The sequence below is a fragment of the Zea mays genome, chromosome 9 (genome assembly GCF_902167145.1).
Source record: "Zea mays cultivar B73 chromosome 9, Zm-B73-REFERENCE-NAM-5.0, whole genome shotgun sequence".
NCBI lineage: Eukaryota > Viridiplantae > Streptophyta > Magnoliopsida > Poales > Poaceae > Zea > Zea mays.
Window position 1 is genome coordinate 24,083,583 of NC_050104.1, and position 72,089 is coordinate 24,155,671.

Sequence of the window (72,089 nt, forward strand, 5' to 3'; positions counted from 1 at the left end):
TTGCCCCCGTAGGAGGACGGGGGCGAGGACCTCTTCGCAATGGCGCACGCATTGAGGCGGCCATCACCGCTGTCACGCCGTTCTAGAGGACTCCGCAAGGACAGTGGTCACGGGCTTTCCAGCGCGACTCCGCTGGCGTCTGGTAGTTTATACCTGCAGAGTAGAGATGGAACTAGGATTCCGCTTGAAGGCGGACGTAATACTTTTGCTTTTTGTAAGGTACTTTTGAGTACTATTTATCAAGCAGTGTTAGCACTTATTTGTGTACCGCCTGTTCCTGCTGTGTGTGATGTTGTTGACTCCTCCCTAGTACCTGGCCCCCCACCTGGGATGCAGGCTTGATGTGTCGAGGTTGGATACCAGCATATCTGAAAGGGTTGTCAACAACTCTCGGGAGGCAGCCTCGGTCGGGATCTAGATCTGTACACAGCTTCAGCTAGGGAGCGTTAGTAGTACACCCTTAGGGTCCCCTGTCTGATATTAGCCATCCTTTGATACATGCTCGGGACTCGCAGGGTTTAGTCCGGGTGGCCAAGTTGCATGTCCAGACCCCCTTGGGTCACGGCTCTAAATACTAGGACTCCTGTCGCAGGGTGGTGGAGTGTGTAGGCTTACGGTATGGGACCAGGCTAAGCGGATACACGGCTCTGGACCACCCCAGGAGGCAAGTGCCCATTTTCATGAGCCGGACCCTAGGTTGTTGGACCCACAGAACTTATAGTTCCAAATACTAAGGTACCCATCACAAAATGGTGGGCTGTGCAGGCTTACGTTATGGGACCAGGCTAAGTGGCTACACTGCTCCGAACCATTCCATGGAACGAGCTCCCGTTCTTTGGAACCGGCCCCCAGGCTGTCGGACCTCCCTGCTTTTGTAAAGGAGGTCCTAAACTGCAAGCCTGGCTGCTCAATTCGGATGTCGTCATGTCAGGACAGATGGGAACTGTGCGGGTGGGTTAGATAAAAGGTATTATTTGAAAACTATAGGCCAAATCCATGGAGCAGGAAGATAAAGTTGTCATAGAAACACGTCCGAGGGGTGAATTTTCTCTTTATAACTTGATATGCATGGGTGTAAACCATCAGGCCGGGTTTATGTGGGCAGACCTCACCGGGCTGGTGTACACACATGCGAAATTTAATTATGAAAGGAGAAAAATTTAACCCCTCAGAGTTGCTTCTATGGACTGAACTTACAGAGATAGGAAGGGGTACTTCTTCAGCTATAGCAAAGTTGGCATCCCTCAGGTTGGCATATTTCCATCGCCTTGAGGGGTTCCTCCCTGCTGGGGGAGAGGTTACGGATCCCCTCTTGGTTCAGTACTTTGCCGCAGGATTAGGTCCCGACCCTGGGTTCCCTACTATGCACGAACCGTCGGCCATAGTACTTGGGCGCCTGGTTATGATGTGCATTTCAGGTTGCAACTTGATACCTGAGTCCGTCGCTTGAGTCCACGTCCTCGCGTTGTAGTGGCCCCTACACAAACCATCGAAAGGTTGGACCCGTGGGGAGTCCAGAAGGGTTTCTGGGGGAAGGCAGGCTTCGGCCCCGTAGGCCAGGTAGCACGGGGCCCCCTAGTGGTTCGTCTAGTTGCCTTCACCGGAATTGGAGTCTCCAGTGAAGACATCCTTCAGGAGCCCCTCGGGTGACTGATACCCGAGGTCTGGTTCGGCCGCGACCACCTCTTCGTCATCGGCCTTTTCCTTGCCGGGTTGGCGACGAGGTGGGGAGCCATCCCCGGAAGACTGCTTGTGCCGCGCGCTGACACGTTTCGTGAGGTCGATGATCTCGCGACATTCTGCGGCGCTGTGGCGACCGTTGGGGTGCACGGGGCATGTGTCGCCGTTACCCCTCGGTGGCCGTGGGCGTTTGCTGCGGTCGCCCTGGCCCCCAGTCGCAGCTGCCACGACCAGAGCGGCGGAGTGCAGCTTCTCGTTGCCGCGGTTCTTTTTCTTCTTTTTCTTGCCGTCCTGAGCGACGACACCTGAGCCGCCTGCTTGGGCAGCCCCGGTCTGTGGCGCTGAGTGCCACGCACGGCCCTCAGCAGCCCTGGCGCACTTGTCGGCCAGAGCAAAGAGAGTGGGGACCGTTTCCACGTAATGCGTGGCCAACTTCTCCAACATCTTTTTATCACGTACCCCCTGGCGGAAGGCCGTGATGATAGAAGCATCGGAGATACGAGGTATAGTACCTCGCACCTTGGTGAAGCGGGAGATAAATGTCCGAAGAGTTTCTCCGGGCTCTTTCCTTACTGCGTGCAGGTGGGCCTCCACGCCGTGTTGCTGGTAAGCACTGGCGAAGTTCGCAACGAACCACGCGTAGAGCTCTTCCCAGGAGCAGATTGACCCTTGGGCGAGGTTCATGAGCCAAGTCCGGGCTGGTCCAGACAAGGCGACATGAAAATATGTCGCCATCACTGCGATGTTTCCACCTGCTGTCGTGATGGCGGTGACGTACACCTGCAGGAACTCCGACGGGTTTGACGTTCTGTCGTACTTTTTCAGCAGGTGCGGCCGGAACTTGGGTGGCCATGACGCCACGCAGAGATGATCCGCGAGAGCGGCGTAGCCCACACCGACCAAGGGGACACCCACGCGCTTGGGACTGGGTTCCCATTGGTGTCTGCGGTGCTACCACAGCGAAGTCTTGATCGAGGTTGCGACCCTCGATGTTTTGGCGGCGCTCGCGCGCCCTCTCCAAAGAGGCCCGGACGTCCTCTCCCGCATGCCTACGGTAGAGTTCTGCCCGAAGGTCGTTGGTCTGTGCGCCCCTCACTGAGGGTGAGCGCACAGACGCCGACGCCTCATGTTGGCGCCGAGATGACCGTGGCCTCGACCTGGTCGAGGTAGAATGTGCCATACCGAGCAGTCGGTCGACGTCGTCCCGCCATTGCTTCATGGCCCCTGGTGAGGCCGTGGAGCTTGGAGGGTGTCGCAGCAACTCCCTGGCTGCTGACAATGCTCCCGGAGTCGCCCTCGACGGAGTCCGGGATGTCTGTGCAGCTGTATGCTGCAGTGCGGCGTGCACAGCAGCAGTGCCCGGCACAGGGCGGTTGGGAACCTGTGGTGTGGAAGAAGCAGCTTCTTCCTCCACCACGAAATCCACCGAAGTCTCGGCGCGATGCTCAACGATTTGCACCATCATGCTGAGCGAGAAAACAAGCAAAAACCTAAAGCCTAGCCCCCTACCTGGCGCACCAAATGTCGGAGAGGAAATTCTCCGGCCGGGTTGCGGAGTGCACCCGCCCTAAGTCCTAAGATGTGAAGGGGGCTTAAGCGTTCTGCTTGTTGCAAGGTGAAGGAATGAACACAAGAACACGCAAGAGTTTAGAGTGGTTCGGGCCGCCGCAGCGTAATACCCTACTCCACTGGGTGTTGTATTGCTTGAGAGCTTGAGTTGTCTTGAATGACTTGGGTTCAAGTCTAAATATTGAGCTCGACTTGTAACGTTGCATGCCTCCCCTTTTATAGCTAAGGGGGGCATGCACAAAGGTACTGAGCCCCGACATGTGGGCCCAGGAACATCACGGGCGTAGCACTTGGAGCCACAAATATTCGCTGCTGGAGCAATCTCCTTGCGCCCTGACATCCGAGATCTGCGTAGTATCGGCGTGCAGGGGAAGCTTCTCGTATAAGGGATGATGAGCACAGTGCGTCGTGTGGCACGAGCGCACTGTTTGATAGTGGATTGGACAGGTGCGTCGTCTGCAGGGTGGCCCTGATGCCGCCTGCCAGCGGAGTGGACAAGACGCAATAAATGCTGAGGGGGCATATCGCCTGTCAGCAGGGTGGACAGGCGGCGCGTCCCTTCCGTAATAAATGTAGAGTCCGCGTGGTCTAGGGGCTTTACGTCAGGCTCCGCCCGCTGGCTTATGTCACGGGCAACGAGCCACGTGGGCGCATCGGGTCTCCGCCTGAGCGGGGAGCGCATGCGCAGAGTAAAGCCCGACCACGCGTCAGCACCGGACCCTTGCTCATGCCAGGGTTTCCCTTGTCCCGGGACCCTGTTGCGGCCCGGACCTTACTCGGGAGTCCCGGGCCACAATCGGGGGTCCGGGTTGTGCGTACAGGGGTCCGACGCTCCCTTGCGGAGGTCCGACTCGACTGACACATCCTGGATGTATCATCTTTCCTTGCCATATGGTGCCCCTTGATCTGCCCATGTGGTGGGGACGGATGTTGTTCATTGTGTGGTTAAGGAACGGCGTACGGGCACCGCGTCTTCATAATGTAGTAAGTGGTACCCCTGTTTCAGGGTACCGACAGACACTATTAGGTGTTAGTGACTAATAGTGTCGGCATGACACGATTGAGCACTACAGTGTCGTGCCTGGGCCGATAGTTAGGCACTAGCGCCGACACGACACGACACAACATGATATTAATAGTGTCGTACCTAGGAGCAACTTCAAAAAGGAGCTGTAAACCACCCAAAAACAAATATTGAAAAAGAAAACATATTTTCCTTGCTCCAATAGCCCCTTTAACCTTCTCCAAAAAATCACGCATCCCCTTACTCTCGTCCTGCATATTTTGTGGGTGCAAACTAGAGATGTCAATGGGGAATTCCCCACCGGGTTATAACATTCCATACCCATCCCCATCATTTTTGATCCATCCCCATACCCATCTCCATACCCATCATGGGTACAAAACTCATCACATACCCATCCCCATTTGGGTTTCGGGTCCCCAATGGGTCCCCATCCCCAATTAAGGGATAACTAGGTACTAACATGTAGCACAAACAATCTAGATTTCAGACATCACTACATCTACAAGCACTCATCCATGAACCATGTTCCATTCATCCATCCATCAGAAAAGACATAAGTACTTCGTGACCGATAGAAGAAATGGAGAAATAGAGTTTTCTCACCTTCCTTGGTCACCATCTGAGTTCGTTGGCGCCTGAGAATCCATGGTCGTCACCATCGTCTGGGCAGGGCATAACATATGGTTGGTTATTTTAGGGTTTTGTATTTTACTAGTATGCTAGTTGCCTTGTTAGGCTAGGACCTAGGGCCCGGTGCGTTGTCGTGCTGGGCTTGGTGGCCGGCTCGGCCTCAATTCATTCATACAAACACGACAGGTGTACACATATGAAATACCCATGGGTAATCGGGTTTGGATTATTGCTTCCCAAACCCATACCCGTTTACCCAATGGGTGGAGATTTTGTCCCATATTCATACCCATGAGGACAATTTTCATCCCATACCCGTACCCTAGTAGGGGAATTCCCCACGGGTTGGCGGGTATCGGGTCCCCATTGACATCTCTAGTGCAAACCAGGGTTTACAATTTCGACCGTTATTCAACGAATCTCGGTCATTTTCCCGATTTTAGTGCTACACGAAATTAAAATTTCAATCTGAAAATTTATATATTTCAGTCCCAAATCTAAAAACACAAAAGCCAAACTCTGATAAAAAACAAATTATGAACAGTAAAAACGAAATTGTAAACCTTGTTATAAGCCCTGCTGTAAACTTCCCTAATCTGCACCGGACGCGCGTGTATGGACAGGTCTAGCCTGGGGCACTTGCATGCCAAAAGAAAAGGCATCTTAGGTACATGCGCGACAAGTAAAATGGCATACGCTTGGGTTGCTTTTTAAATTTTGTTCATTTTTTAGTTTTTAGCATTTATTTTAAAAAGTTGTTGGATTATATATGTTAAAAAGACAATAAAAAATTATTAGTCTGCTTCAATAATCATTTTTAGAGCTAGTTTGGAAACACCATTTTCCTAAGGGTTTTTCATTTTTCTAAGAGAAATTAGTTCATTTTCCCTTAGGAAATTGGAAATCTCATGAGAAAATAGGGATGCCAAACTAATCCTTAGGTAAATTTTTTTAACATGTTTTGGAGTTGCTCTAGTGACTAAAGTGTGTTTGGTTTGAGGAATGAAGTGATCCATCTTATTCTCACTGCTCACTTTTTTATTTGGTTTGTGTAATATAATGATTTGATCCATTACCATCCTATTCTTTATAAGCTAATAATTAATATATATATATGAAGAGTAGATTGATTCTACCAAAATTAATAGAATGATTACCCTCATTAAGCATAGAGTCACTCTATAACAGACAGACAGACACACGCATGCCAAATTGCCAATGTCGTCTCATCGCCGCCTTCCTCCGCCTCTCTCTCCCCTCTCCTCTTCTCTCATCTCCCAGCGGGAACCGCGGCCGGCCCCACGCGCGGGCATGGGCATGGGCATGCATGCCGTGCCCGCACGCAAGCACTCACCCACCCACTGCGGGCGCTCGTCGATCGCCACTTTCGGCCCCGGCTAAATCAGGATATAGACCAGTGAGGGAGCGACAAGAGGCGGAGGAAGAGGAGGTGGTGCCGGTGGTCGTGCTGCTGCTGCTGCTCGTGGTGGTGGCTGTGCAGGTGCGGAGATCGTCGATCGATCGCTGCGGTTCGTCGGCGGCGGTGTCGAGATGTCGATGGACTTCGGTGCCCCGGCGGATGACCCCAAGGCTTTCCGCAACATCTGCCGCGACCGTACGTCTGCACCACGCGCGCGACTTTGATTGATCTCCGCTCTTCCTCACGTCGTCTGCTTTACGAATTGACGACCCGACTGCTCGGTTCCGCTGTTGCTCGTTTGTGCTCTCCTCAGGGATACTGAAGGACCTGCTTAAGCCTGACAAGGATAAGGAGACCAAAAGCTCATGGAAGGTACATAGGCGTAATATTTTTGTCGTCCGTGCGCATGCAGCTTGATCTATGCACATTCTGTTGTTACTGCTTCATGTGCTCAGTTTCCTACTATCTTTCATTTTTTGAGGAAACGCTGCAGATTCTGAGATTCATACTTTTGATGGGAGACCGTATTGTGTACATTAGGACATGAATTGGGCGAGAATAGAATTTATGCCATATTCATTTCACATGGCTATGGGGATTTTTTCTGTGTAATGTTTATCAATTATGTATATGATCCTTTCTCACAATTTGTGACGATCTTGTCTCATGCCATGCTGTTGGCATAGTTATTAAGGCGTCGCTAAAGTGACGCCGCTAAGTCTATTCACAATGGAGGTTTCATGGGGTGTTTCATGTATTAATTAGCCTGCCACATCAGCTATTTTGATGACATGTCACATCATTTAAGAAGAAAGAGTTTCATGGAGTTTTATGGGGATGAAACCATGTTAACTCGTTTCCAAGATCTTGAAAACTGTGTGAAACCTCCACTGAGAGTGTTTTGTTTCATCTTCATATAATTGAGTAAATCCTATTGGTTATTTATATACAGCATTTAAGAAGTATGTTGACACATGAAATAGTGAGATGAAACTCTCTATTGAGAGAGGGTATTTCATTCATCCATAAATCTGATGTGGCATTTTTGGAAACAGTGACATGAAATCCCCATTGTGAATAGCCTAATGCGGGTTGGGACCCGTAAGGCGTCCTGTCGCCTTACTCTCGGGCAAGGCGAGGCACGGTGGTGGCATGTAGGGCGTTAAGAGAGGCACGATGGCGGCGCGCAGGCGCCGGGAGAGGCTGAGGCGCGAGGGAGAGAGGAGAGTGGCAAGGGAGGAAGAGAGAGGAGGGCGGCGGCGGCGGCTGAGAGTCTGGAAGAGGCGCGGTGCGCCTTGCTAGGGAGAGGGAAAGCGGAGAGCGGCGGGAGAGGAAGAGAGAGGAGGGCTGCGTCAGCTGATGGCCTGGGAGAGAGAGAGGAGAGGAGTTACGTTTAACCTAGGTGTTGGTGGGCTGGTTGGGCTGTTTGTGGGTCTTTTTCTCTAGTTCTCAGTTTGTGGGTTTTTTTTCTTTTTTCTTTCACCCTGTTTTTCTATTCTACAAGACTGAAATGGGTTAATAAGTATGAATTAGTGATACGTATATAATATTTGGTCTATCTTTTCTATATTTATCTAAATAATTTAGGCTTCGCCTCGCCTTACGTTTTACCGCTTAAAAGTTAAAAAAAAGGGGTTTGTCGCCTTACCGCTTGGTATTCTAGGGACCTTCAACAGTTTAAAATCTTTTTTAATTAGGATGTGTTTAGTTGAGGATTGGAGGAGAATGGAGCGGCTCTATTCCTATTTATGGATGTTTGGTTTTGAATAAAAAAGGAGCGGAGCGGCTCATGTAGTCTTCATATAAAAAATTACTATAAATAGTTAGAATTCTCCCGCTCCACCAAAACGATCGGATGCGAGCGCTCTCCTTCACTCTACACTCATGACTTTCCATCCAAACAAAGAAAGAAACAATTCCGCTCTATTCTACTCTTAAACCAAACAAAAAATAGAGTGACTCTATTTTATTTGCCAAACACAGAATAGAATGACTGTTCTCAAAAACTAGAATGAAGTCGCTCTATTATAGTTGACTCTTCAACCAAACACACCTTAGTTTCATACAAGCGGGGAAACGAAACAACTATGCCATTTCTGTTTGCCATATTTGCAGGTTCTTATAATGGACAAATTCACGGTGAAGATCATGGCTTATGCTTGTAAGATGGCGGAAATTACCGATGCAGGGATTTCGCGTAAGTTGCCCAGATCTTGATGAATAGTCATTTAGCAGGAAAAATATGTGGTGGTGGCTGTGTTTTCTTCCTACTATATTTACTGGGGATATTCTTACTCTTTCCAGACAATTCCACTTGACCATTCAACTTATGTTTGTGAAGTAAAGATGTTAAGTAAGTTTATTATAATAACTTGCAGTTGTAGAAGATCTGTTCAAGAGAAGGGAGCCAATGCCTTCAATGGATGCAATCTACTTTCTTCAGCCACTGAAAGAAAAGTAATTTTTGACAGATTTGTGCCTTCTCTTTTGTCTTCTTGAGTTTACTATTTCCCATTGGTCATATTGGATTTCTGCCTTTTAAACATCTCTATATGAACCAACAGTGATTTCCTGGTTCACATGACATCAACTTTTGCTGGTTCTTCATTGATAAAGGACCTATGTGGTCAAAAGCCACCCTCTGTTGCACTATCTAATTTTCCATGTAGTCAATTTATACGCCATATCATATTGAGGCTTCTTCTCTGATACTGTGATGCTTACATTTTGCAATCTGCAGTGTCATAATGCTTCTATCTGACATGTCTGGGAGATGCCCACTTTACAGGAAGTATGGTTGTATTATCATTGCAATTTGCAGCTAAAGTATCATTTTCAAAATTCAGATGTAATAAAGTCACTAACACATTGATTATTTAACTCCGAACGCTAGGGCATACATCTTCTTCAGCTCACCGATTCCTAAAGACTTGGTTACTTACATAAAGAATGACAGTAGTGTAATACCACGCATCGGTGCACTAAGAGAGGCAAGTTACTTCACAATGTACCTTTCACTATTTGAGCTTTGGCAGAAGTTCCTTATAATGCTGTTATTTCATTAATTGCAGATGAATTTGGAATTCTTCACTATTGACATGCAGGTACTCAACCTCTGATCTATTCCATTTCACTGCATTTTGAGACAGATCTATGAATTTTGTCTCCGCTTTTGCTGTCTGCTGCCTCAGAAAAGTACATGAACTGATTTTACTATTTCTTTATTTTTGGTTAGTGTTCAACAAAAATATTATACATAGGGTTGTGACCATTGTATAAGTTATACAGAGCAAGTGGATGCTGTCATAAACAATGTCATCGTTAGATTTGTTAGACATTTTGGAGCTTCTGCATTTGCACTGTCAATGAAAAATAAATGATTCAAAACTTTGTGAGGATGGTATACATATTCATAATGTCCTTGAAAGTAAAATCATGGAAATGAATTTAACTAAACATGTTGGGTGCATTTATATTTGCATGTTATTGTGCTCTTTGTCTATATACATTGATTATTATATGCCATATATGCGCAGGGCTTTGTAACTGACCATGATACTGCCCTGATTGATTTATACGGTCCAAGTGAACAAAATTCCAAAAAGTTCAACGATACTATAAGCACAATGGCTACTCGCATTGCGACTACATTTGCATCATTGAAGGTATGTTGCTGAACTTCATTTGCTATGCTCCATTCATGCCCACAGTTAATCATTAGTAGAAAATTCCATGTGTTTTGTTACGCTAAGGTATTTTAGTTCTTCCATAAAGGGAAACCAGTGTAAAAATCAGGAAAAGGCACTAAATCCTGAGTATATTGTTCATATCATTCCTACTTGTTGTTTGATTCTATGAATATGGCGAAAGGGCATCTAGCGTAATGGTTAAGGCTCCTGAGTAGCATCTCCAGGTTCCGGGTTCGATCCCTCTCAGGGGCGAATTTCGGACTTGGTTAAAAAAATCCCCTCGCTGTGCCCCGCCCGCTCCCGGGTTACGTCTTGCGCGCCACCCTCCCCGCCATTGCAGAGTGGGCGGTGACGGCCCGCTAGTGATGGGGGCAGGGTTCGGGAATTTTCTTGGCCAGAACCATGTTCCGGTCTCTTTTTAATATAATACCAGGAGTGTGGTCTTTCTCTCCCTGGCCGATTTTTTATACTGATGAATACGTGAGTCAGTGGGATGCTGCCATTTTGATATGTGCTCATTTCCTAGATCCTGATAAGCAACTGCATGTTATTTGTTTGATCTGCATTACAATTATTTGTTTGATCTGCATTACAATTTACCTTGGCCATCACCTCATGTTGGATTGGATCATTACACTCCAGAATCCAAAAGCGTGAACCCCAAACCCCCTCACTTGTAGTTAATTTATGCATACACAAAAAATGTGGTTTGAATTAGATCCAAATAATATTACATCAGCATACTCTATATGAAGTTTCCTTTTCCTAAACGCGCAGGAGAGCTGTGTATCACTGTATTTAAAAGAAGAGAGTTTGCAGCACACCCAAACACTCCTAAAGGGTTGTTTGGGTGTGTTGTAACCCTAGATGGAGGTTAGAACTTTGATATAGATGTATCAATAGCAACTATGGAGTAGGAATACATGGTTTTGGCAACCATTTTTAGAATATAAGCTACAATACTAATAGCACCTGTAGTGTTGGGTAGAATGCATAGTTGTTAAGGCGTCCATGAAGCATCGCTTAGGCGACGCTTAGGCGCTAAGGCGTGCAGCAGGATCAAGGCGTCCATGTCGCCTTAGTTTGCAGACTAAAGCGTCTGCTTTGCCCAGTGAGGTGTCGCCCTAGCGCCTTGAAGCTGGCTAAGGCGTCGCTTTGAAGACGCCTAGAGATCTGTAGGGAAGGAATAAGGGGTTGAAAACCTGATTCCTGGCGGCGGTGGTGGCTGTCCCCTCCACGAGCTCTCCAGGCGCTGACGAGGCCCCTGTTTGTTTCAGCTTTTTGGAGCTTCTAGCCACCAAAAGCTGCTGCGGACTGCCAAACGCTCAGCTTTTCAGTCAGCTTCTATAAAATTCGTTTGGGTAAAAACCATTCAAAATCAACATAAACACATAATCGGTTGAGTCGTTGCAATAGTAGGAATCCGTCACTTTGTAGATCCTGAGTCCTATGGACACCTTTATCTTCCTCCGCACGTAATCCTAATGATACTCAGATTCTCCCTACAGCCAGATTCTGATTCTCAGAAAAGCTAATCAGAAAAAGCTGAACCAAACAGGCCCGAGGTCCCCTACCGGCAAGCCCCTCCCCTCCGCGGCGACTCTCCTCTCTCTCTGGCGGCAACTCTCCTCCTCTCTCTCTCTCTCTGGCTGGATGCAGAGTGAGGGTGGCGGCGTTCGTGAGGGTGGCGGCTGAGGCCTGAGGGTGCTGTAGGGTGAGTTCGTGAGGGTGGGCCGGTGGCGGCTGACTTAGGTTAAGTATGCTAGCATGGGCAAGGAAACTAGTAAACTTATTTAAGATTATATTCCTATATTTATGCTAGTAAGCCGTCGTCTCGCCTTACATCTTACCGCTTAAAAAATAAAAAGGGGTCGACCGCCTTATCTCGCCTTGCCGCCTTAACAACTATGGCAGAATGGAACCATAGGCCATCCAAAGCGAACCGTGAACACTGGAGGCTGCCAACCGTGGATTAAAAAGTGGCTTATATTGCAGATGATTCATCTGCCAACCATTCTCAGAACCAAAAACACATATTGCAGATGATTCGTACCGTGTTGGGTAAAAAAAGTTACTCTCAGCAAGAAAGCAGTACCAAGACAACAGTGGCAGATTCCCGCCTCGTGGTGGGAGATGGTTGATGCTCACAGTGGAGCTCGATCTCACACATTACTGTTTGTGCAGAGCAATCGATTTCATACTACAGATGCCCTAACTATAGATGCTGAGCAGCTATGAATATCTCCTGCCTTATTTAGCAATAGAACTGGAGTAGTGTTTAGCCTCTAATGTCTTATCTATGGATAAAATAGTCTTATTACTCCCTTTTTCTCATTGAACATGAAGGTTGATTTGAGTACTTTGCAGGAATTTCCATGTGTGCGGTATCGGGCGCCAAAAGGAGATGCTTCCACAACAACTAAATTCGATATGGTTCCAAAGTGGCTTGCTACTGCTGTTTGGGAAATTGTGTCAAAATATAAATCAACTATTCCTGAATTTCCCCAGAAGGAGACATGTGAACTGCTAATTGTCGACAGGCCCATAGATCAGGTGCTAAAGCATACACTGGATGCTAAAACTTTAAGAATTTGTTCACTTAAAATACAGCAAAGAACTTCAATTTATTCATTACAGCTTACAACAATTTCATATGACTGCAAAGATAGCACCTGTTATTCATGAATGGACCTATGATGCAATGTGCCATGATCTACTCGAAATGGATGGCAACAAATACATTTATGAGGTAATTGTCATATCATATTATTAGTGATATACAAATTCTCTTTAATTTTCTTATATATTAGTGTTATTTTATATTGCAAGGTATCAAAGATGGGTTCGGAACCTGAAAAGAAGGAATCTTTATTAGAGGATCATGATCCTCTTTGGCTTGAACTTCGCCATGCTCACATAGCTGATGTGAGTTCTATGTATTATATTTGTGTATTCCGATTGCTTAACTTTATTCTGGTCTATTATTCCTAACACTAATTAAAATACTAGGCTAGTGAGAGGTTGTACGAAAAGATGAACAATTTTGTTGCCAAGAATAAAGCAGCACAACTTTCAAGGTGCCTAACCTTTCTCACTTTTAAATGCAATTGCAAATATATTTTTAATCCATGGTGTATTGCAGTACAGTAACTGAGTAGGCTTTTCAACTATAAATTACTGGTACTTTTCATAGTTCTAGGCTGCTGAATGCTGATGGCATTCATATTATAATTTACCTTTTGCATACCTAGATACCCCTTGTTCTAGATTTTCTCTCTCGAAAAGCGTAGGAGAGCTACGCCTTATAAATACATTATAAGAGAGAAACAGGTCTGAAGAAGACCCAAAAATACAAACAAAGGCGTCCCCTTAGGGAGGCCAGAAACAAGCATACAAAAAGCTATCCATCTGGTCACTTAAGAACAACAACACTCAACACCTCCCCTAAACATTAGACATTGGCGCCACCAAGAAGGAAAGCCCTTTGGCACCGACCAATTGCCATTTGTGCCTTTCCTCAGCAGATCTGAGAAGAAGGGGGAGGTTTGGAGTGGCTCCATCAAACACCACCCTATTCCGGTGCTTCCAAACCATCCAGGCACCCAAGATGTTGAAGGAATATAGGCCCTTCTTAACCATCCTAGAAACAATGTCTGAAGATTTCTCCCACCAGTTAAAGGAGGTAGCATCCGGCTGAGGGGCTAGACTGTGAAGCCCAAATTTTCTTAGCATAGTATACCAGAAAACTCTTGTGAATACATAGGACACCAGCATGTGGTTGATGGATTCAGGATCTTGGTCACAGAGGGGACAACTAGCAGGATGATTCATGCCTCTTTTTGCCAATCTATTTGCAGTCCAACATCTGTTATGAGTCACCACCCATATAAAAAACCGACATTTGGAGGGGGCCCAAGATCTCCAAATCCTTTTGTGATGACCAAAGGAGTTGGAGCCTAAGAATAGGCCATTGTAGGCAACTTTCACTGAGTATTTGCCATCAGAGGCCCTGGTAAAGATGTGTCTATCCTCCCTGTTCAGCTGCAGACACAGGCCAGAAAGAGAATCCCATAGATATAAATAATCTATTAGGGCTCCCATCGTCAGAGCGCCCTTAATATATGAAATCCACCTTTTGTTTAACATGGCCTCTTGCACAATTCTCCCATTAATTATTCTTTTTGGGATTGTGGCCAGCAATCTTGGAGCAATATCTGAGACTCTCCTGCCATTTATCCATCAATCTGACCAGAACAAAGTGTTGGACCCATTGCCAATCTCAGTGACCATGACTGCAGAGAAGAAGAATTTGGCTTTAGTAGGGACTTGAATTGGGAGCTCTGCCCAAGGCCTGGTAGGATCAGTTTTCTTTAGCCATAACCACCGCATACGAAGAGTCCAACAGATGTCTTGGAAGCTAGAAATCCCCAGACCCCCAAGTGCAAGGGTCTGCATACCTTGTTCCAAGCAACTAAACAGTACCCCCTTTTGCTTCTTTTCTACCTGTCCATAAAAAACTCAGCCGGGGAGGGAAAGACCGCCCTCCCGGTATTATATTAAGAAGAGACCGAAACATGGTCCCGGCTGAGAAAATCCCCGAACCCTGGCCCCCCATCACTAGCGGGCCGTCACCGCCCACTCTGCAACGGCCCAGCCGGAGGGTGGCGCGCAGGACGTAACCCGGGAGCGGGCGGGGCACAGCGAGGGGATTTTTTTAACCAAGCCAGAAATTCGCCCCCGAGGGGGATCGAACCCAGGACTTGGAGGTGCTACTCGGAAGCCTTAACCATTACGCTAGAGGCCCTTTCGCTTCTACCTGTCCATAAGAAACCTTTTTCTTGTTTTATCAATGGCTTCAATAGCCCAATGGGGAAAATTGATTGCCATAGCATCAAAGAATGTCATTCCAGTAAGGACATGTTGCACAAGCACTCTTCTGGCAGCCCTATTCATCAAATCAGCTTTCCAGCTTGGGAGGCGATCTGCAATCTTTTCCACCAGAGGCAAGAATTGTTGTTTGGATAGTTTGTGCAAGGATAGTGGAAGGCCTAAGTATTTGCAGTGAAAAGAAGCAATTTCACAAGGCAAACTATTTTGGACTTCCACAATGATCTCTTCAGAGCATCTGATAGGATAAACATTAGACTTATGGGTGTTGTTGTGCAGACCAGAGGCATCCCCAAAAAGGTTGAGAATATCAATAGTGGTGGAGATATCAGCAGCAGAGGGGTGCAGGAATAAGGCCACATCGTCAGCATAAATAGAGATCATGTGGAGCTTCTTTTTTCTGGATAACTGCTGCAGCAATCCGGCATCTTCAGCCTTGGAAAAAGCAGACCTAGCATATCCATAGCAAGGATGAACAACATTGGGGATAGGGGATCCCTGTCTAAGCCCTCTGTTGTATTCTTTTTCCTGGGCATTCATTGAGAAGCACTTGTGTGGTAGAAGAGCCAAGAAGCTCACATATGATATCTCTCCAGAGCTGCCCAAAACCCATTTGTTGCATTACTTCAATCAAAAAAGGCCAAGACACCGAATCAAAGGCTTTTGTTATGTGTAGTTTGAACAAGAGAGAAGTCAAATTTTGCTGGTGTAACAGTCTAGAAGTCTGCTGCACTAGCATGAAGTTATCTTGTATAAACCTTCTTTAAATGAATGCACTTTGAATTGGAGAAACAATACCATCTAATCTTTTAGCCAATCTGTTAGCAAGGATCTTGGAGACTAACTTGGCAAAGCTGTGCACTAGACTGATAGATCTAAAATCTCTAGCCAGGTCAGCCCCTTCTCTCTTTGGCACCAGAGTGATTTATGTTGTATTGACTCTACAGGTTTGCAAGATTTCTGTTCCAAATTGCAGACATTGCATTTAACACATCTTCCTTGATAATGTTCCAACACACTTTATAGAATCTTCCAGCGAAACCATTTGGTCCTAGGGCCTTATCAGAAGGAAGGTTCCTAATGGTTTCCAACTAGGGGTGGTAATAGATCGCGATCCAGATGTTTCTTCACAAAATTGTAGGGGCCTAAATAAATTCTATTTCAAAAATAAATAGAAATAGGGTCCGATCCTAATCCGATTCGATCCTTAAATCTTATAGTGTAAAATTTAGAGCACATTGTCACCTCTATTTCCAACACTTCCTGTTCTGTAAAAGGAGACTCCAGATCAGTGAGGCTATGTGTTGTCAAACCTAGAGCCCCGAGATCAATGGATCTCATCCTGTCTTGAGACTGACCAATGAGGTTAGAGAAGAATTGATCCACCAGAGCTGCTTTTTTAGCATGATTAGTAAGAATACACTCATCATCCCTTAGTTTGATCACAAGATTCTTTCTTTTTCTATGTCTGGCATGCATGTGAAAGAATTTTTATTTGCATCCTCTTCCTTTAGCGACAAAATTCTCGATCTCAATCTTGCCATTGTTCTTTTAAAGGAGGCCAGCAGCAAGGCTTGCTTTTTGAGCTTATTCTTGAGCCAAAACTCGGCCGGTGCAAGGACCCTATGATCTTGAGCTATTTCTAATTTATGCAGAATTCTAGAATGTTGGAATGACTTATCATTTGGCATGGAGTTCATAAAAATGATTGATGTTTCCATTTTCAACTAGAGATGGTGGTGAAGTCTCAACACGGGATCTGCAGAAAATCGTTCAAGCATTACCCCAATACAGTGATCAAGTTGAGAAATTGACGCTACATATAGAGGTAGATGATTATTTTTAAATATATTTGGCTACGTGTTTTATATTATCATGTTTAATTTTTGTATTCACAAGCCATAAGGTAATATTCGTTATATTTATAAGTTTATAAGAACTTCCATATAGACACAGAAGGGAAAAAAAATATATACTATCGGTAAAATTACTATGTTCTAGTAGATAATTTATCAAGGGACACTAAAAGATGGTCCACATCTCATGCAATAGATTCCGCCCATGCAAACACATTGTAGACTCAGTAGGTAAATACATTATTTATAACATGTTAAAAGAAATGCCATTATCATTCGCTTTAAGGCACTCGTTTCACATTAATATGTTGTATATTCATTTTTTGCAGCATATGATTCTGTGTCTTACCTTTGAACAATCTCTTTTGCCTCAACTGTCATTTTAAATGAAAGTTCTAAAACTTTGGATTAATCTCTTGTTTAGATTGCTGGAAAAATGAACAGGTGTATCAGGGAGTATGGGCTCCGTGATATTGGGCAATTGGAGCAGGATTTGGTTTTTGGAGATGCGGGAGCGAAGGAAGTCATCAGTATCCTCAGGTCAAAGCAGGTTTGTATAGAAAGAGAAACAAAAAAACAGGCTTGCTGCTAAGTTGCTGTCGTTTTGTTTTTCTTTGCTTGACATGTTTGTTCCATTATTAAGGATATGAGCCCAGAAAACAAAATGAGGTTGCTGATTATATATGCAATTGTATATCCAGAGAAGTTTGAAGGTGACAAAGGGGAAAAGTTGATGCAGGTATTTCACATCAATTTTTTCATTGCTTATATGCAGTACAGTGATGGCATCAATAATGCAGGCCTAGTTCCATATACAAAAATATATACAATCACAGAGGAAGTAAAATTCCGCTTACACTAATTATGAGCATGGGCATATAAATTGGAGTCAGAGAGACTAGATATGTAGAAGGGTGGCTTATATTTTCTTGTTGATGGCTCCTACTGAACTCCCCTACGCTTTACCTAGATTAGTAATATCCATCTTCTAGATTTTTTTAGATAATGGAAACAAAGTTTGACTTTGGCCTCAAACAAGGTTACGACCAATTATTACAACTGAAGGCAACATATTGCCTTGATCCATCATACGACCTCACCAAAGAATACCAACTACTAAATCAAAGCTACTACAAAGTTAAACGTAACGAAGACCCCGTCCAAAATTGCGAAAGAAGTGTAGTAGCACCAACTCCACATGACGACATGAAGACTTAATTAATTCTTGGTCCTCCCTTCTAGGCTGAAGCTGTGTACAGAAGCGGCACTAATAAGTTGCCCTGAAGGTTACCTGCAAACAAGATTTAGGAGACGATTTATTGAAAACCACATCATTCCTACTTAACCAAATAGCCAACAAATTGCCGATGCAACGGTTAATAGTAAGTTGTGTGATATGGGCAGCAGCCCACTCACCCAAACCCCAAATAAATCATTAGCATCCCGAGTAGCTCTCAACCCCGTACTTATTTGTAACAAACGCCAAATGAAAGACGCATACAAACACCTGAAAAAACAGGTGTTTCACTGTCTCTAGTCTGCTACAAAAGTAACAGGTCTTATACTCTTATTACCGTTCCAATTTCTCCTAGCCAGGTTATCTTTTGTTAAATTTATACCTCTTTTTAGGTACCACATAAAAAATTTATTTTCAAATGAATCTTAAGTTTCCAAAGGTCCTTGTTATTCATTCCCACCCCATTGCCGAGAGTTGCCTTACCCACCAGATTTCAAGGGGGGTGAAGCAAAGGAAGGCTTCCTCCATGCCAAGATAATGCCGCCACTATTATTTCTGTATGTGAAGGTGCAGTCGTAAGAGATGCTCTTGAGTTGCAAAATTTACCATAGATTTCAAAACTTTCATAACTAGGATGAAAAACATAGGCGACAAGGGATCCCCTTGGCAAAGGCCTCGATGATGAAGTATACAGCTGCCATCCATCTTCTAGATTAACCTCCACAATCTAGATTGATGTAAACCTATGTTGGACCATACTAGGATTATTAGCTTCACTTTGCAATATGGAAGGTACACATGAGCGAAGCTTATATCTAATTTTCTGTTGAGTTTTTTTATGTTATGCATCATAGCTATGTGATACAACACCAACTTATTGATATGCAGTTAGCGAAGCTTCCACATGATGATATGGATATAATAAATTGTTTAGGATACTTGGATGGTTCAAATACAAAAAAATCATCAAGGACGGGTACTTTCTCTCTCAAATTTGATGCCCAAAAGGTAAGCATATGTTTTCATGACTTTGTTAGAAAAAACATACTTTATACAACCTTCCGTCTATTAAGGTGGTGTATGGTTTTTAGGGCCTAATTTTTAGTCCCTCAAGTATTTGGTAATTTAAAGACTAAAATAAAATAAATTTAAGGGACTAAAAATTAGTCCCAACAAATCAAACACCCCTAACATATTTGGATTTTTAATTTTTATTGCAGAAGAAAAATGCTGCCAGAACAGACAAACAAGATGGTGAGGAAACATGGGCTTTATCACGTTTTTTCCCACTTATTGAGGCACGTGATTACCAATCTTTCCTTGTCTACGATCCTTAGCGATTTACATCAAGAATCACCTACCATTCCTGAAACAAAATGAAGCTATTTTTTTAGTTTATACCATGTATTTAGACCCTGTTGGGATGAGCTCCCCCAAGCATCCGGCATTCCGGCACGCGCAGGGCCCCTCCCTCTGAGCTCCTCACCGTGAGCCTTCCGCTCGGCACCTCGCCTCCTCCTCGAGCTCTGTTCAACGCTCGGCCTCAACCCAGCGGAGCTCAACTCCAGGCGAGGCAGGGGGGGGGGGGGCGCGATGTCGTGCTTCACCCAGCGAGGTCTCCACGCCTGGTGACCTGCTTCCGCGCCGCCCCAAGCTCCAGCCGCCAGCCCCGGATTCGCGGCCACCAGCTCGCGACGGCGCCACTCCTTAGGCCGGCGCGGCCCCTCATGCCGGCGTGCCTGCCACCAGCGGCGGCGCGGGCCTTCTCCCCTTCGCCTGCGCGGACGCACCCTTCTGCGCAGACAGCCTCCCCTCCACCGACGCCGACGACGCCACCTGGGCCGAACCTGACCTAAGCGGCACGACCGCGGCTCCCCTCACCTTTGGCGGTGCGCCTGCAGCCAACCCCTCCCCTCCGGTGTCGCTGTCATCCTCCATAGCCCCGGCCACGCTCCTCGGCCTCACTACCGCTGCAGCCCCCCTCCGTCACTTCCCCAGCGGACCGTGGCATCCTCCCCCTGCGCAAGCCCTGGCTGTATGCCTTGAGGGTCTCAGGGTCTGCTCAGCTTCAGGATGAAGCAATCCTCCCCGTTCACCTTCCTCTCACCAATACACCGCGCACGAACAAACATGCTTCCCGCCATCAACGGATCCAGGCCCTAGAGGGCACGTGGAAGCGGGCGAACAGGGCCCTTGATAGAATGGGCACCGAACCATGGTGTGTGGCGTCACACGAGCTTGCCGTTGCACCCTGCGTGCACCTTGCTTCTGCGAACAGCTAGCTTGATGTACCACATCTCAGGGGCCATCTGCCGCAGCACGAAGCGACCAGGCTCGCCGCCGCGTCCAGTGTCGCGGTTCTTGGTGAGGCGGCTGTCGGGAGGGGAAAGGATCACCTTCTTCTCACCAATGCACCGCGCACGAGCAAACATGCTTGCCACCATCAACGGATCCAGGCCCTAAAGGGCACAGTGAAGCGGGCGAACTAGGGCCACTGGGTGCGCGGGCTCTGTCCTTGGCGCTCGCGCGCGCAACGACCTCAGGATGCTCCTCGGCGTCATGGTCTGCGCCACCGAGCCACTACCACACCTCAATGTCAAGGACACTCCCATCGAGACTTCATCGGTGCAGTACATCCTGCAGCAGTACCTTGCGGCCTCCGGAGGGCACAAGCTTCTGGCCTCCCTGCCTAGCACCTACGCCATGGGCATGGTGGCCACCGAGTTCGAGACCGCCGACCGCCTCACCAAGAACAACGCTGGACATGGCGGCGCCTGGCCGTTTCGTGCTGTGGCAGATGGCCCCTAAGATGTGGTACATCGAGCTAGCTGTCTGCGGGAGCAGGGTGCAACAGCAAGCTCGTGTGGCGCCACACACCATGGCTCGGTGCTCATTCTGCCAAGGGCCCTGACCGGCGCAGACGTGTGCTCTACTGTCAGCCTACCTGGTCAGGCTTCTCGACTATCGGACGTGAAAAGAAGCCAGAAGGCCCACGAAGCTGTTGTCCCTTTTGTGTCGCCCTGCCGACCGTTGACGCTCGAATGTCGACCCCTCCCGAATAACAGGCTACTGCTGCGTTTCTCTCGACCACGACCACCTCGACTTTGGCTACCTCGTCATTCAGGGGCTATCGTCTTCTCGGAGTCAACACCGATCTCTATCCCAATCGCATTGCCGGGGGTTGTTAGACTGTGTGTATGGGCTGGTATGGGCTGGTATGGGCTGGCACCACTTTTAGGCTGTCTGCCCATTAGGGTTGGGGTTAAGTCTATATATGTACCCCTTCTCTATGCAATATATCAAGACTTCACAGTCCAATACTTATCAACGTGAAAAGTCAGAAGCTCAAAGAAGCAACCGGCTTTTTTATTTAGCTTGTGAAAAGTCTGGTACTCTGTTTTGTGCGTTGTACGTAGCTTCATTAGTTTAGGAAGTAATAGCATCATCTAAAAGCTACCATTGTCTTCTCATGATCAAAAGGCTTTTCAAAAAAAGCTCTAGATATTGCAGCTTAAACAAGCAGGCCTTTAGTCCTCTCAAAGACGTTCTCTTTTTTACTTTTACTTTGCATGGGTTTTTGTCTAAATTGTGGTTACATGCTGAACTATGAGTGGTAATAGCTGGAGTTCCTTGTTTCACTAACAGGAGCTGATTGAGAAACTGAGCAAGGGTGAATTACCTCTAAAAGAGTACCCATCTATGAGTGAACCAAGTTCTGCTTCTGCTTCTCAAGATGCCACACAAACTGCATCATCAACTGCACGACCAGCACAAAATCCACAACCGATGTCTATGAGATCAAGGAGGACACCAACATGGGCAAAATCTCGTAATTCGGATGATTCTTCAAGGTAGTAATAGTCTTCTATTTGACCCACTCGAGCAATATGAAACCTTTTAACATATCTTGTTTTGGTCAACTAATAACCGCTTTATTACCATGGTAAATTGGATTGGCAGTGATTCTTCAGTCCTGAGACACGCATCAGGTGACTTCAAGAGGCTAGGCAACCGGATTTTTGTCTTCATGATTGGTGGAGCCACTAGATCTGAAGTACGCCATGTGCTTATACTACTGCATTAAAAAAACGAATTCCCAATCTGGTTGGCATATTATATACTGTATTTATCATTTCATATGAATCAGCTGCGCACGGTGCACAAGCTTACAATGAAAATGAAGCGCGAAATCGTCTTGGGCTCTTCTAGCATCGATGATCCTCCGCAGTTTATTTCGGTAAAAACTCAATTCCTGTTTTTTAGGTTCTACTACTATATGTTCATGCAACAACTCTGCAAGTGCAGAAGCTGAAGTCGATAGGTAGTGCTACCAAGACCTAGCTTGTATGCCGAGCGATAAAATGAATTCTCACCTTATAGTACTCAGTATAAGGTATACATTCGCTTCTTATTGGCTCCCTGTCTTTCAGTACTTGTTTTATTGGTTTAATAGGTTTCCTTTTGCAGCTTACACATTATACATACTTCACCAATGAACAGCTCTACATTTTACTAGGATGTTGTCGGCTGTCACCAGCGACCCATTGATTATCGTCGAACTGATCACAGTTATTATTCTCTTAATTTTTTTTTAATTGAGGAAGTGAGCTGGCTTGTCTGGATGTAAAATAAGAAATACGTACACAACGTTTTGTTTGTTATTTGATGTTCTTGTTGACAAACAGATAAAGAGAGAAGTCATTAGGAGGTTTTGTAAAAAAGGCCTAAAATTGATGGTTATATGATATAGAAACTGTATTGCACGGATCTATAACAGAATATGGATAAAATTGATTATGGAGGGACACAACTTCCTTTGCTTGCTCCCAACTATAACATGACCTTCTCCATCGCTATAATTTATGTTAAAAATATTGTATGTGGTAAGTCCTAATCGAGCAGATGTTTCGGTTTTAAGATAGACTAGAATCTAGTTTAGATTCATATATTATATTTATCTACGACTTTTAAAACCGGCTCATATATACTGCACGTTCTCGGCCCCAACATATACTGCACGTTCTCGGCCCCAACATATACTGCACGTTCTCGGTCCCTAGTGAGGACGTGGGGAGGGGGTGACGGCGAGGTTTCGGGGCGCAGTGGCTGCGGCACGGGCAAGATTTCGAGGGGGCAATCGCGGGTGGGGGCGGCGTGGACGAACTCAATGAACGTTTGTCGCGACGGGGGATTAGGGACAATCTCGGGTGTGGGGTTTGTTTCAGAAGCCACTGTCGCGACAGGGGATCAGCGATAATCGCGCAGGGGATTGAGGGAGGCAGGAGCATAGTCATGGTCTACACTATTGGCTTAATAGATAGTAGAGATATAGACCTAAGTGTCACACGTGGGAGCAAGCGAAAAAGGTTATTTAAAACACTTTGAAAATGCTAACTATGCTCTAATATGTTTGTCAAAACATTTGAGAGTTGGCTTATTTAAAAAGAGAGGAGAAAAAACACTCTAGATTTTTCTAAGTACATTGAATGTGTTCAATGAGGCACTAGACACAACACCAGATATAAATATGGTCTGGATTTAGTACATGGTTTTTGGCCAAGCACTAACAGCGACAGACGGGCACAACGAGCAAGGCGCATCAGTGCATGACACATGGACGGGCGCGTGTCACCACCGCCATGGTTTTTCCTTTTCTCATGAAGTAACAGGATCAAAATAACATCTAATACTAGTTAATTGACATAATCGATCTGTAGCAAGCAATTGACTACATAAATCAATCTACAACATTCATCTGACCACGAGAAAAAACAATTGGATTGAACAGATCTTAACCATAGGTTTAGAGCAGATCAAGACGACATATCGTGTCTCTTGATTCAGTGGATAGAAACAAAGTTCGTCACATAGGATAGTTTAGCAAGACCGTGGGACTTGCTAGCTTTACAGAAAGTTGGTACATACCGAAATTATAATGACGTTGAGATAGAGCAGTGTTGATGATATATTGAATAACATCATCATCACAGATCCTAGATACGACCTTGAATCTTCTAGTCGGCAACGGAGATGCGAGAAAGATATAGAAAACTTGTTTCTTGTTCCTTCCCCATGGCGACACAAGCACAAAGAGAGACGAGATAATGGCCGAGGACCATTATGTTAGGGAAATAAAATAGACACAAAGATTTACGTGGAAAAATCTCCTCCAATATGGAGGAGCAAATAACCACGAGGAAACATATCCGCTATGAACTGTAGAGGGAGGGCCTATATTTATAGGCGTACAGGAAAACATATTCCAAGACATATTTCAAATATATAAAAGAATTAGGGGCATATTCCAACAAATCTTCCATTGACTCTAAATCTATAGAACTGTTTCCCAAACACCAATAGGATGCTAAATCTGAATATCAACCAAGTCTAAAGAATCATTAGACTTGGAACTGGAGCACGACTTCGTATCATCAAAATAACCTCTCTTCTCTACGCAATAGAAATAACTTCAGCATCAACTGTTGAACATTGCAAGTAATAGAGATTATTCAAATGGTTGCCCTTCAAGATTATACGATTGCCACGAGAAACCTTAAGACTCGGCGGCGACGACCACAATGTGGATAAAAACAATGTCTAACCCTAGCTCCGATACCACGTGTTAGGGAAATAAAATAGACATAAATATTTACGTGGAAAAATCTCCTCTAATATAAAGGAACAAACAACCATGAGAAAACATATACACTATCAACCACAGAGTACAAGTTACAGGAAGGGCATATATTTATAAGCATATAGAAGAGCATATTACAAGACATATTTCAAATATATAAAAGAAATTAAAGACATATTTCAACATATTCTTTTATTATTCGAGGGTATATATTTATTATATAAGAAATTTGAACCTTTATAAGTACTTTTATATTAACCCACAGGATATTTCCTATATATTAAAGCGGCTCCAAAATAGGGACGCACACTGTGCCACGTCACCTTTAATATTTTCATACGTTCGATCTGATATCAGCAGCCAAAAATCTGCTTCCGTGTATCAGCTTACTCAACAGTCGCGATGGTTCCAGACGGTGAACGAACGAGGGGGTGGGGAAAAGGAGAGAAAGTAGTGCGACATCATGATAGCACCGGTGAACACGGTCGGCACTCTGTGTCCCCTTCTCCTCTAGCCGAGTATCCACGCCACCGCTTGGCCGTCTCCGCGAACGCGAATCTCCACGACGCGTCCTTCCTCCTCCAGACTCCCTGCTCCACCGCTCCGGGCTCCAGCGCTCTCGGCCACGAGACGCCACTGCTCTGTACCACGTCCGCCATTCGCACCAGCGTGGCACCGCTCGCGTCCGCACCGGCACGGTGGGGGGTGGCGCTGAGCCACTAGCTAAAGCTCTCTATGCATGCTTGCTGGGCAGGCGTCGGCGGACGTGAGCGTTGCACAGTTGCATGGCCCCACCTCCAAACTCCGAAGTGTTGCTCCTGCTGCACGCCTGCACCATACATCTCTAGAATCCTTTTTTGTTTTGTTTGATTTTTACCTTGAAGAAAATAAACAGAAAATATATGTAGGAAGGGATGACATTTGAAGGTGATGACTGATGAGCCTCTTAAAGAAGGTATGGTTTGGAACTGCTTTCATTTAAACATTATATTTACTAGAACATGAGGCGCCCATTCGGGCGCCCTCGCCCTATCAGGGTTTGGATCACATAGCAGCAAGCGAGCGTCCGCAATTGAGGAAACCTCGACTCTTGAAAACCAGAAAAGTTCTTCTTTTAACAAACTGGGCAGTAGCAGGACAACTCGTTTCCGCTAGACCACATAGTTGCAATAGATTCAGACAAATCAAATTGTAAGGTTCACATGAACAAAATACTTGCTCATATGCTAGGATCAAGCCTTGAGGCGTGAGACAAAATATTTAGCCTGAGAGCTTCCTTGTTGTGCCAAAATATATGGAAGAACAACCAATTGTAAAATAAAAGCATATCACACTCAACTTTGACAAACAAATAGCAAAATAGTTTGTAAAATCTAATAGAGTCCCAGTCATTATAGCAACTTGGGCAACAACACGACCATAGGACCTACCCTTTGAATTAGACATATTGATGATCAAATCATCTCCCATGCTACCAGGAAAGCCAGAACACAAGAAAGCAAGTAACATGTGTGCTGATATACTTGGATATCTTTTGTTGTTCTGTGTTCTGAAGTCCATTGTTTGACCTACAGTGCGAGATAATAGTCACACAAAAAGAGAGCATAAGAGCAACACATGGCATAAGTGAATTATGAAAAGGAAAAAATGGAGACATTCAATGTCAAATAATTTGCACTGGAATCCCATTGTTTCTAGCAGCAATTGCAGCTGTGTGACTGCTGAAAGAAAGACCATACACGCACCTGATAAATCTTGTCATTTTCCGAGAGAACAAAAGAAACAACCAGAATAATTTTGCAGGCCTATTGATATCATGACGTGTGGCATGTTGATATCATGATGCCTCATCCCAATCCTTAATACACTCATTTTCATCTCTGTAAGAGATCCCCTCTTACTACAACTGAGCGTGTTAAGGAAAATAGCGGTGATACAAATGAAGCCAAGCTGACATGATACAACATATGTGAATTTCATATCACTATAGCTCTGCATTGTGTCAATAGTGGCCTTTAGGAATAGCGATTGCAGTAAAGTGCTTGATCTGATCCGATAACCTTGATGGCCTCAATTCCTTATACATGCTCTCCATCTGCACAACATAATGTGGAAAATCAGTATAAGAATGACAACTTTCTGATAAAAGTAAAGTAGAGAAAGTTGTATCGGTATCATCATGACACGCTAAATGACATTAAAATTTCAAGTTGTCAATCACTCACACTAAATGCATTAGTTTTGTAGGACACTGTAAGTAAAAAAGTAAACAATTTATATGGCACACTGATCTGCTGTAAAATAACTTGTGATTTAGAGTCAGCTGATGCAGGCTAGCAATCTTTCTTTACTCCTGAATGGAGTCCTAATGTAGAAACCTGATTACATCGTTTGTATCTACTCAAAGAGAACTGTGTTTCTAGGACACGACCTGCGATGCAAACACACCAGAGAACTCCACCCAGAGAGTCGAAGATAGGGAACATGGAGAGAGAGTGTGGCCGGCCTTGCACCTTTTGCCCCTCCAGTAGATGGAGAGACTCAGCCGAGGCGCGCAGGGAGCTTACAACCATGAAAATAATTAACCACATGTGAACTAGAAAAAAGAACACTTGTAAGAGCAACTCCAACAACCTAGGTATAAATCCTAGCTAAATTTAGAGTATGGAGGGCTGTAAAAAAGATGGACAAGTTTCTAATGGATGTATGTATCCAACAAACTCTTCAAATTTGGGCGCATGATTTTTCAATCTTGTAGCTGACGCGCTGGACGTCCACATGTCGCTTTTTTTATTTTTCATCTGTCGTAGCCACCGCACGACGCAGTTGGGCGTCCACATGTCATTTTTTGCGTCGCTTGTTTACTTTTCTTCGCCAGCGCTCCGCACTGCAACAACTCAGGTAATTATCTTCTGCATTGCTTCCCTCCAGCTTATCTTCTGCAAACCAATTTTTCAGAAGATTATTTTTGTTCTGATTGACGACAAGTCGAGATATCTCAAGAGACTGAAAGGCATTGAGCTTCCCTTGAGTTAGCAATGGGCCAAAGTATTGCAAGAGTGGGGGCGTTTGCCCAACTTGAACAGGAACACTTTGCACTTTTTAATAAGCAAAACAACTCAGTCAAGTTAAGGAGCCTATATGATTGACTGTACGTGTAAAGATCAATCCTAATAGAAGGAGAGGCATGTGGTAAAATTAACCATTGCACTACGAAGCACTGGGTACAACCTAATGGGCAACAAGCTCTATCTCTACCATAAATAGAATCATACCAAAAACATAGAAGCCCTATGCGGCTGCACAAATTTATCTCTAACAATAATAATAAGTGACCAGTAAGCACCAAATGGTTTCTCTTCCAGAGTACACAAAACTAATCACTTTAATCAACAAGGTCTGACAAAAAACAGAATATACATGCACAAGGTTCAGCTGCTAACCCAAACCTGCAATGTAGACTGAACCTGTGTTTGACTGAACATGTGTTTGAGTGTGCAGAACTGCAACTTTCAGAGTACACTGAACCTGATCTTTCATTGTGCAGCCCTGCAACTTAAAATTACAGTGAACCTAGCCAATTCTCTGTCAAACAACAATGCGATGCACAATTTCCTATCAAACAAATAGTAGGGACACACAGGAACAATCGAGTGACAATGGTAGCCATCTTCCCTGCCAAGCACAGAGACAGCAAACTCTGGGAACAGAGAAATCTGGCAGCAAAAAAGAATCTTGGACTATAAAGCCAATGATTTATTGCTGAATTATAAAGTTGATCCATGACCTTTAAACCATGACAAAATGAAACTAGTACAAGAATATACCTAGATTTATTGTTAAACTAAAACAAGTTTCATGGTAAACCAAATCCAAATTGATTATGGCCATATAATTATAGCAGAGCAAATCACGAGAACAAGGTATATGAGCGAGCAAATTCCAGTTAGAATACATAGTGTTCTCAAAATCTGCACCCCTGCTGCAAATTAGGTTTTTGCGTGATTGCGACATCAAACGATCACCAATCAATCTATTTTTTTCAAAAATATCAGGCATGCCAAAAAAACATCATTATAGTGTTGTGCATAAAACAATGAGACAATTGAACCCAATGGTAATGACAGGGCGTAATCTTCCAATATACTTTAAGGAAGAACAAGAGTTATTCAGATTAGACACCATACCTATAGCTATTCTTTTTAACTAACAAAAAAGTATGTGGCCAAATACAAGCAATAAAAAACAAATTGACACAACCAAGCTGTCGCGACACTCTCACATGCTGTGATATCCGTTTTAGCATTCCCAATAGAACCAGAATACATGTCGGGGGTGTTGTGTTGTAAGATGTAGTTACAGCTACAATCAAATGAACATGTAAGCAGTGAAGGCATCCTTACCATGGAATTCAGTACCATTTGACACATCATCTAGAATCTGATCGTCGATTGTGAGAGGAACCAACCGATTGTGCATCGATCCGACAGTGGATTCGTCAAATTCTCTCTCCAGATGACCCAACTCTTGTTCACCCTTCCTGGGAGAAACTAGGAAACATGGCGCTTCTCTACAGGTCCAGTCCACATCCCATTTTCTCTACTCTCCGTTGGACGGGGTCGCGGCGGTCTGAGCATGGCTGAACATCGACGATGGAAGTATGCAGCGGTGCAGGCTGTACATGGAGGCGAGTTCGCAAGATCGCGGGCGCGGGACCGACAGCGGGATGGCGCGAAGTGAAAGGTCGCGGGAGCGGGAGGACGCGAGAACACGCGGGCGGGAGATGGCGAGCTAGCACACCTCGGCAAAGATGGCTAGCGACGAGGACAACTCGCGACATTGAGCAGGTCGCCATCGCGATGCAAACGGGACAGCTCGCGGCATTGAGCAGGCCGCCCTCGCGATGCAGCGTACAAGGAGTGGAAGGGGGAAGAGGGGAAGAGTGTGGATATGGCGGCCACCGGATCCTCCACCTCGACTGAGATGGTAGAGGTGGGAAGAAAGAGAGGATTGGGAACGCTCAAAGCTGAATTCAATAAAATCTTGGGTCCCGAAGGTGGTGTTTTTCCTGCTGCTCATGCCACGCTTCGACGGGAGCCACAGCCACACTCCGTGGAATGCGGGGAGGCGTGCAAATGGTGTCAGGTTTTAATAACTCCGATGCTGGGAGCAAAATTAGGTGCGTTTTAAAGCTTCTAACTTATACTTCTTTGGTCATGTCTATATACGTCTGTTTTAAAACTTCTAACTTATACTACCTCTACAATTATAGTTATTCCATTTCCCCCATAAAGCTTATGAATTAAATGCAATTACAGATTACCGCTACAATGCAGCTATTCAAATTTTTTCCCATAAAACTTATGTAAGATTCACATAAATTGCAAATATTTGTGTTTGTAGCAGTGTATGAAGCTATACGTATACGAAGAAATCCTAAATAGCTTTGTAATCATATAGTGCCCTTTCTTACATCATCCCAATATACAGATATGTCCACCTCATCAACTAGACAGTTAACCATGTTCAAGTTTGCCCCTTTTAGACCATCTGCTTAGATTTTTCCAATTTGATTGCCAAAAAAATCATAAAGTTCCACCACACCAGTATCTATTATGCAAATGAAACACATTTAAAATCAACAAGGTCGACTTTATTTTTTACTTTTTTGATAAATTATCTGTTTGATTGTTAGGTAATTGAAATACTTTTAGAATGTGATATATATTTATTTTATTATAGTTCTATATATGTTTGCATATGCACATGTTTATTTTGCTTGTCTCTTTGGATTCCTTTAACTGAAATAGAGGTCATACTTCAGGGACGAATAAAGTTTACCTATACTTTTCCACAATGTTCTTTTATCTTTTTGTTTCTATTTAAGGTGCATGAATACATAATGGAATCAGAACCATCAACCTTTATGTTTCATAATAACACATTTAGTATAGCTCTGTTTTCCACTTTATTATTACAGAAAGTCAAATTCCAAATAATTGACAATCTTATGCTTTTTTCCTCTGGGCAATGTTTAAATTATTACTTTACTTCTCTTCTGTATTAATGATGTTTTAGCTGCTAGAAAAAATACCTGCTTCTTCCATCTAACAAACATACCTTTCGTACCTCTCATATTAATAGCCACAAAATTCAAATATTGACATGATATGCAATCAAACAAAAAAAGTGTTCTTCCAAATCGTTGATTCGTTTATGACAATGTAGCTCATTACTCCAAGATTGGTTAGTTGGTATCTGAAAATAGACATCATGCCATTTTTAAATTGAATGATAATGCATGCTTGTTCTTAGATGTCTAAAACATGAGCTGGCAGTCTATAAAATACAACCACTTTTCAAATCTCATGTGTTCATGGACAACCTATACATAACAAGAGGAAATTCCAAAAAAACCTCTAATTTGCCTTCTATTCTTACCACCTTTGTTGTTTACCTTTGCACCTACAAATAAAATGATATTCTTTGTAGACAATTATAATTACCAATAACAGATCCAAACACAATCTACTAACTGTCTATTATATATTCCCTTCTAAATCCACAACTTAGTTGTTTATCTCTGCACCTAAAAATAAAACGATATTCTTTGGAGACAATTATATTTACCAATAACAGATCCGGACACTATCTACTAACTGTCTAAGTGTCTATTATATATTCCCTTCTAAATCCAAACCTGAAATTAAAATCTGTATAAAGCATGCAGTACTTACCAACAAGTGTGTCTGTCAGCTACAAACCTCGAGACAAATATACTAAATGCATTATCAAAGTCGTCAGTTCACATAGAAAAAACTAAGCAGCGGTGCTTGCTGCTACAACGAAAATTTTTAAGTACTTTACCTACACAATGATTTTTGTTTTGTCATTGTCACAGAAAACTCTTACATTACTAACTGACCATAACATTGTACTAACTAACATTAGAATTGTACTGCTTCGTGTCTTTTTACATATATCTCATATTACAACCAACATCATATGGTTTGAATAGACTCTTAAATACATTTATATACATTCACTTTTTGTTCAAATTTATTCTTTGCAATCTTTGTTTCACCCCTGCTATTTGAAGTTTGCTTCGACTGTTTTTATCCTTTTTTAAGGATCCTTTCTGAAGGTTGGTTCTCAGGTGCTTCAATATCCAACCCACCTGATTGAGGGGGAAATAAATCTATAGTGTAACGCCCTGAATTTGGGGGTAGAATTTTTTCTTCTTTTTACTCAACAAATTCAGGCATTACTCTCTTTCCTTTCCCTGTTTCGCTCCTTCTTCCCAATTTCAAAGCAATATAGTGACGGGTGTCCGTGTCATGTATAAACAAAACCTAAGTGTCATGGGTGTTGCATCATGCTGAAGCATATTTCTTTGTCTGATGTCGTGGTTAGTCGCGTGTTCGTCTCGTTCCGTTTCGGATTTCGGTTCACAATCGGATTCCGTTTAGTGGTCGTGCATGTCGTGGGTTTTGATCCGCGGAGTGGCCCAGCTCGGCCCGGTCCGGCCTGATCCGGCCCGCGCGCCCCTGGTGCCCCCTGCCCTCCCCATGCGCCCCCTCCCTCTGATCCCTTTCTCTCATTTGATTTCTCCCACGCAGTAACCTCCCTCTCCCTCTTCCACCTCTCTCTCTCTCCCCGTGGTGCCCTAGGGTTTGGAGACGGTGATCGCCGGAGTTTGGATCCCCGAGGTGAGTTTCCCCTCCCCTTCCCTCTCTCTCTCTCTCTCCCTCCCCCTCCCTTTATTCTTCCCCAGCCCGCGCGCCCTCCCTGCCCGCGCGTGCCCTCCCCTACCCGCGCCCTCCTCTGCCCCGGCGAGCCCCTCCCCTCCCCGGCGGCCTCCCCCGCCGCAGCCCCTCCCCTCGCGCCCTCCCCTGCCCACGCCCTCCCCTGCCCCGGCGAGCCCCTGCCCCGGCGAGCCCCTCCCCAGCGAGCCCTCACCCCGCCGCGGCCCCTCCCCGGTGGCCCTCCCCGCACGCCCTCCCCTACTCCCCCGGCGAGCCCCGCCCCCGCCGAGCCCGCCCCTCGCCGCGAGCCCCTGCTCCCCGGCGAGCCCCGCCCCGTGAAAGTCGCCTAGAGGGGGGGTGAATAGGGCGAAACTGAAATTCTCAAAAATAATCACAACTACAAGCCGGGTTAGCGTTAGAAATATAATAGAGTCCGCGAGAGAGGGTGCAAAACAAATCGCAAACGAATAATGAAGTGAGACACGCGGATTTGTTTTACCGAGGTTCGGTTCTCTCAAACCTACTCCCCGTTGAGGAGGCCACAAAGGCCGGGTCTCTTTCAACCCTTCCCTCTCTCAAACGGTCCCTCGGACCGAGTGAGCTTCTCTTTCTCAAATCACTTGGGAATCAAACTTCCCGCAAGGACCACCACACGATTGGTGTCTCTTGCCTCAATTACAAGTGAGTGTTTGATCACAAGAAAGAATGCCAAAGAAAAAAGAAGCGATCCAAGCGCAAGAGCTCAAATGAACACTACAAATCACTCTCTCTAGTCACTAAGGCTTTGTGTGGAGTTGGGGAGAGGATTTGATCTCTTTTGGTGTGCTTTGCAATGAATGCTAGCTCTTGTATAGTGGTTGGAAGCTGGAAAACTTGGATGCAATGAGTGGTGGGTGGTTGGGGTATTTATAGCCCCAACCACCAAACTAGCCGTTTGGTGAGGCTGTCTGTTCGATGGCGCACCGGACATGTCCGGTGCGACAGCCACGTCACCAAAGCCGTTGGGTTCCGACCGTTGGAGCTCTGTCTTCTGGGCCCGCCTGGATGTCCGTTGGCGCATCGGACATGTACTGTTGAGTGTCCGGTGCGCCAGCATGGGCGTGCCTGACCTCTGCGCGCGCAGCGCGCGCATTTAATGCGTCGCAGGTAGCCGTTGGCGCCGAAATAGCCGTTGCCCCGCTGTTACACCGGACAGTCCGGTGAATTATAGCGGAGCAGCCAAAGTGAAATCCCGAGGCTGCCGAGTTCGCGAGGCCGCTCATCCTTGGAGCACCGGACATGTCCGGTGTGCACCGGACAGTCCGGTGAATTATAGTGGAGAGGCCTCAGGAATTTCCCGAAGGTGACGAGTTTGGAGTTGGCGTCCTCTGGCACACCGGACATGTCCGGTGGCACACCGGACAGTCCGGTGCGCCAGACCAGAGGTGCCTTCGGTTGTCCCTTTGCTCTTTTGTTGAACCCAATACTTGGTCTTTTTATTGGCTAAGTGTGAACCTTTGGCACCTGTATAACTTATGCACTAGAGCAAACTAGTTAGTCCAAATATTTGTGTTGGGCAATTCAACCACCAAAATTAATTAGGGACTAGGTGTAAGCCTAATTCCCTTTCAATCTCCCCCTTTTTGGTGATTGATGCCAACACAAACCAAAGCAAATATAAAAGTGCATAATTGAACTAGTTTGCATAATGTAAGTGCAAAGGTTGCTTGGAATTGAGCCAATAAATGTTACTCACTAGATGTGCATGGATTGTTTCTTTATTATTAACATTTTGGACCACGCTTGCACCACATGTTTTGTTTTTGCAAATTATTTTTGTAAATCCTTTTCAAAGTTCTTTTGCAAACAGTCAAAGGTAAATGAATAAGAGTTTGCGAAGCATTTTCAAGATTTGAAATTTTCTCCCCCTGTTTCAGATGCTTTTCCTTTGACTAAACAAAACTCCCCCTCAAATAAATTTTCCTCTTAGTGTTCAAGAGGGTTTTGAGATATCAAGTTTTGAAAATACTACTTGCTCCCCCTTTAGAACACAAAGAGATACCAATTTGAAATTCTCCAATTGAAAACCATTAATTTTAAAATTAGAGTGGTGGTGCGGTCCTTTTGCTTTGAGCCAATACTTTCTCCCCCTTTGGCATGAATCGCCAAAAACGGATACTTGGAATGAAATAGAGGCCCTTGAAGACTACTTTCTCCCCTTTGGCAAATAAAGCATAAGAGTGAAGATTATACCAAAGATGGAGAGTGAAGCGGAGCGACGGCAAAGGATGAGTAGTAGAGTGGAGTGGAAGCCTTTGTCTTCGCCGAAGACTCCAATTCCCTTTCAATATACCTATGACTTGGTTTGAAATATACTTGAAAACACATTAGTCATAGTATATATAAAAGAGACATGATCAAAGGTATATTTATAAGCTATGTGTGCAAATTAGCAAAAGAAATTCCTAGAATCAAGAATATTGAGCTCATGCCTAAGTTTGGTAAAAGTTTGTTCATCAAGAGGCTTGGTAAAGATATCGGCTAATTGATCTTTAGTATTAATGTATGAAATCTCGATATCCCCCTTTTGTTGGTGATCCCTAAGAAAATGATACCGAATGGCTATGTGTTTAGTGCGGCTATGCTCAACGGGATTATCCGCCATGCGGATTGCACTCTCATTATCACATAGAAGAGGAACTTTGGTTAATTTGTAACCATAGTCCCGCAGGGTTTGCCTCATCCAAAGCAATTGCGCGCAACAATGGCCTGCGGCAATGTACTCGGCTTCGGCAGTAGAAAGAGCGACTGAATTTTGTTTCTTTGAAGCCCAAGACACCAAGGATCTTCCCAAGAACTGGCAAGTCCCCGATATGCTCTTTCTATTAATCTTACACCCCGCCCAATCGGCATCCGAATAACCAATCAAATCAAATGTGGATCCCCGAGGGTACCAAAGGCCAAACTTAGGTGTATAAGCCAAGTATCTCAAGATTCATTTTACGGCCGTAAGGTAGGATTCCTTAGGGTCGGATTGGAATCTTGCACACATGCAAACGGAAAGCATAATGTCCGGTCGAGATGCACATAAGTAAAGCAATGAACCAATCATCGACCGGTATACCTTTTGATCCACGGACTTACCTCCCGTGTCGAGGTCGAGATGCCCATTGGTTCCCATGGGTGTCTTGATGGGCTTGGCATCCTTCATTCCAAACTTGGTTAGAATGTCTTGAGTGTACTTCGTTTGGCTAATGAAGGTGCCCTCTTGGAGTTGCTTGACTTGGAATCCTAGAAAATACTTCAACTCCCCCATCATAGACATCTCGAATTTCTGTGTCATGATCCTACTAAATTCTTCACATGTAGATTCGTTAGTGGACCCAAATATAATATCATCAACATAAATTTGGCATACAAACAAATCATTGTCAAGAGTTTTAGTGAATAAAGTAGGATCGGCCTTGCCGACTTTGAAGCCATTTGCAATAAGGAAATCTCTAAGGCATTCATACCATGCTCTTGGGGCTTGCTTGAGCCCATAAAGTGCCTTAGAGAGCTTATAGACATGATTAGGATACTCACTGTCTTCAAAGCCGGGAGGTTGCTCAACATAGACCTCCTCCTTGATTGGTCCATTGAGGAAGGCACTTTTCACGTCCATTTGATAAAGCTTGAAGCCATGGTAAGTAGCATAGGCCAATAGTATGCGAATTAACTCAAGCCTAGCTACGGGTGCATAGGTTTCACCAAAATCCAAACCTTCGACTTGTGAATACCCCTTGGCCACGAGTCGAGCTTTGTTCCTTGTCACCACACCATGCTCGTCTTGCTTGTTGCGGAAGACCCACTTGGTTCCTACAACATTTTGATTAGGACGTGGAACCAAATGCCATACCTCGTTCCTAGTGAAGTTGTTGAGCTCCTCTTGCATCGCCATCACCCAATCCGAATCTTGGAGTGCTTCCTCTACCCTGTGTGGCTCAATAGAGGAAACAAAAGAGTAATGCTCACAAAAATGTGCAACCCGAGATCGAGTGGTTACCCCCTTATGAATGTCGCCGAGGATGGTGTCGACGGGGTGATCTCGTTGGATTGCTTGGTGGACTCTTGGGTGTGGCGGTCTTGGTTGTTCATCCTCCTTGTCTTGATCATTTGCATCTCCCCCTTGATTATTGCCGTCATCTTGAGAAGGCTCATCTCTTTGATCTTCTCCTTCATCAACTTGAGCCTCGTCCTCATTTTGGGTTGGTGGAGAGCTTTGCATGGAGGAGGATGGTTGATCTTGTGCATGTGGAGGCTCTTCGGATTCCTTAGGGCACACATCCCCAATGGACATGTTCCTTAGCGCGATGCACAGAGCCTGTTCTTCACCTATCTCATCAAGATCAACTTGCTCTACTTGAGAGCCGTTAGTCTCATCAAACACAACGTCACAAGAAACTTCAACTAGTCCTGAGGACTTGTTAAAGACTCTATATGCCCTTGTGTTTGAGTCATATCCTAGTAAAAAGCCTTCTACAGTTTTAGGAGCAAATTTAGATTTTCTACCTCTTTTAACAAGAATAAAGCATTTGCTACCAAAAACTCTGAAATATGAAATATTGGGCTTTTTACCGGTTAGGAGTTCATAGGATGTCTTCTTGAGGATTCGGTGTAGATATAACCGGTTGATGGCGTAGCAGGCGGTGTTGACCGCCTCGGCCCAAAACCGATCCGGTGTCTTGTACTCATCAAGCATGGTTCTTGCCATGTCCAATAGAGTTCGATTCTTCCTCTCCACTACACCATTTTGTTGTGGTGTGTAGGGAGAAGAGAACTCATGCTTGATGCCCTCCTTCTCAAGGAAACCTTCTATTTGTGAGTTCTTGAACTCCGTTCCGTTGTCGCTTCTAATTTTCTTGATCCTTAAGCCGAACTCATTTTGAGCCCGTCTCAAGAATCCCTTTAAGGTCTCTTGGGTATGGGATTTTTCCTGCAAAAAGAACACCCAAGTGAAGCGAGAATAATCATCCACAATAACTAGACAGTACTTACTCCCGCCGATGCTTATGTAAGCGATCGGGCCGAATAAATCCATGTGTAGGAGCTCCAGTGGCCTGTCACTTGTCATGATGTTCGTGTGTGGATGATGAGTGCCGACTTGCTTTCCTGCTTGGCATGCGCTACAAATCCTGTCTTTCTCAAAATGAACATTTGTTAGTCCTAAAATGTGCTCTCCCTTTAGAAGCTTATGAAGATTCTTCATCCCAACGTGGGCTAGTCGGCGATGCCAGAGCCAACCCATGTTAGTCTTAGCAATTAAGCATGTGTCGAGTTCAGCTCTATCAAAATCTACCAAGTATAGCTGACCCTCTAACACACCCTTAAATGCTATTGAATCATCACTTTTTCTAAAGACAGTGACACCTACATCAGTAAAGAGACAGTTGTAGCCCATTTGACATTATTGAGATACAGAAAGCAAATTGTAATCTAAAGAATCTACAAGAAAAACATTGGAAATAGTATGGTCAGGTGATATAGCAGTTTTACCCAATCCTTTGACCAAACCTTGATTTCCATCCCCGAATGTGATACCTCGTTGGGGATCTTGGTTTTTCTCATATGAGGAGAACATCTTCTTCTCCCCTGTCATGTGGTTTGTGCACCCGCTGTCGAGTATCCAACTTGAGCCCCCGGATGCATAAACCTACAAAACAATTTTTGTTCTTGACTTTAGGTACCCAAACGGTTTTGGGTCCTTTGGCATTAGAAACAAGAACTTTGGGTACCCAAACACAAGTCTTGGAGCCCTTGTGTTTGCCCCCAACAAACTTGGCAACTACCTTGCCAGATTTGTTAGTCAAAACATAAGATGCATCAAAAGTTTTAAATGAAATATCATGATCATTTGATGCACTAGGGGTTTTCTTTCTAGGCAACTTGGCACGGGTTGGTTGCCTAGAGTTAGATGTCTCACCCTTATACATAAAAGCATAGTTAGGTCCAGAGTGAGACTTCCTAGAATGAGTTCTCCTAATTTTGCTCTCGGGATAACCGGCAGGGTACAAAATGTAACCCTCGTTATCCTGAGGCATGGGAGCCTTGCCCTTAACAAAGTTAGACAAATTTTTAGGAGGGGCATTAATTTTGACATTGTCTCCCCTTTGGAAGCCAATGCCATCCTTGATGCCAGGGCGTCTCCCATTATAGAGCATACTTCTAGCAAATTTAAACTTTTCATTTTCTAAGTTATGCTCGTCAATTTTGGCATCTAATTTTGCTATATGATCATTTTGTTGTTTAATTAAGATCATGTGATCATGAATAGCATCAATATCAATATCTCTACATCTAGTACAAATAGACACATGCTCAATAGTAGATGTAGAGGGTTTGCAAGAATTAAGTTCAACAATCTTAGCACGCAAAATATCATTGTTATCTCTAAGATTGGAAATTGTAACATTGCAAACATCTAATTCTTTAGCCTTAGCAATCAATTTCTCATTCTCATTTCTAAGGCTAGCAATAGAGGCATTCAACTCATTAATCCTAGCAAGTAAATCAACATTATCATTTCTAGAATTGGAATTTGAATCAATACAAACATGAGAATCAACCTTAGCAATTAATCTAGCATTTTCATTTCTAAGGTTGTCAATAGTCTCATGGCAAGTGCTTAGCTCACTAGACAATTTTTCACATTTTTCAACTTGTAGAGCATAAGCATTTTTAACCTTAACATGTTTTTTATTTTCCTTGATTAGGAAGTCCTCTTGAGAGTCCAAGAGATCATCCTTCTCATGGATGGCACTAATTAATTCATTTAATTTTTCTTTTTGTTGCATGTTTAGGTCGGCAAAAAGGGTACGCAAATTATTTTCCTCATCACTAGCATTATCATCACTAGAGGATTCATATTTAGTGGAGGATTTAGATTTAACCTTCTTCCTTTTGTCGTCCTTTGCCATGAGGCACTTGTGGCCGACGTTGGGGAAGAGGAGTCCCTTGGTGACGGCGATGTTGGCGGCGTCCTCGTCGGAGGAGGACTCGGTGGAGCTCTCGTCGGAGTCCCACTCGCGGCACACGTGGGCATCGCCGCCCTTCTTCTTGTAGTATCTCTTCTTTTCTCTCCTCTTTCCCTTCTTGTCGTTGTCCCTGTCACTGTCACTTGATAATGGACATTTAGCGATAAAGTGACCGGGCTTACCACACTTGTAGCAAACCTTCTTGGAACGGGATTTGTAGTCCTTCCCCTTCCGTTGCTTGAGGATTTGACGAAAGCTTTTGATTATTAAAGCCATCTCCTCATTGTCGAGCTTGGAGGCGTCAATTGGTTGTCTACTTGGTCTAGACTCCTCCTTCTTCTCCTCCGTCGCCTTAAATGCCACCGGTTGCGCCTCGGACGTGGAGGGTTCGTCAAGCTCGTTGATCTTCTTTGAGCCCTTAATCATGCATTCAAAGCTCACAAAATTCCCGATAACTTCCTCGGGGGTCATTAGAGTGTATCTAGGATTACCACGAATTAATTGAACTTGAGTGGGGTTAAGGAAAATGAGAGATCTTAGAATAACCTTAACCACCTCGTGGTCATCCCATTTCTTGCTCCCGAGGTTGCGCACTTGGTTCACCAAGGTTTTGAGCCGGTTGTACATATCCTGTGGCTCCTCCCCTTGGCGAAGACGAAAACGACCGAGCTCCCCCTCGATCGTTTCCCGCTTGGTGATCTTGGTGAGTTCATCACCCTCGTGCGCGGTCTTGAGAAGGTCCCAAATCTCCTTTGCATTCTTCAACCCTTGCACCTTGTTGTATTCCTCCTTGCTTAGAGAGGCGAGGAGTATGGTTGTAGCTTGAGAGTTGAAGTGCTCGATTTGGGCCACTTCATCCGTAACATAGTCTTTATCCCCTACGGATGGTACCTGTGCTCCAAACTCAACATTCCATATACTTTTGTGGAGTGAGGTTAGATGAAATTTCATTAAATCACTCCACATAGCATAATCTTCGCCATTAAAGGTTGGCGGTTTGCCTAATGGAACGGAAAGTAATGGAGTATGTCTAGATGTACGAGGATAGTGTAAGGGGATCTTACTAAACTTCTTGCGCTCTTGGCGCTTAGAAGTTACGGATGACACATCGGAGTTGGAGGTCGATGTTGATGAGGTATCGGTCTCGTAGTAGACCACTTTCCTCATCCTCTTGTGCTTGTCGCCTTTCCGATGCGACCGGTGGGAAGAAGATTTTTCTTTCTTCTCTTTGTGGTGAGAAGAAGAAGATCTTTTCTCCTTCCGTTTGGAGGAGTCCTTCTTCTTCTCCTTCCTCTTGGTGCGGGACTCTTCCGATGAAGTGCTCCCGTGGCTCGTAGTGGGCTTGTCGCCGGTCTCCATCTCCCTCTTGGTGTGATCTCCCGACATCTCTTCGAGCAGTTAGGCTCTAATGAAGCACCGGGCTCTGATACCAATTGAAAGTCGCCTAGAGGGGGGGTGAATAGGGCGAAACTGAAATTCTCAAAAATAATCACAACTACAAGTCGGGTTAGCGTTAGAAATATAATAGAGTCCGCGAGAGAGGGTGCAAAACAAATCGCAAACGAATAATGAAGTGAGACACGCGGATTTGTTTTACCGAGGTTCGGTTCTCTCAAACCTACTCCCCGTTGAGGAGGCCACAAAGGCCGGGTCTCTTTCAACCCTTCCCTCTCTCAAACGGTCCCTCGGACCGAGTGAGCTTCTCTTTCTCAAATCACTTGGGAATCAAACTTCCCGCAAGGACCACCACACGATTGGTGTCTCTTGCCTCAATTACAAGTGAGTGTTTGATCACAAGAAAGAATGCCAAAGAAAAAAGAAGCGATCCAAGCGCAAGAGCTCAAATGAACACTACAAATCACTCTCTCTAGTCACTAAGGCTTTGTGTGGAGTTGGGGAGAGGATTTGATCTCTTTTGGTGTGCTTTGCAATGAATGCTAGCTCTTGTATAGTGGTTGGAAGCTAGAAAACTTGGATGCAATGATTGGTGGGTGGTTGGGGGTATTTATAGCCCCAACCACCAAACTAGCCGTTTGGTGAGGCTGTCTGTTCGATGGCGCACCGGACAGTCCGGTGCTCACCGGACATGTCCGGTGCGACATCCACATCACCAAAGCCGTTGGGTTCCGACCGTTGGAGCTCTGTCTTCTAGGCCCGCCTGGATGTCCGTTGGCGCACCGGACATGTACTGTTGAGTGTCCGGTGCGCCAGCATGGGCGTGCCTGACCTCTGCGCCGCAGGTAGCCGTTGGTGCCGAAATAGCCGTTGCCCCGCTGTTACACCGGACAGTCCGGTGAATTATAGCGGAGCAGCCGAAGTGAAATCCCGAGGCTGCCGAGTTCGCGAGGCCGCTCATCCTTGGAGCACCGGACATGTCCGGTGTGCACCGGACAGTCCGGTGAATTATAGTGGAGAGGCCTCAGGAATTTCCCGAAGGTGACGAGTTTGGAGTTGGCGTCCTCTGGTGCACCGGACATGTCTGGTGGCACACCGGACAGTCCGGTGCGCCAGACCAGAGGTGCCTTCGGTTGTCCCTTTGCTCTTTTGTTGAACCCAATACTTGGTCTTTTTATTGGCTAAGTGTGAACCTTTGGCACCTGTATAACTTATGCAGTAGAGCAAACTAGTTAGTCCAAATATTTGTGTTGGGCAATTCAACCACCAAAATTAATTAGGGACTAGGTGTAAGCCTAATTCCCTTTCACCCCGCCACGTGCCCCTTCCCCGGCGGCCTTCCCCGCCGTGGCCTCGCCCCGTCGCGCCCCCGCGCGCTGGCCCGCGCCCTAGCCACGCGCGCTCTGGCCGCGTGCCTCGGCCGCGCCCTGGCCTCGCGCTGTAACGCCCTAAATTTTGGAGTTGAATTTTTTCTTTTCTTCACTCACCAAATTCGGGCGTTACCCTTTCCTTTTTCCTTTTCTTCTCGCTAAGCCTTGATCATTTCCAAAGTTATAGCGAGATTCGGCTTGAGATCTCGTGTAAGCAAAACCCTAGAAATACTTTATTTTATTTGTTGCACCATGCCGAACCATGCATTTGTTTTGATTGAGTGAAACTGTGAAACCATTCATTTAGAAAATAGATTTAAAAGAGAAATAGAAAGGAATTCCCCCCTCTTTTTGGGCCGGCTTCCTGTGGCCCAGCCGGCGCCCCCCCTGCGCGGCCCAGCCGGCTTGGCGGCCCAGCTCGGCTCCCCCTCCCCCGTCCTGGGCCGGCTCGGCGGCCCAGCCGCCTCGCCCCTGCGTGCGCACCACGCTCCCCGCGGGCGATTGCAGCCGCCGCCGCCCTGCCATGTGGGGCCCGCCCGCCAGCCCCCCCCCTCTCCCTCCCCTAACCCCCACGCACGATCCCTCTCCTCCCCACCTCGCGCGATCGCCCCTGCCCCACCCCGGCCTCGCCCGCCGCCGCCGCCGTTCGACCACCCGCGGTGAGCCCCGACCCTCCCTCCCTCTCCCTCCCTCACCCCCTCTTCCCGCGGCTTGGGTCGCCTCGGCGCCCGCCGCCGTGCTCTCGGCGCGTGGCCATGGCGGCCACGGCGCCCGCGCCCGACCATGGCGTCTCGGCCCCGGCCCGGCCGGCCATGGCGCGGCCCCCGCTCCAGCCGCGGCGCGGCCGCACCCGCCCTTCCCCGGCGTCCGCCCGCCCCAGCCCCTCCCTGCGCGGCGCCCTCAGCGCATCTGCCCGCCCCGGCAAGCTCCCCTGCGCGGCCCAGCCTCGGCCGCCCCGGCGCGCTCCCCCGCCCCTGCCCCTGTCCGGCGCATGGCCCGCGGCCACGGCGCTCGCCGTCCCGGCGCGCGGCCCCGTCCCCTGCCCGCGGCGCGGCATCCCCGCCCCGCCCGGCGAGCTCCCCTGCCCGTGACCCCGGCGCCCCGGCCTCCGCGGCGCACCCGCCCCGCCCCGGCCTCGCCCCATTCCGGCCGCGGCGTGCCCACCTCGCGCGGCGTGGCGCCCTGCGCGCGCCCTTGGCCTCGGCCCGGCCCCGACGTCTCGCCCCGCCCCTACGCAGCGCGGCCCCGGCCCGGCGCGGCTTCGGCTCGCACGACCGTGGTGCCCCTGCGTAGCGCGGCGCGTGCGCAGCTCGGCCCCGGCGTGTGCGCGACCCGTTCGCGACGCGTCAGCGCGGCCTTGCGCGTGCAGTGCTTTGGCACGGCTCACCGTGCCCTCGGCGCGCTCGTCTACCCCTAGACGTGCCCGTCTACCCCCCTGTGTATTTTATACGCGCTAAGCACGTTATTCATATCAATAAATGGAAACTCAATTTAGAAATTGGTTACGTTAGTTATTTCATGTAGCTAATCTTGGACCTCGTGCAATGTTGATCAATTGAAAATAGTTATAATTTTATTAGTGCATGTGGCTAATACTTGTTAGTGTAACTCGATGGAATTAAATCACGCAATGATTAGTTATGCATCTACCCGTAATATGCTTCGACTATAGACTTAACCACTGCGAGACCTTCCCTCTTCTCTTTCTAGCCATGGCGAATGCAATATCGTACGTCATATCTTATGCATGTTTGACTTATCTGCTCTTTCGTATGGTGTACTGTTTATTTTCTAATTCGAATGGATGGATGTATGTATGTTTGCGCTCGCATAGAGAACGATCTGGTTGAGGAGCCCGAAGAACTCGCAGGAGAAGCCCCTGAGCAGCAGTCGGTTGGTGGAGACAAGTGTCCCTTGACCTATCTCTGTCCTATACATTCTTTAATTCACCTCCCGCATTAAACATTTATACCTAAGGATTGACTAGCTTTTGTTATCCATGTCCTTGTTTACCTATCTGAGTTGGATTATTATTGTTTAGCTTTATGCTATTGCTCAACTCTAAACAATGAACATGATGAGATTTATCAATGATAAGCGGTTTTCCTCCTTTATTATGATGTTATACTTGTGGCATTCAAGGGGGCTCGAGCGGTTTCTCGAGTGCCTCTCCGTAAGGACCTGTTCGTTGGATGACCGCTTGGGAAAACAGTGCAACCATGAGGGTGGAATGGGTGCCCTTAGCTGAATAATTAGAGGAACCGGGGTGTAGTTCGCTTAGCCGTCGTGCCGTTAATGGGGCTCGGTGTATGTGGCACGCTCTGCCAAGTTTGGGTTCGCCCCTTGGGAAGGAGTGCGGTGCATTTAGGAAACCTAACGGGCGGCTACAGCCCCGGGGAATCTTTGTAAAGGCTACGTAGTGATGCCCTGCTGGGCCACCTAGGTAGTGGTCAATGGGGAGTAGCTCTCTCCGGGCAGAAAGGGAATCACGGCTTATGGGTAAAGTGCACAACCTCTGCAGAGTGTTTGAAAACTGATATATCGGTCGTGCTTGCGGTTATGAGCGGCCAAGGGAGCTCCAGTGATTAGTGGTATTTGATCAGAGATGTTCGGATTGGAGGTGGCAATAAGATTGATGGTTCTTGGTATTGACTCTGGTAATGGTAAGTGGTACTCTTTCCGTTTGGAAAGGAGTACGTTTGGGTTAATAACGCGGGTTAACTCTAAAACTTGGCTTTTTCTACTAGTAATAATAACCTGACCAACTAAAAGCAACTGCTTGACTTACCCCCACATAAAGCTAGTCCACTACAGCCAAACAGGATACTTGCTGAGTATGTTGATGTGTACTCACCCTTGCTCTACACAACAAACCCCCCATCCCCAGGTTGTCAGCATTGCAACCCCTGATCAGGAGAGGATGAAGCCGTGGAAGGAGACCCCCAGGAATTCCAAGATTACGACGAGTTCTAGGCGTGGGTTAGCGGCAACCCCTAGTCGGGTGCCTGTGAAGGCCGCGTTTATCTACGTTTCTTTTCCGCACTTTGATTATTGTAAAGACTATGTGGATGTCTCAGACATATGATGTAATCGACTATTATTTCCCCTTTTATGTTATTATTTGAGCACTATGTGATGATGTCCAGTTATGTAACTGCTGTGTACGTAAATTGCTGATCCTGGCACGTACATGGTTTGCATTTGGTTTGCCTTCTAAAACCGGGTGTGACATAGGTGGTATCAAAGCCGTGCTGACTGTAGGACCGCTAACCTAGAGTAGAATGGTCGTTCTAAGGATTATAGACCCCTATTCTCACCTTGACATTGATATCCCTTCAAAAGTTGGTCATATCGACCAAACCTATGTTCTACTATATACTATACCTTGCTAAAATTTTGTTTATTCTCATTCCTTATTTATTTATTCATGGTTTACTTGCTAGTCATATTAGTTCTGTTCTCACTCTTATGCTTATGGTATCTTTTGTAGATGGCTCGTCTTAGACACACTGCACGAAAGTTTGTCATCCCCTTCTTACCCTCCCGTCTCGCTGAGCGTCCGCTTCGCCGTCCAGTGACCGGTCAGTCCAGCCACTTGGAGAGGTTGCACCACCGCCTGCATGAGGAGCAGGAGCGTCGACGACAAGAGCAGGAGCAGCAGGGCTCTTCTTTCTCGCTCCAGCAGGAGATAGAGTCTGTGAGGAGCTGCTCCCCTGTGCTCCCACTGGAGGCGGCCCCTGCACCACCGCTGAGCGCCCCAGCCCCTGGAGTAGCTGCTGGAGGAGACCCAGACGATGGAGGTGGCGACAACAGCTCGAGGCACGACATTGACTTTTCTGCTGACCAGGAGCCGGAAGGATGGGTTGCTCGACCCATCACTCACGATGCTGCTCGCGGGTGTCACTTCCATGATGCGCTCGACACCCTGCTACGTCGGGCACTTGACCGACGTACTTGGTCGACCGAGTATCGCTGTGTGGTCTTCCAGCACAGTCGTGGGGTCTACCCGGACCGCTGGGAGGCGACCTGCTTGGTGCGCCATCCGGACAACAGTCTCTAGGGTGCGGAGATCTGCTCAGAGCACTATTCCATCTCTGAGCGGGACTCAGCTGAGGCGGCCATGCAAGATGTCGCACGACGTGCGCTTTCACACTACTAGTCAGTGCTCGGTGGGGTAGATGATGGTCTCAACCTGAAGTATTATCACTGCCGCCCATCTGGCAGCACAGGAGGCGTGATTGTCTCACCTGTTGGTGAGGACAATCCTTGGTTGAGCAGCACAGTCAACCTAGCCACCGTGCTAAACACGGAGCTGGACCATGCACTAGACGAGCTGAGTAGGGCTCGTGCTGAGATCGCCCAGCTGCGGGCTGAGCGCGCGGAGCGTCGTCACCTGGATGATGGCTACCCCGCTCCCGTCGAGACTCAGCACTTGTACCGCTCACCTCGGCGTGGACACCATTCCTATGGCAACCCCGACTGCAGGACCAGGATAAATTTAGAACCATAGATCGTCGGAGTCGGATCCTGTAATTAATACGAAAATATATACATAGAAGCTATAGTCTTAGCGTTAGTCTTGCTTTTAGTTAGTCTTAGTTAGACAGGGTAGTTTGCTTATCCTGTGCATTTATTTTTGTCATGATGAACTATGTTGGATTTGGATCTTTGTAATGACTGTCACCAGAGTGTGGGTATCCCCTGCATTTTGGTTTACCTGTTATGTTAATAAAGTTAGTTATCTAGTTGGGAAGCCTTTCATTCCACTTTCTTCTTTATCTGAGAAGTTGTGTTGGTCTGTGTTGGAGATCAGTGAAGATGTTCATCTGTTCAGTGTTGTGGAGAATTCTATACTCTTTTCTTATGCTGCAAGATTTGCAAGATCAGTTCTGATGTATGGTTGCATTCTCTAGATGTCAGAAAACAGACGCAGAGGAGGAAGGCGTGCTCAGCAAGAGCAGACAGCACCGCAGGATGAGGCACCCCAACAACAGCAGCTGCCACCCCCGCCCCCGATGTCCATCGAGCAGATGTTCATGATGCAGACTCAGGCAGTTCAAGCCATCTGTCAGACCCTGGCCGCCATTCAGCAGCAGCCACCACCTCAGCCTCAGATGCCTCAGATGCCTAGAGACAAGCGTGCTGAATTCATGAGAGGTCATCCCCCAACGTTCGCTCACTCTTTTGACCCCATGGATGCTGAAGACCTAGTATCAGAGGCTTGTTGCTCGTAGATTAGCTTCACCCCCCCTCTTGGGCATCGTGATCCTTTCAATTGGACTTCAATGCTTATTCACTCCAACATAGGTTATAGTAACAAAGATGGATGATGAATCAATGATGTTCAAAGGATTTAGGTACAACAACCTCTACTTAGTGGATTTCACTTCAGAAGATGCAGACTTAAGAACTTGCCTCTTCACCAAAGCTTCACTTGGATGGCTCTGGCATAGGAGGCTTGCACATGTTGGGATGAGCACACTCAAGAAGGTATTAAAGAAAGATATGGTTAGAGGATTAAAGGATGTGGTGTTTGAAAAAGACAAGCCATGCAGTGCATGTCAAGCTGGAAAGCAAGTTGCTAATACACATCCTACTAAAGCTTTCATGTCAACATCAAGGCCACTGGAACTACTTCATATGGATTTATTTGGACCTACAAATTATGTAAGTGCCGGTGGCAACCTCTACTGTCTAGTGATTGTTGATGACTTCTCAAGATACACTTGGGTGTTCTTTCTCCATGACAAATCTGAAGTTGCATCTATATTCAAGAAGTTTGCCAAGAAAGCACAAAATGAATTTGATTGCAAGATCAAGAAGATTAGAAGTGACAATGGCAAAGAATTTGACAACACCAACATTCATGAGTACTGTGATGAAATTGGGATCAAGCATGAAGTGTCTGCCACATACACACCTCAACAAAATGGAGTTGTTGAAAGGAAAAATAGGACCTTGATCACTCTTGCAAGAACAATGATTGATGAGTATAACACAGTGGAGAGGTTTTGGGCCGAAGCTGTCAACACTGCATGTTATGCATCAAACAGGCTATTTCCTCACCGGCTACTTGCGAAGACTCCTTATGAACTGCTAAATGGGAAAAAGCCAGACGTCTCCTTCTTCCGGGTGTTTGGGTGCAAATGCTACATCTACAAGAAACGCCATCACCTAGGGAAGTTTCAAAGACGTTGTGATATTGGTTTTCTTTTGGGTTATTCATTAAAGTCCAAAGCATATCGAGTATTCAACCATGCCACTGGCATGGTAGAAGAAACATATGATGTGGAATTTGATGAGACTAATGGCTCCCAAGGAGCACTTGAAAATCTTGATGATGTAGGTGATGAGCCACTTAGGGAAGCAATGAAGAACATGCCTATTGGAGCTATCAAACCAAAAGAAGATGAAGAAGAGGTGCAAATCATTGACATGCCTTCTTCATCAAATGTACCACAAGATGATGAAAAAGATGAGAGGCATGCAAATGAAGATACATTTGTCTCTCATGAACAAGCAAGGGTACAAGCCGAAGATGTTGATGCTCCAGGATCTTCTTCCCAAGTGGTTGACAGGAGAAACTCATCACTACTTCAAGCTCATCCTCAAAACCAAATCATCGGGAGTCCTTCACAAGGGGTTATTACTCGATCACATATACATGCCTCTTTTATTGAACATCACTCTTTTGTTTCTTGTGTTGAGCCTACTTGTATAGATGAGGCTCTACAGGATCCGGACTGGGTGAATGCCATGCATGAAGAACTTAACAACTTCACCCGTAACAAAGTTTGGACCCTGGAGAAGCCCCCACAAGATGCAAGAATCATTGGAACAAAGTGGGTGTTTAGAAACAAACAAGATGATCAAGGTGTGATTGTAAGAAATAAGGCAAGACTTGTTGCAAAGGGATTCTCTCAAGTTGAAGGCTTAGATTTTGGAGAGACCTTTGCACCGGTTGCTCAACTGGAAGCCATCTGTATCCTACTTGCATATGCATCATGCTATGATATAAAACTTTATCAAATGGATGTAAAAAGTGCATTTTTAAATGGCTTCATAAATGAACTTGTATATGTTGAGCAACCGCCTGGATTTGAAGACCCTAGATATCCTAACCATGCTTACAGGTTGTCCAAGGCGCTATATGGACTAAAGCAGGCTCCAAGGGCTTGGTATGAGCGCCTTCGCGACTTCCTCATCGAAAAGGGCTTCAAGATCGGGACCGTCGACACAACTCTCTTCACAAAGAAACATAACGGTGATATTTTCATTTGTCAAGTATATGTTGATGATATAATCTTTGGCTCGACAAATGACTATCATTGCAAGGAATTTGGTGAGTTGATGTCGAAGGAGTTCGAGATGTCAATGATTGGTGAGCTAACGTACTTCCTCGGCTTTCAAGTCAAGCAAATGAAAGATGGTAACTTTCTCTCACAAGAGAAGTATACCAAAGACTTGTTGAAAAGGTTCAACATGGAGAAGTGCAATTGAAAGGATCACGATGCCCAAGAGGGGGGTGAATTGGGCTTTTCTAAAAATCAACACTAATTAAAACCTAAGCAAGAGCTAAGCAAGAGCCCAACTTCACCCCAACAACTAGCACTAAAAATATAATACTAGAAATGCAACAATGCTAAGACAATACTTCAAATACTTGCTAAACAAATACACAATGTAAAGTGCTTGAATTAAGTGCGGAATGTAAAGCAAGGTTTAGAAGACTCCTCCAATTTTTCCCGAGGTATCGAAGAGTCGGCACTCTCCACTAGTCCTCGTTGGAGCACCCGCGCAAGGGTATCGCTCCCCCTTGGTCCTCGCGAGAACCAAGTGCTCACTACGAGATGATCCTTTGCCACTCCGACGCGGTGGATCCCTCAAGACCGCTTACAAACTTGAGTCGGGTCACCAACAAGATCTTCACGGTGATCACCGAGCTCCCAACGCCACCAAGCCGTCTAGGTGATGCCGATCACCAAGAGTAACAAGTCGTAGACTTTCGCTTGACCAAGAGAAGCCTAATGCAAGTGGTGTGTGCTCCAGATGGCTCTCGCTAGCGCTAATGAGGAACAAACGCAGATTAAGATTCTCTAATCTCCTCACTAGGCTTTTGGTGCTTGCAATGCTCTAGCAATGTGCTGGAATAAATGTGGAGTGCAAGACATTGAATATGGAGGGTGGAAGGGGTATAAATAGCCCTCACCCACCAACTAGTCGTTACAGGCAACTTTCTGCGCACTGGCGCACTGGACAGTCCGGTGCGCCACCGGTGCGCCAACGGTCATTTCCAACGGCTAGTTCTGACAGCTAGCCGTTGGACTCATGGCACACCGGACAGTGAACAGTCACTGTCCGGTGCACACCGGACAGTCCGGTGCGATGTCCGGTGCGCTGTCCGGTGCGCCACTAAAATTCATCTCCGAAACAGGTGCTCTCGGGTTTCTGCGAAGGGAATGCCTCTTCCCTGGTCCAGCCAGGCCCCACCTGGCAGAGGGTGCACCGGACAGTCCGGTGCACACCGGACAGTCCGGTGCCCTAGGGCCAGAAACCCTAACTCTTGTTTTTCAGCTGATTTTCAAGGCGGTTTTCGTTCTAACTTGTGAGTGAGTTCTAGAGTGACACCTAGCACTGTATGTGAGTGTGATTGTGCACCAACACTACACTAGAACTCTCTTGGTCAAACTACTCATCGACAACCCCTCTTTATAGTACGGCTAAAAGAGAATAAAAGACCTAACTAAATCGCGAGTGTCCACATCTCCTTGACACTCGGACTCCGTAGACCTTCGCCTTTTGTTTCGTCGTTTTAGCCGTCGCTTCGAGTTCTTATCTCCGGGATTGTTTTCACCGTTGTAGTACTTCTACCTGTCATGCGACCTAACTTACCATTTGTCTCTGCAAAAACACACGTTAGTCACATATAATATTACGTTGTCATTAATCACTAAAACCAACCAGGGGCCTAGATGCTTTCAATCTCCCCCTTTTTGGTGATTGATGACAACCCTACAAGTTTTGTGAGAGTAGTTTGTTTTGAAGTTTCTGTCAATAGAAAGGATGGTTAGTTATACTCAGTAATCTTTGACAGAAAGAACGTGTATCATACTAATAAGAGTGAGCGCATACACATCATAAGATTCTTGTTCATATAAAAGTGAAGTTAAATCAATGAAACAAGAACTTAGAAGATTGGTAATAAAATATAAGGTGAAAACATAATACACACAGTCAATCATAAGCAACGAGAGTATATATCGAGTTTGTGAGCCAAAAACATCAAGCTAGTACAGAGAGTAGCAAGCACATATATTACATCAAAATGACTCTCTACTAACTCTCTAACTCCCCCTAGCTCTCACAACTCATATCTCTCCCCCTTTGGCGTCAAACACCAAAAGGGCACCCGAACCTAAACATCTGAAGTGGGAGGAGGCGACGGGGGCACATCCGGTCGTGGTCGAGGCAGCAGAGCGAACACCGGCGCGGGGTCAGAGTCAGTCTCGGATCCAGGATCTGCGATAGAAGCTGGAGCTGGTACTGACTCGGACTGAGGCCGCGCTGCAGGAGCTGCCGGAACAGAAGAGGTCACAGATACTGCCACAACAGTAGTGGTAACAGCAGATGCTGGTGGCACTAGCGGCTGCGGGCAGACAGAGCTGAGAACCGGAGAGGTGAAAGCCAAAGTGACCGACCAGAGCGGAGAGGGACCAACAGAAGGAATAGGGGGTCCGGTCTAAATCGCTGGCACAATTGGAGCCTGAAGCGGAGGAGGTGGAGCAAACTGAACTGGGGGAACTGAGACACCGGAATGCTGTAGCATAAGAGCCATGAATGCCCTGCTCTCAGCCCGATCCTGGAGTAGTTGCTTCTGAAGCGCATCCTGCCTGTCCTGCATGTTCTGAAACATCGAGAGCATCCTCTTGGATAACCGGGCCTGCTCGGCTGCCAGGTGAGCCTGCTGCTGAGTGATAGACTAGAGAATCGAAGCAAGAGCAGGGTCCATAGCTGGAGGGGTAGCAGGGGCAGCACTAGAACTCCCAGCCTCATGATCATGTGAGCATGGAGGCATAGGAGGCGGAGGAGGAACCCCAAAATTATCATCATCATCATCATCATCATCAACTGCTGTAGCCTGAGTGTCGAACTGATAAAGAGCTGCATCCTCGGCCTGAGAGTCAAAAACAGGAGCAGAAGCTGGCACAGGAGTCTCAGGCGCAGGACGGTAGGATCCAAAAACGAGGCGTGAGGCCTCAAGTGTGCCCTGAAACCGAGGAGGCTGAATCAGCTGCGCAAAGATGTGGCATAAGTAGTGAGCATATGGCAACTGTCGACGAGCACGAATCCCATCCAAAACGGTGTCCTCGATCTCACAAATAAGGAAGTCCATGACGTCAAACTCAGAGTGAGAGACCAGGGCACCAAGGAGCCAGAGCTGGATATGTGTGGTAGCCTCCCTGTATCCCATCCTCGGCAGAAGAGTCCGTCTGATAAGCTCAAATAAATACTTGGCTGTTGTAGTAAAGTCTGCCGGTGAACGTCGCGACCCATCTGAAAAGGGCGGGCGGAACAGAGCCGCGACGTGAGCTGTACCCGGAGCCACACCGCCGTGAGGGCGACGAGGAGGGTCAGAAGTGCCGTAGCAGAGGCTGTGAAGACGAGTCGTCGACTCGGGAAATCCAAAGAGCTGGCGGATCTGACTGGCAGTAATGGTCACATCCTCTCGCTCAAAACGAAACCTCATCCAGTGATGATCCGGGTCTATCCATACAAAGGCGTAGAAGACTCGGACCCACTCCTCAACATACCTGCCGCTGGTAGTCAAAAGGGTCAGAAGGCCAGGCAGATATGTGAGGTGCGCCTCAGAGTCAGCACCGGTGGCGAGCAGAAAAGCTGGAAGGTCCAAGAGCCGGTGCACTCGCAGAGCTAACTGAGCAGACATCTGAGCTCTGAAAAACGACTCCTGAATACGTGTGCTGAATAGGTCAACTGCTGCAGGGTCCCTCTGAGCTGGTAACCAAGACTCCACGGGTACGTATCTGAACCTACGTACCCGTGCCGCTGTAGCACGCTGAAGGTCGAACAGTCTAGGATCCGCAGCAAGTGGTTGTACCTCAGTCTCATCGCGCTCCCAGAATCGAGGTGGAGGGACAGAAGGAGCTGAAGCAGGAGTGGGAGGAGGAGCAGTGGAAGCTGGCGTAGTGGAGGTAGCGGGTATGGCTGTGGTGGTGGATGGCGCAACAGGGGTGACGGGAGTAGGCAGAGTGGGTGGTGGAGTGGAAGCAGTGGTGTGAGTGGAGGAGCGAGGCCGGGAGGCGAGACGACGAACACGGTATGCGATATGGTCTGACGGAGTCTGCGGCTAATCTCCAAGGTCGGCCTGCGCAGCGGCTGCTGCTGCTGCTGCTGCTGCACGGGCTGCTCTGTCCGAACGCCGCTTCTTGCGGCCTTCCTGCTGCTCCAAGTAAACTGTCTTGCCCTTGACCTGCCTGAAGGGGCGACGAGGGTCCTCATCATCGCCTCCCCCTGGCGCCGACACATTCTTCATGCGCGGCATCCTGAACTGATGTCTGCAAATGAGAGAGAGTGACTAAGCACAGAGTGAAAATATCCGATAGATTAGTAGAGGATGAGATGACTACCTGGAAAGCTCACACGAGAGGTGACGATCCAGGCAGGACAGGAGACGATACACGGGCAATCAAGGTCACTGAAATGACAGAAGAGGTGAGCACATATTAGTCACATAGTCATAAGTATATGAAATGTGAATAAATACATACACGGAGAGATATGACACAGAAAACAAGACATGAGACGATCGAGAGGTCAAACGACGTGAAAACGACGTTTGAACGATAAACAGTGCCATAGGAGGTTTGGAATTCGAATTGAGGCACGAAAAGACATGGAATTGAGCCGATAGTTCATGAATAGGTTTATATAGGTGAATATGAGTGAAGTGTGTGCTTGGTTTGAATTTAGGCGAAGAAAAAGAGATTTGGGCACTCGGCTCGGAAACGATCGCTCGAAACGGGGAATTTGGTGAAATTAAAGCCTGGAATCTCGGATTGGCGTGAAATTTGGCAAAAGTGTTACTGGAAGTGTTGTGAAGGTGCCTAAAAAATTTGGGTTCAATTGGAGCATTTTTGGCTGGTTGGGGCATTTTACCGAACACGTGGAGGGCGGGGAATTAGGGTTTCGGAGAAATGGCCATATGAGGTGTGAAAACCCTCCCGAAGGAGCTAAGAACCTGCAGGAATGCTCAAGGCACACATTGGAACACATTCCACCATTTGGATTCACTGGATTTGACAGGAATTGGAATTTTGCACAAAAAGGGAGAAGAGGGGTGCTCACAGCAGGGAGAGACAGAGAGAAAAAGAGGGAAAGAGAGAGCAGAGGATGCTCACCAGAGAGGGAAGGAGAGGAGCACGTGGTCGCCGTAGGATTGGTGGTCGCCGGAGAAGGGAGGACGTCGGCGATGGGTAGGGAACCGCCAGAGCACAGAGACCGGGGCAGAGAACAGAAGAAATGAAGCCAGGCCTCGGGCGCGAGAGGGGAAAGAATTTTTTAAAAACCGAGTATGGGCGCACCGGACAGTCTACAGTGCCTGTCCGGTGCACACCGGACAGCGCACAGTAGCTGTCCGGTGAACCACCGGACAGCGCACAGGAGAAAGGAATTATAGCGCGCGGCTGCCGGTGCACCGGACTGTCCGGTGAGCCCAGACAGAGGGAAGATTGGAAAATTTTGAATTTTTCTATCTAATTTCCAACCAAACCAAATCCCAACTTATAATCACACAAAATAACACTTGTTGGGACAGGTATTGGCACCCTCATATACTTTTCAAAATATTTTGCCATAGGCTAGATAATTTTTTAGAGAAAATAGGCAAATGGTGAAATTTTGCATTTTGGCTTGCATTAGGGGTTTTCATGAGTGATTTGAGTTTTGAATACTCCCCCTAAGTGCAGTACCTCGTGCATATTTCAAGAACCAACAATTGCATAAAAAGTAAGAATTTAAGTGCTAAAAGCTTAAAACTAAGACTTGTCAAGTTTGACCCGAGTTAAGCTTTTTCACTCGCTTTGTTGGCGGTTATCTCAACTAGGTTAGACAAGCCCTAGATGCAATACAAGTAATCTAATCATGCAATGCAAGCTTGACAACACCATTTGACATTTTACATAAAATTTCTGAGATCAAGAATATTTAGTTCATTTCTCAACATGCAAAAGCGGGTCTTATCAAGTGGCTTAGTGAAAATATCCGCTAATTGATCTTCCGACCTCACTCCTTCTAAAATGATATCTCCTTTAGCAACATGATCTCTAAGGAAGTGATGACGGATATCAATGTGCTTGGTGCGAGAGTGTTGTACAGGGTTATTTGCAATTTTAACAGCACTCTCATTATCACACAACAAAGGTACCTTTTCTAGAACTACGCCATAGTCTAGAAGAGTTTGTTTCATATATAAAATTTGTGTGCAACAAGCACCTGCGGCAATGTATTCCGCTTCGGCAGTTGACAAGGCAACACTATTTTGCTTTTTGGATATCCATGAAACTAGTGATCTACCAAGCAGATGGCATCCCCCAGAAGTACTTTTCCTATCAATTTTGCAACCGGCATAATCCGAGTCGGAATAGCCAATTAAATCAAAAGTAGCTCCTTTGGGATACCACAGACCAATGATTGTGGTGTGCCTGAGATACCTAAGAATTCTCTTAACAGCGCGAAGATGAGCTTTCTTAGGATTAGATTGAAATCTAGTACACATGCAGACACTAAACATAATATCGGGCCTAGATGCGGTAAGGTACAATAAACTACCAATCATGGAACGGTAGAGAGTTTGATTAACAGGGTTACCTCCCTCATCTAAGTCGAGATGTCCATTTGTAGGCACGCCATCCCCAGGTTGTCAGCATTGCAACCCCTGCTCAGGAGAAGATGAAGCTGTGGAAGGAGACCACCGGAGTTCCAAGATTATGATGAGATCTAGGCGTGGGTTAGCGGCAAACCCCCAGTCGGCTGCCTGTGAAGGCCGCGTTTATCTATGTTTCTTTTTCGCACTTTGATTATTGTAAAGACTATGTGGATGTCTCAGACATATGATCTAATCGACTATTATTTCCCTTTTTAATACTATTTGAGCACTGTGTGATGATGTCCATGTTATGTAACTGCTGTGTACGTGAATTGCTGATCCTGGCACGTACATGGTTCGCATTCGGTTTGCCTTCTAAAACCGGGTGTGACACGCGCCCTCGGCCGCGTGCCCCGGTCGTGCCCCCGGCTGCACTCTCGCGCGCCCCTACCCGAGCCCGTGCCCCGGCGTCCTCGCGCCCCGCGCGCCTGTACGGTTCGCGTGCCCTCGGCACGCGCAGCGTGGTCTCGCGCGTGTGACATAGTCTCGATGCATTCAACCCTCATCGTCTTAATCCATTTTAATTTTAGTTTAGTCGATGTGCTGCGTCGCGCACTTCACCGCGCGATGGTTCATTCTAATTTCATCTTTATTAATGTGCTGCGTCGCGCGACGATTTGTTTTAAATACAGTTTTGTTGACGTAAGCCATCGTGCGTTTCGTCGCGCAACGCTTAACATTTATTCATAATCAATGCAAGAGTCTCGTTGCGCGCTCTGTCGCGCGGCGAGTCATTTATTTCTTAATTTAATTTAAATGTTGTGTCGCGCGTCTCGCCATGCGACCACTCCCTTTCATTTATCTTTATCTATTTATAATGATTAAATGTAGAATATGACCTTACTTTATGCTAAATGCAGTGGCCAAATTAATGCCCTTCTGTTAAGCGAGTGATTTAATTTATAGTTATGTAACGTGATCGCTTCTCGACCGTAGACTCGACTGTCATTTCCTCTTTCTCTCTTAACCGTAATTGCGAGCCCCGCATTGAACGTCTATTTATTTATTGCATTCTATTGTATGGTGTACTGTTCTTTTGTATTAAATGTGTGGAATGTATGTTTGAACTCGTATAGAGAACGATCTGGTTGAAGAGCCCGAAGAACTCACAGGAGAAGCCCCTGAGCAGCAGCTGGTTGGTGGAGGCAAGTGTCCCTTGACCTATCTCTGTCCTATACATTCTATAATTCACTTCCCGCATTTACACAATTATACCTAAGGATTGACTAGCTTTTGTTATCCATATCCTTGTTTACCTATTTGGGTTGGATTATTATTGTTTAGCTTTATGCTATTGCTCAACACTAATCAATGAACATGATGAGATTTATTAATGATACGATGTTTCCCTCCTTTATTATGATGATATACTTGTGGCCTTTAAGGGGGCTCGAGCGGTTTCTCGAGTGTCTCTCCGTAAAGACCTGTTCGTTGGATGACCGCCCAGGAAAACAGTGCAACCATGAGGGTGGAGTGGAACACCCTTAGCTGAATAATTAGAGGAACCAGGGTGTAGTTCGCTTAGCCGTCGTGCCGTTAATGGGGCTCGGTGTATGCGGCTCGCTCTGCCAAGTTTGGTTCGCCCCTTGGGGAGGAGTGTGGTGCATTTAGGAAACCTAACGGGCGGCTACAGCCCCGGGGAATCTTTGTAAAGGCTACGTAGTGATACCCTGTTGGGTCACCTTAGTAGTGATCAATGGAGAGTCTTGATCTCCGGGCAGAAAGGGAATCACGGCTTGTGGGTAAAGTGCGCAACCTCTGCAGAGTGTTTGAAAACTGATATATCAGCCGTGCTCACGGTTATGAGCGGCCAAGGGAGCTCCATTGATTAGTGGTACTTGATCAGAGATGTTCGGATTACAGGTGGCAATGAGAATGATGGTTTTGGTATTGACTCTGGTGATGGTAAGTGGTATTCTTTCCGTTTGAAAAGGGTATGTTTGGGTTAATAACGTGAGTTAATTCTAAAACTTGGTTTTCTCTACTAGTAATAATAATCTGACCAACTAAAAGCAACTGCTTGACTTAACTCCACATAAAGCTAGTCCACTACAGCCAAACAGGATACTTGCTGAGTATGTTGATGTGTACTCACCCTTGCTCTACACACCAAACCCCCCCCATCCCCAGGTTGTCAGCATTGCAACCCCTGATCAGGAGAGGATGAAGCCATGGAAGGAGACCCCTAGGAGTTCCAAGATTACGACGAGTTCTAGGCGTGGGTTAGCGGCAACCCCCAGTCGGCTGCCTGTGAAGGCCGCGTGTATCTACGTTTCTTTTCCGCACTTTGATTATTGTAAAGACTATGTGGATGTCTCAGACATATGATATAATCGACTATTATTTCCCCTTTTATGTTATTATTTGAGCACTGTGTGATGATGTCCAGTTATGTAACTGCTGTGTACGTGAATTGCTGATCCTGGCACGTACATGGTTTGCATTCGGTTTGCCTTCTAAAACCGGGTGTGACATAGGTGGTATCAAAGCCGTGCTGACTGTAGGACCGCTAACCTAGAGTAGAATGGTCGTTCTAAGGATTATAGACCCCTATTCTCACCTTGACATTGATATCCCTTCAAAAGTTGGTCATATCGACCAAACCTATGTTCTACTATATACTATACCTTGCTAAAATTTTGTTTATTCTCATTCCTTATTTATTTATTCATGGTTTACTTGCTGGTCATATTAGTTCTGTTCTCACTCTTATGCTTATGGTGTCTTTTGTAGATGGCTCGTCTTAGACACACTGCACGGAAGTCTGTCATCCCCTTCTTACCCTCCCGTCTCGCTGAGCGTCCGCTTCGCCGTCCAGTGACCGGTCAGTCCAGCCACTTGGAGAGGCTACACCACCGCCTGCATGAGGAGCAGGAGCGTCGACGACAAGAGCAGGAGCAGCAGGGCTCTTCTTTCTCGCTCCAGCAGGAGATAGAGTCTGTGAGGAGCTGCTCCCCCGTGCTCCCACTGGAGGCGCCCCCTGCACCACCGCTGAGCGCCCCAGCCCCTGGAGTAGCTGTTGGAGGAGACCCAGACGATGGAGGTGGCGACAACAGCTCGAGGCACGACATTGACTTTTCTGCTGACCTGGAGCCGGAAGGATGGGTTGCTTGACCCATCACTCACGACGCTGCTCGCGGGTGTCACTTCCATGATGCGCTCGACACCCTGCTACGTCGGGCACTTGACCGACGTACTTGGTCGATCGAGTATCGTTGTGTGGTCTTCCAGCACAGTCGTGGGGTCTACCCGGACCGCTGGGAGGCGACCTGCTTGGTGCGCCATCTGGAGAACAGTCTCCGGGGTGCGGAGATCTGCTCAGAGCACTATTCTATCTCTGAGCGGGACTCAGCTGAGGCGGCCATGCAAGATGTCGCACGGCGTGCGCTTTCACACTACTAGTTAGTGCTCGGTGGGGTAGATGATGGTCTCAACCTGAAGTATTATCCCTGTCGCCCATCTGGCAGCACAGGAGGCGTGATTGTCTCACCTGTTGGTGAGGACAATCCTAGGTTGAGCAGCACAGTCAACCTAGCCGTCGTGCTAAACACGGAGCTGGACCATGCACTAGACGAGCTGAGTAGGGCTCGTGCTGAGATCGCCCACCTGCGGGCTGAGCACGCGGAGCGTCGTCACCTGGATGATGGCTACCCCGCTCCCGTCGGGACTCAGCACCCGTACCGCTCACCTCGGCGTGGACACCAGTCCTATGGCAACCCCGACTGCAGGACCAGGATAAATTTAGAACCATAGATCGTCGGAGTCGGATCCTGTAATTAATACGAAAATATATACATAGAAGCTATAGTCTTAGCGTTAGTCTTGCTTTTAGTTAGTCTTAGTTAGACAGGGTAGTTTGCTTATCATGTGCATTTATTTTTGTCATGATGAACTATGTTGGATTTGGATCTTTGTAATGACTGTCACCAGAGTGTGGGTATCCCCTGCATTTTGGTTTACCTGTTATGTTAATAAAGTTAGTTATCTAGTTGGGAAGCCTTTCATTCCACTTTCTTCTTTATTTGAGAAGTTGTGTTGGTCTGTGTTGGAGATCAGTGAAGATGTTCATCTGTTCTGTGTTGTGGAGAATTCTATACTCTTTTCTTATGCTGCAAGATTTGCAAGATCAGTTCTGATGTATGGTTGCATTCTCTAGATGTCAGAAAACAGGCGCAGAGGAGGAAGGCGTGCTCAGCAAGAGCAGACAGCACCGCAGGATGAGGCACCCCAACAACAGCAGCTGCCACCCCCGCCCCCGATGTCCATCGAGCAGATGTTCATGATGCAGACTCAGGCAGTTCAAGCCATCTGTCAAACCCTGGCCGCCATTCAGCAGCAGCAGCCACCACCTCAGCCTCAGATGCCTCAGATGCCTAGAGACAAGCGTGCTGAATTCATGAGAGGTCATCCCCCAACGTTCGCTCACTCTTTTGACCCCATGGATGCTGAAGACTAGCTGCGCACTGTGGAGCGGGAGTTGCATACCGCTCAGTGTGATGACAGGAAGAAAATTCTGTATGGTCCCCGTCTGTTGAGAGGAGCAGCCCAGTCTTGGTGGGAGTCTTACCTCGCCACCTATGCCAACCCCGACACCATCACCTGGGAAGAATTCAGAGGTAGCTTCCGTCAGTACCATGTTCCTGCAGGTCTGATGAGAGTGAAGAAGGAGGAGTTCCTGGCGCTCAAACAAGGGTCATTGTCAGTTAGTGAGTACCGGGACAGGTTTCTGTAGTTTTCTCGCTATGCTCCTGAAGATGTCAACACCGACACCAAGAGGCAGTATCGTTTCCTAAGAGGCTTGGTCGACCCTCTGTAGTATCAGCTGATGAATCATACCTTCCCGACATTTTAGCACCTGATTGATAGAGCAATCATGACAGAGAGGAAGCGCAAAGAAATGGAGGATCGCAAGCGCAAGATCAGTGGACCTCAGCCTGGAAGCAGCAATCGTCCTCGTTTCTCAAGCAATCCACCTCAGCAGTTCAGGCAGAACCAGCGTCCACCTCAGCACCAGCAGTTCCAAAGGCAGTATCCTCAGCACCAGCATCAGAATTACCAGAACAATCAGTCAGGAGGAGGTCAGTTCTAGAGGCAGAATCAGCAGGCACCTCGTCTTCCTGCCCCAGCGAACCAGCAGAATAGTCAAGCAGCACCAGTTCAGGGTGGAAATAGAGCATGTTTCCACTGTGGAGAGTAAGGCCATTGGGTGATGCAATGTCCGAAGAAGGCAGCCCAGCAGCAGTCAGGCCCCAATGCCCCAGCAAAGCAGAATGCGCCTTAGCCAGGATCAGGCAACCGCTCTCAGCCACGCTATAACCATGGGAGACTGAACCACTTGGAGGCTGAAGCAGTTCAAGAGACCCCCGACATGATAGTAGGTATGTTCCCAGTCGACTCCCATATTGCAGAAGTGTTATTTGATACTGGAGCAACGCATTCATTCATTACTGCATCATCGGTAGAAGCACATAATCTTCCAATAACTACCATGTCAATCCTCATTCAAATTGACTCAGCCGGTGGTAGAATTCGAGCCGATAGCATTTGCTTGAATGTAAGTGTGGAAATAAGGGGGATAGCGTTTCCCGCTAATCTCATAGTAATGGATACTTAGGGAATAGATGTCATCCTAGGGATAAATTGGCTAGACAAGCATCAGGCAGTTATCAGTTGTGATAAGAGGACAATCAAGTTGATGTCTCCACTAGGAGAGGAAGTGGTGACCGAGTTAGTCTCGCCTGAGCCGAAGAAAGGAAGTTGTTATCAGATAGCTGTTGATAGCAGTGAAGTAGACCCACTAGAGATCATCAAGGTTATGTCCGAGTTCCTAGATGTGTTCCCAAAGGACCTACCAGGTATGCCACCAAAGCGGAAAGTTGAGTTTGCTATAGAGCTTCTTCCTGGAACCGCCCCCATCTCTAAGAGAGCTTATAGAGTATCTGGACCAGAGTTGGTTGAGCTTAAGAAGCAGATCGACGAGCTATCAGAGAAAGGTTACATCCGGCCAAGCACCTCGCCTTGGGCCGCCCCTGTCCTATTCGTGGAGAAGAAAGATGGCACCAGAAGGATGTGTATCGATTATCGAGCTCTGAATGAGGTCACAATCAAGAACAAGTACCCCTTGCCCAGAATAGAAGATCTGTTCGACCAGTTAAGAGGAGCCAGTATGTTCTCCAAGATAGATCTGAGGTCAGGTTATCATCAGCTCAGGATTCGACCTTCAGACATTCCGAAGACGACATTCATTACCAAGTATGGGTTGTATGAGTTCACTGTGATGTCTTTTGGTTTGACAAATGCACCAGCCTTCTTCATGAATCTGATAAACAGTGTATTCATGGATTATCTTGACAAGTTTGTGGTGGTATTCATTGATGATATTCTGATATATTCTCAAAGTGAAGCAGAGCATGCAGATCATTTGAGGATGGTATTGCATAGATTGCGAGGGCACCAGTTATATGCAAAGTTGAGCAAGTGCGAGTTCTGGATTGATGAAGTCCTGTTCTTGGGTCACATAATCAACAAAGAAGGATTGGCTGTGGATCCAAAGAAAGTGGTAGACATTCTGAACTGGAAAGCTCCAACAGATGCCCGAGGAATCAAGAGCTTCATTGGAATGGCCGGATATTATCGGTGATTCATTGAAGGGTTTTCAAAGATTGTGAAACCAATGACAGCTTTGCTAGGCAACAAAGTTGAGTTCAAGTGGACCTAGAAATGTCAAGAATCCTTCGAAGCGCTGAAAGAGAAGTTGACTACAGCGCCTGTCTTAGTCTTGCCCGATGTGCACCAGCCCTTCTCGGTGTATTGTGATGCTTGTTACACTGGTTTGGGATGTGTGTTGATGCAGGAGGGAAGAGTTGTGGCTTACTCGTCCCGACAGCTGAAGGTTCATGAGAAGAATTACCCAATCCATGACCTAGAGTTGGCAGTAGTGGTTCACGCACAGAAGGCATGGAGGCACTATCTGTATGGGCAGAAATGTGATGTTTACACATACCACAAGAGTCTGAAGTACATATTCACTCAGTCAGAGCTGAATATGAGGCAACAAAGATGGTTAGAGTTGATCAAGGACTATGAATTGGAGATCCATTACCATCGAGGCAAAGCGAACGTAGTGGCAGATGCTTTGAGCAGGAAGAGTCAAGTCAATCTGATGGTCGCTCATCCGATGCCTTATGAGTTGGCCAAAGAGTTTGGCAGGTTGAGTCTCAGATTTCTGAATAATATGCGAGGGGTAACAGTTGAGTTAGAACCCACCTTAGAGCGGGAAATCAAAGAAGCACAGAAGAATGATGAGAAGATCAATGAAATCTGGCGACTGATTCTAGACGGCAGAGGCAAAGATTTTTAGGAAGATGCGGAAGGTGTGATATGGTTCAAAGACCGCTTGTGTGTTCCTAATGTCCAGTCTATTCAGGAGTTGATTCTCAAGGAAGCTCATGAGACAGCTTATTCGATACACCCTGGAAGTGTGAAGATGTATCAAGATCTGAAGAAGAAATTCTGGTGGTACGGAATGAAGAGGGAAATCGCAGAGCATGTGGCTATGTGTGATAGCTGTCGACGGATCAAGGTAGAGCACCAGAGACCACTAGGATTGTTGCAACCGTTGCAAATTCCTCAGTGGGATGAAATCGGTATGGAGTCATAGTCGGATTGCCTCGCACTCGAGCCAGCTACGATTCCATTTGGGTAGTGGTGGACCGCTTGACCAAGTCAGCCCACTTCATACCAGTCAAGACCAACTACAACAGTGCAGTATTGGCAGAGTTGTACATGTCTCGGATCGTTTGTCTTCACGGTGTGCCAAAGAAGATAGTGTCAGACAGAGGAACGCAGTTCACCTCTCATTTCTGGCAGCAGTTGCATGAAGCCTTGGGCACACATCTAAATTTCAGTTCAGCTTATCACCCGCAGACAAATGATCAGACCGAAAGAACCAATCAAATCCTCGAAGACATGTTGAGAGTCTGTGCGTTGCAAGATCAGTCCGGATGGGACAAGAGATTACCTTATGCAGAGTTCTCCTATAACAACAGTTACCAGGCTAGCTTGAAGATGTCACCATTTCAGGCGCTTTATGGGAGGAGTTGTAGAACTCCACTGCAATGGGATCAGCCTGGAGAAAAGCAAGTGTTCGGGCCAGACATTATGCTTGAAGCTGAAGAGAACATCAAGATGGTCCGGGAGAATCTGAAGATAGCGCAATCAAGGCAGCGAAGCTATGCAGACACAAGAAGGAGAGAGCTAAGTTTCGAGGTTGGTGACTTCGTCTATTTTGAAGGTTTTGCCTATCAGAGGAGTCAGAAGATTCGGAGTCAAAGGCAAGCTAGCACCCCGCTATGTTGGTCTGTATCAGATTCTCGCAAGGCGTGGAGAAGTGGCCTATCAGCTCAGTTTGCTAGAAGGCTTGTCCGCTGAAAGGGAATTAGGCTTACACCTATTTCCTAAATGATTTTGGTGGTTGAATTGCCCAACACAAATAATTGGACTAACTAGTTTGCTCTAGTCTATAAGTTATACAGGTGCCAAAGGTTCACAAAAGGCCAATAAAAAGACCAAGAAAAGGGTTCAACAAAAAGAGCACGGGATAACCGAAGTGTGCCCTGGTCTGGCACACCGGACTGTCCGGTGCACCACTGGACAGTGTCCGGTGCACCAGGGCACTCCAAGCTAAACTTCACACCTTCAGGAATTCTCAGAGGCGCTTTGCTATAATTCACCGGACTGTCTGGTGCCCCAGGGGAGAGCGGCTCTGAACTCGCCAGCTTCGGGAATCCGCTCCGCTAAAATTCACCGGACATGTCCGGTGCACACCGGACTGTCCGGTGAGCTAGCGGAGCAACGACTACTTCACGCGCAACGGTCGACTGCAACGCATTAAATGCGCGCCTGCGCGCGCAGAGGTCAGAGCACGCGCGGGTGGCACACCGGACAGTCTATAGGACTTGTCCGGTGCACCACCGGACAGCCAGGCGGGCCCATAAGACAGAGCTCCAACGGTCGAACCCTAACAGCCGGGTGATGTGGCTGGCGCACCGGACACTGTCCGGTGGCGCACCGGACTGTCCGGTGCGCCCGTCGACAGCAGCCTTCACCAAACGGCTAGTTTGGTGGTTGGGGTTATAAATACCCCCAACCACCCCACATTCAAGTCATCCAAGTTTCCACCCTCCAACTACTTACAAGAGCTCTAGCATTCAATACAAGACACACCAAAGAGATCAAATCCTCTCCCAACTCCACACAAAGCTTTAGTGATTAGAGAGAGTGATTTGTCGTGTTCATTTGAGCTCTTGTGCTTGGATCGCTTCTTTTCTTTCTCAATCTTTCTTGAGATCAAACTCACTTGTAATTGAGGCAAGAGACACCAATCGTGTGGTGGTCCTTGTGGGAACTTCGTGTTCCATTTGTTTGAGAAAAAGAAGCTCACTCGGTCCGCGGGACCGTTTGAGAGAGGGAAAGGGTTGAAAGAGACCCGGTCTTTGTGACCATCTCAACGGGGAGTAGGTTTGCGAAAATCGAACCTTGGTAAAACAAATCCGTGTGTCATACTCTTTATTCGCTTGCGATTTGTTTTGCGCCCTTGTTGGGACCATGCTTCGTCGCCGAAGGTCCTGCAGGAAGAAACAGCTTCGTCTGAAGCTGTCCGCATGGGATGACCGAAGGTTCCTCTCCATGAAGCTTCGGAGCTGCAAACCGACTTAAAATTAGAATGATCGTTTAGTCCATAAATGTTTGAGTCATTGTTGTAAACTTTTACGAGGGGCATGATTGTAATTCCTCACAGGCTGTGTCCTGTGCCTATAAATAGTGAACAGTGCTCCTTTACTGTTCACGCATTCCTGTAATTGCAATCGCATCACTCGGGAATTATTCCTTGCCAAAGCAGAGGTATAAATGTATCTAATATTATATTCATATACATCAAGTTTATATAATATAAAAATGATGTTGTTTACCTATAGTTTACTTATCTTTAATGCTTTGTTTCTCACACTATATTATACACTCTGAGAATTTAATTATAAAAGCTTAACCTTCGTAATTGTGTCGTTTTATCCTTCGTCCGAAGTTCATTATATCCTCGAGGAAATAATGCTTCAGCGGACGAAGGACATTAACGTTTAACATTTTGTGTTGCCTTGTTCTTAATTCATAGCGTTTGAGAACAAGTCCCCAACATTGGCGCCCACCTCCGGTGAACTCACTTCCACTTCTCTGAGCTGATGGCTTCGTTCAATATTCAAGCTGGAGCTGCTTCGGTTCCGAAGCTGGTACTCCCGATAACGGGTGGGTCATGTTCAGAACCAGCCAACAAGAAACAGAAGAAGGAAGCACAGAGAAGGGTACAACATGTCGGGGTGCAAGGACCCTTCGTCAAGTCAAGATGGTCTCACATTCCTATTACCTTCTCCCAAGAGGACCTTCAACTCAAGGATTACCCACACAATGATGCTATGGTTATCTCTTGTGTTATCAAAGGATTTCTGGTCCACAATGTTTTGGTTGATACAGGCAGTGCAGCTGATATCATATTTGCTAAGGCCTTCAGACAGATGCAAGAGCCCGAAGATAAAATTATTGATGCCACACATCCCCTCTGCGGCTTCGGAGGAAGGCAGATTGTAGCACTCGGTAAAATCTCAATGTCAGTGGCCTTCGGATTCATCAACAACACAAGGACTGAACAGGTTATGTTTGATATCGTTGACATGGAATACCCTTACAATGCAATCATTGGTCGTGGTACTCTTAATGCCTTCGAAGCAATTTTGCATCCAGCTTATCTTTGCATGAAGATACCTTCGGACCAAGGGTCCATTGCTATTCATGGAAGTCAAGAAGCTGCTAGAAGGGTCGAAGGAAATTGGACAGACTCAAAAGCAATCCATAATATAGATGGAACTGAAGCTTGTGAGCAATACAAGTTCAGAAGGGAAAAAGCTGCTTCGGCTGATCAGCCCAAACCCATGCTCTTATGTGAGGATATAGCAGAGCAGAAGGTGCTATTGGGATCTCAATTGTCCGAAGAGCAGGAGAAAACTTTGATAAGGTTTTTGTTCAACAATAAAGATGTCTTTGCTTGGTCCGCTAATGATCTTTGCGGAGTTAACAGGGATGTTATTGAGCACTCGCTCAATGTTGACCCATCCTTCCAACCCAGGAAGCAGAGGCTTCGGAAGATGTCTGATGACAAGGCTGAAGGTGCTCGGAATGAAGTGAAAAGACTCCTCAATGCCGGAGTTATTAGAGAGGTAAAATATCCAGAATGGTTGGCTAACACTGTTATGGTGAAGAAGGCCAATGGTAAATGGAGAATGTGTATCGATTTTACTGATCTTAATAAAGCCTGTCCGAAGGACGAGTTTCCATTGCCAAGGATAGATTCCTTAGTTGATGCAGCAGCTTCATCAGAGCTCATGAGTTTGCTGGATTGCTATTCAGGCTATCATCAAATATGGATGAAGAAAGAAGATGAACCAAAAACCAGTTTCATAACCCCCAGTGGGACATACTGTTACCTTCGGATGCCTGAAGGGCTTAAGAATGCTGGAGGAAGCTTCAGCAGAATGACAGCAAAGGTTCTCCATTCTCAGATAGGCAGGAATGTACTCACTTATGTTGATGATATCATTGTAAAGAGCACGAAGCAGGATAACCACATTGCTGATTTACAGGAGACCTTTGCTAATTTTAGACAGGCTGGTCTAAAGCTGAATCCAGAAAAATGTGTCTTCGGAGTAAAGAAGGAGAAATTCCTTGGTTGCTTAGTTTCAACAAAGGGAATTGAGGCTAACCCAAGTAAAATCGAAGCTATACTTTGAATGGAGCCACCAAGTACAAAAAAGGGGGCTCAAAGGTTGACAGGAAGGTTGGCATCTCTCAATAGATTCATATCCAGATCAGCAGAGAGAAACTTACCATTCTTTGAAGTTCTGAAGTCAGCCAAAGTCTTTCAATGGGGACCAATCCAGCAGAAGGCTTTTGAAAAGCTGAAATAGTATTTGATAGATCTAACAACATTAACTCCACCTACGCCAGGGGCTCCTTTGTTATTATATGTGGCAGCTTCGCACTCAGCGGTAAGTGCAGCACTTGTTCAAGAGAAGCTTGAAGGCCAAGTTAAGAGACAGGCCCCAATATATTTTGTATCTGAGGTTCTCAGTTTATCAAAGAAAAATTACACAGAGTTGGAGAAGGTACTGTATGCTGTCTTGATGGCCTCCAGGAAGCTTCAGCACTATTTTCAAGCTTACATAATTGTTCCTTCTTCACAACCTCTGAAGGATATTATGAGGAACCGAGAAGCTACTGGAAGGATTGGAAAATGGGCTGCAGAGCTCAATGAATTTTGTATTGAATATGTTCATAGATCTTCGATTCAGTCCCAGGCGTTAGCAGACTTCATTGCTGACTGGACGCCAGGGGCTCAGGAGGAAGAAACAAATAAAGACGCTGAAGCATGGACAGTGTTTTGCGATGGGTCTTGGGGAACCTTCGGAGCGGGAGCGGCTGCTGTGTTGGTTTCACCTTCCAAAGTTAAAACTTGTTATGCGGCAAAACTTGATTTTAGTTGCACAAATAACATCGCCGAGTATGAAGCTCTGCTTTTGGGCCTTCGGAAATTAAAGGCAATGGGAATCAGAAGGGCCATCCTTAAAACTGATTCCCAAGTTATTTCTGGTCATATTGACAAAAGTTACAAAGCAAGAGACCCAAAGCTTGAAAAGTATCTAGATACAGTCCGAAGGATTGAGGCTTCCTTCGAAGGTTTCTCTGTCAAAAATATTCCTCGTGGAGAAAATGAATACGCTGATCTATTGGCTAAGTCAGCAGCCCAGGGGCTGCCTGTACCTTCGGAAGTATTTTTTGAAATAATAAAAGCACCTTCGGTCGAGCTTCTTGAAAGAGCAATCCTTAACATATCCCCTGTTTATAGTGAAGATTGGAGAACTGAGATCATCTCTTTCCTTCAGGGTAATTTTCTTTCAGATGACGAAGCTTATAACAGGAGAATAGAAGCAAGAGCTCGACCATATGTAATAATAGAAGGGGAGTTATACAAGCGCGGGGTCTGTTCCCCATTGCTCAAGTGCTTATCCAGATCCGAAGGTATAGAATTAATGAAGGACATACATGCAGGTCTGTGTGGATCTCACATTGGATCTAGGCCTTTGCTTGGAAAGGTTTTTCGCCAAGGATTTTATTGGCCAAAGGCAGCTTCGGACGCAGCGGATTTAGTCCAAAAGTGCGAAGGTTGTCAGAAATGTGCAAGAGATCAAAAACAACCTTCGTCTTTAACTCAGCTAATACAACCCACTTGGCCTTTGCAAAGGTGGGGTCTGGATTTGCTAGGTCCATTACCACCAGCACAGGGGAACTTAAGATACGTGGTGGTAGCAGTGGAATATTTTTCTAAATGGATTGAGGCGAAGCCCTTAGCCACAATAACTTCGTTTACTATTCAAAAGTTTTTCTGGCAAAACATTGTTTGTCGCTTCGGAGTGCCGAAGGCTATCACTGTGGACAATGGGACACAGTTTGATTCTGAGGCCTTCAGAGAATTTTGTAATCAAATCGGCACGAAGATCCATTTTGCATCAGTCCGACACCTAGAATCAAATGGACTTGTTGAAAGAGCCAATGGGATCATAATGACAGGAATAATGAAGTCAATCTTCAATCAGCCGAGGGGAAAGTGGCCAGACGAGTTAATCAAAGTGGTGTGGAGTCATAACACAACCATCTCAAGATCAACAGGCTTTACACCCTTCAAACTGTTGTTTGGTGACGAAGCAATAATCCCAGAAGAGGCTAAAACAGGATCAATAAGGACAGTAGCTTCGGCAGAGGGCGAACACGAAGCTGATTGCTCTGTAGAAAAAGATACTATTGAAGGGATCAGACTCCAAGCTGTGGAAAACATCAATAAATATCAAGCTGAAACAATAAAATGGCATGATAGAAAGGTCAAGTTGAAGAACATTGAACCAGGACACCTGGTACTTCGAAGAGTGGCTAACCCTGAAACAGTAGGCAAATTACAGCTGAAGTGGGAAGGCCCTTTTTTGGTAGTATCTTCGTCACGACCTGGTTCCTACAGGTTGAAGGATTTGGAAGGCAATGACATTCCTAGATCGTGGAATGCGGACGAGCTTCGGAGATATTATGTTTAGTTTGATGTAATTTTTTATATTCTTTTTTGTGGCACCCTTTTCCTTTCAAAAGGGGGAGAAAGGTTTTTAATGGGGCCACAACATGTAATTTTTCTTTTCCTTATTTCAATTCTATAAGAGCGATATCCCCCAAAAATGTAAAATGTAAAAGCCGAGAACGCACCCTCGAGTGCAAAGAGAAAGAAAAGAAAACAGGGAGAAGCTCAAAAGTCGTTCCTAAGGGAATGCAGAGCTTACAGCGAAAAGTAAACGCTGATTCCGCCGAAAGTAAAAGGCGAAGAAGCTCCTAAGGGAGGCTTACAGCGAAAAATAAACGCTGATTCCGCCGAAAGTAAAAGGCGAAGAAGCTCCTAAGGGAGGCTTACAGCGGAAAGTCAACGCTGATACACCGAAAAGTAAACGGTGAAACCGAAAAGTAAACGGCAAAAAGATTTTTATCATTCTTGAGAAAACGAAGGACCGTGATTATGGTTTTTTGAGCATGTGCTCTAATATTCATTTGCACATAACATATCATCATGTCATTTGCATTCATGAACATTCATTTAGACATATATAGAATCATCATCATGCTACACAAAAAAGATAGGTGCTTCAGAAAAAAGAGAGGGGAAAAAGATTCGAAGGAAAAATTTTCTATGCTTCGTTGTGTACGAAAAGAAGGGAAGGTGTTTTTCGCCTTCGGCTCAAAAAAGAAGTTTCGTCCACAGCAAAGCAGACTGGATGCGATTAAAGAAGACAGAATATATTACAAGGTATGTACAAATTTACATAAGTTACTCCATATCTATATTACAAAAGTTTCTCCAAGAATTTTTGCAGGAAAGCACATTATAAACAATTTCAAGCTTCAGCTAAGGCTTCGTCTTCAGTTTTGTCAAACTTCAGCACTGTCAATCTTCAGCTTCGTCATCCTGCATATATCAAGCAGCACAGTAAGAAAGGTACAAATTTCAAAGGAGAAGGTAAAAGTAACAAACATAAGTTTTTTACCGGCTTAAGATGGCTTCGAGCTTCATCGCCTGCCATTTTCCGCCCGCCATTTACCCAGATCTGGGTCATGAATCTATTTTCGATGCTTCTAGCTACGCTTGGGATATCTAACAAATCTGAAACTGACAGGCTGAAGTTTGGTCTGTTCACAGTATTTCCATGTGTGCAGCCAGCCTTCAAAAAAGCAGCAGCTGTGCTCCGAGAAGCTACCAGGGCGCAGAAGTCAGCGTGCCCACCAATAACTTCGTCAAGGGCGTCAACTTCGCCTTCAATATGTTCTAATGTTTTTGGCAGGTTTTCAGCTGAAGGTGTAAATTTCGAAGAGCTAGCTCCGACAGAGTGAAACACGTCCTTCAGCCGCTGCACACACCGGCTGCCGAAGCTTAAGCATTTCTCCTGAAGTTCTGTAAAGGATTTCTGTAAATTTGAGTATTTGTCCACTTCAGCCTTCAGGCTTGCTTCGAAATATTTCCTTTCTTGCTCGAATTTTTCTGACTGAAGGAGCAGTTCATTCTTTAATTTGTCATTTTCAAGTTGGGCTTCAGCCAAAGAGCCTTCCATGGTCTGAATAACAAAATCCTTCTTTTCTAATACACCTTCGTGCTCTTTGACCATGAGTTCAAGATCTTGAATTGCGAAGTCTTTCTTTTTCAGATTGGCTTCGTGATTCTCAACTTTTTCAGCCAAATCTTGAATGACAGCTTTGTTTTTCTCTTCCTCCAGATCTTGTTGCATCTTCAGAACTTTGCTTAATAATATACTCTGTCGAAATGACCTTCGTTAGAACACGACCCAAAAGTTAATAATAATAGTAATAAAATAACAAAAATA

At 46.1% G+C, this 72,089-nt stretch overlaps 1 protein-coding gene and 1 long non-coding RNA gene across 5 annotated transcripts; one reads left to right on the forward strand and one right to left on the reverse strand.

Annotated features, from left to right (window-relative positions):
• The first annotated feature begins 6,091 nt into the window (after positions 1–6,091).
• On the forward strand, positions 6,092–22,825 carry LOC103638116 (probable protein transport Sec1b). 4 transcript variants are annotated; one of them, XR_002264882.2, is made up of 22 exons: positions 6,092–6,521; positions 6,640–6,698; positions 8,442–8,523; positions 8,705–8,783; positions 9,067–9,117; positions 9,220–9,316; positions 9,398–9,430; positions 9,863–9,991; positions 12,383–12,568; positions 12,681–12,764; positions 12,845–12,940; positions 13,025–13,092; positions 16,634–16,730; positions 17,183–17,308; positions 17,402–17,497; positions 18,884–19,003; positions 19,216–19,293; positions 21,641–21,846; positions 21,956–22,049; positions 22,143–22,232; positions 22,301–22,388; positions 22,463–22,825. XR_002264882.2 is itself a non-coding variant. In XM_008661103.3 (21 exons), the coding sequence occupies exons 1-21, from the start codon at positions 6,458–6,460 to the stop codon at positions 22,541–22,543; spliced, it is 2,016 nt and encodes a 671-aa protein (XP_008659325.1). In that variant the 5' UTR covers positions 6,092–6,457; the 3' UTR covers positions 22,544–22,805. The 4 variants fall into 4 exon arrangements, 2 of the variants coding, with proteins under 2 accessions (XP_008659325.1, XP_008659326.1); XR_004852580.1 differs by lacking the exon at positions 19,216–19,293; XM_008661103.3 differs by lacking the exon at positions 22,301–22,388 and having other exon boundaries at positions 22,463–22,805.
• LOC103638115 (uncharacterized) lies at positions 17,570–21,345 on the reverse strand. The gene is made up of 2 exons (XR_558570.3): positions 19,397–21,345; positions 17,570–18,049 (listed from the first exon to the last, which is right to left on the reverse strand). It is a non-coding gene; the product is annotated as an uncharacterized lncRNA (long non-coding RNA).
• Positions 22,826–72,089: the final 49,264 nt, after the last annotated feature.

Coding starts and splice junctions, on each gene's coding strand:
- LOC103638116 (XM_008661103.3), top strand. CDS start 6,458: ATGTCGATGGACTTCGGTGCCCCGGCGGATGACCCCAAGGCTTTCCGC. Junction 17,498..18,883: donor AAGGGGAAAAGTTGATGCAG/GTATTTCACATC, acceptor ATTGATATGCAG/TTAGCGAAGCTTCCACATGA. Junction 19,294..21,640: donor GTTTTTTCCCACTTATTGAG/GCACGTGATTAC, acceptor TTTCACTAACAG/GAGCTGATTGAGAAACTGAG.